At 39.2% G+C, this 72,089-nt stretch overlaps 3 protein-coding genes and 3 pseudogenes across 3 annotated transcripts; all 6 read right to left on the bottom strand.

Annotated features, from left to right (window-relative positions):
• Positions 1-2,589: 2,589 nt before the first annotated feature.
• Positions 2,590-3,497, bottom strand: LOC102282832 (olfactory receptor 52P1). The gene is given in 2 exon segments (XM_005896286.2): positions 2,590-3,377; positions 3,380-3,497. Coding segments are annotated over 2 exon segments (906 nt in total).
• Positions 3,498-17,586: 14,089 nt separating this feature from the next.
• LOC102282551 (olfactory receptor 52E4-like) lies at positions 17,587-18,564 on the bottom strand (annotated as a pseudogene).
• Positions 18,565-36,484: 17,920 nt separating this feature from the next.
• On the bottom strand, positions 36,485-45,007 carry LOC102282270 (olfactory receptor 52E4-like; annotated as a pseudogene).
• A 2,731-nt stretch (positions 45,008-47,738) lies between these two features.
• On the bottom strand, positions 47,739-48,688 carry LOC102275518 (olfactory receptor 52D1). Its single transcript, XM_005896267.2, is given in 4 exon segments — positions 47,739-47,824; positions 47,827-47,903; positions 47,905-48,151; positions 48,154-48,688. Coding segments are annotated over 4 exon segments (945 nt in total).
• An 8,661-nt stretch (positions 48,689-57,349) lies between these two features.
• LOC102281991 (heterogeneous nuclear ribonucleoprotein A1-like) lies at positions 57,350-58,400 on the bottom strand. Its single transcript, XM_070383183.1, has one exon. It carries the CDS (start codon positions 58,398-58,400, stop codon positions 57,438-57,440), a length of 963 nt encoding a protein of 320 aa, XP_070239284.1. The 3' UTR covers positions 57,350-57,437.
• An 868-nt stretch (positions 58,401-59,268) lies between these two features.
• Positions 59,269-60,217, bottom strand: LOC102275227 (olfactory receptor 52H1-like; annotated as a pseudogene).
• Between the last annotated feature and the right edge of the window lie 11,872 nt (positions 60,218-72,089).

The following is a 72,089-nucleotide window of genomic DNA, read 5'->3' as shown; positions in this document are numbered from 1 at the left end:
CAGCAGGCCAGGCCTCCCTGTCCATCACCAACTCCCGGAGTTCACTCAAACTCATGTGCATTGAGTCGGTGATGCCATCCAGCCATCTCATCCTCTGTCGTCCCCTTTTCCTCCTGCCCCCAATCCCTCCCAGCAACAGGGTCTTTTCCAATGAGTCATGTTACCACAACTTCCTTATCCATTCGTCTCGATGGACACAGAGGTTACTTCCATGTCCTAGCTACTGTAAACAGTGCTTCAATGAACTTTGGGTTACATGTGTCTCTTTCAATTCTGGTTTCCTCAGTGTGTGTGCCCAGCAGGAGATTGCTGGGTCATATGGCAGTTCTATTTCCAGTTTTTAAGGAATCTCCACACTGTACTCATTCAATAGTGGCTGTACTCGTTGCATTCCCACCAACTGTGTAAGAGCTCCCTTTCTCCACATCCTGTCCAGCACTTGTTATTTGTAGACTTTTTGATGGCAGTCATTCTGACTGGCATGAGATGGTACCTTATTGTGGTTTTGATTTGCGTTTCTCTGATGATGATGTCAAGTATCTTTTCATGTGTTTGGTAGCCATCTCTATGTTTTCTTTGGAGAAATGTCTGTTTAGTTCCTCAGCCCTTTTTTTTTTTTTTAATTTAATTGTTTATTTTTCTGGAATTGAGCTGTATAAGCTGCTTGTATATTTTGGAGATTAATTCTTTGTCAGTTGTTTCATTTGCTATTATTTTCTCCCATTCTGAAGGCTGCCTTGTTTATAGCTTCCTTCATTGTACAAAAGTTTTTAAGTTTAATTAGGTCCCATTAGTTTATTTGTGCTTTTATTTCCATTACTCTGAGAGGTGGGTCATTAAAGTTGAGAGAGTCAATTCGAGGCAGGTTGATAAGAAGTCCAGGGTACCTGAGGAGGAGAAAGAGGTCTAGGTCTCTAAAGGAGACAGGAGTCTGGAATTCTCAAGGAGAAGGAAAGGACAAACTTTTTTTTTCTACACACCTTAGTCTAGTAAGGATTATATAACAACAATGTATCCTACTTGAGGACACATTTGTCGGTCTTGAGAAACTTCTGACTAATCCTATTATCTTAAAATGTATACTATGGGATTGGGTCTGGTAAGATCTTTATATTATTAATTCTAATCCTGCCATCTTAAAATGTAAATTGTGGGAGGTCTAGTAAGATCTTTACAACCTTGAGACATTCTTTTGATTTAATAACCAGTTGAAAAAGTATGTAATTCCCTGTCCAAAGACTAGAGAGGGGGCATTCTCTGTCCCTCTTCTGATGTCTACCTCAGAAGCATTCTATCCTTTTCACTTTAATAAAACTGCTACACAAAAGCTCTTGAGTGATCAAGCCTGGTCTCTGGCCCCAAAGCTAAATCTTGAAATCTTTGTGAATCTGACATTGTTCATCGTAAACTATCAAAGTGTATCTCTTTCACTGCTATATCTTAAGTAACTTGTTTTATTGAAATATAGTTGATTTACAATATTATATTAGATTCTGATGTGCAACATAGTAATTCAATATCTTCATAGATAAAGTCAATTTAAAGTTATTATAAAACATTGGATATATTCCTGTGCTATACTATGTAATTTTATAATTATTATTTTATACAAAATGGTTTGTACATCTTAATCCCTTATCACTATTTTACCCCTCCTCCATTTTCTCTCCTCATTGGTAACCACTAGATTTTTCTCTATATTTGGGAGTTTCTTTCTGTTTTGCTAGTCATTCATGCCAGGCAATGGCACCCCACTCCAGTACTCTTGCCTGTAAAATCCCATGGAGAGAGGAGCCTGGTAGGCTGCAGTCCATGGGATCGCTAAGAGTCGGACACGACTGAGCAACTTCACTTTCACTTTTCACTTTCATGCATTGGAGAAGGAAATGGCAACCCACTCCAGTATTCTTGCCTGGAGAATCCCAGGGACGGGGGAGCCTGATGGGCTGCCGTCTATGGGGTCGCACAGAGTCGGACACGACTGAAGCGACTTAGCAGCAGCAGCAGCAGTCATTCATGATATTCATTCATGATAAGTGATAACATTGTATTTGCCTTTCTCTGATTTATTTCACTAAGCAAAGTACCCTCCAGGTCCATTGCACTAAAAAAATTCAGAAACTTTACACGTTAAGGTCATATTTAAGATAATGAGTATTGTCAGGTCCCTTGCAACAATACAATACTATTTAGAAACAGACATAGAATTAGAGAAATAGAAAACTGAAACAAACACAAACTTTCTACCAATATAGGAAAAGTTTATCTTGGATCATTCACAGAAAAATTTTTTCTGCAGTTAGCAAACATGAACACATATGTGAAAATTATAAAGAGACCCATGTCATAAGAGTGGTGCTGTTAAACAGACATAGAAAGAGCTATCTTGGCTTTCCCTTTCTAGTTTACAAATCAATGAAAGTGCAATCATATTTGCTCTTCATATAAGCTAACACATGCAACACATACTTCTTCATGGTTTCCAGAGATCATCTGGAGATACAACTGGATCTTGGATGGTTGGGCAAAGGTGTATACAATTGTCCTCATTGTTCACTTACTCACAGGTACGTGATCCGGACTTGTAACCTATGAATGTCTTCTGCACAGGCATTTGGCCACTTTGACCTGTATATCCTTTGTCTTCATGCCATAAATGATGGGATTGAACATTGAGGGTATGAGAAGGTAGAGATTGGCAAGAAGAATGTGGCCATGAGGTGGGATATTGTGACCAAGGCGGTGGGTGAGAGAAGAGAAAAGTGCAGGCACATAAGTGATAAGGATGACAAAGAGGTGGGCTGAGCAGGTGTTAAGGGCTTTGTAGATGGCATCTTGAGAATTGAGACGTATCACAGCCTGCAAGATGAGACCATAAGAGAAGCCAATCAGCACTAAATCAAGCCCCACCACAAGAAGAATCACAAAGAGCCCATAGATCCGGTTAGGCCTGGTGTCATCACAGGCCAGTTTCACCACAGCCATGTGGTCACAGTAGGTATGAGGAATGACCTTGTGGCAGAAGGTCAACCTTTGCAGTAGAAGAGGCATGGGCAGGATAAGAATCACCCCCTTGGCTAAAGCCATCAGTCCCAGGTGTCCAACTAAGGAATGGCTCAGAACTGTGTTGTAGCATAGTGGCTCACACACAGCCACAAATCGGTCAAAGGCCATTGCAACAAGTAGGGCTGATCGTACCACAGATGTTCCATGGATGAAAAACATCTGAGTGAAACAGGCATTGACAGCTATGTCCCGATCATTGAACCAGAAGAGGCAGAGGAGCTTAGGCAACAGAGCCAGAGTGGATATAAGGTCAGCCACCATCAGCAGAGCCAGGAGCAGGTACATTGGTGTGTGAAGTGTGGGCTCCTGGCCAGCATGAAAAGGATGGCACCATTACTGATGAGGATAGCCAAAAACATGGAGAAGAAAGGAAGAGATAACCATAAGTGCTGTGCCTCTAAGCCAGGTATGCCCATCAAAGTGAAGGTCATAAAGTTGGAGCGGTTGAAGATAGCATAGTAGAAACTGGTGGTGGTTGATAAAGGAAGTTTTGACACTTCCCAATGAGACATGGCAGTGTGCCGTTTTTTTATATCAGTTTGGCTTTCAGTGAGTCACTTGAGTTGGGGTTCAGAGAAAAATGGAAGAATACCCCTTTGGAAACATGGAGTTTTCAACATGGCTTCAGTTCTATCACAACATCATTTTCACACTCACTTTTTATGAGCCTCAAACTTCTTTTCTGTATAAGGAATGTTGTGATGGACTTTAACTCTCACCTCTTCCAGTTCAGCAATTCTCTACATCAAAAATTTTGTCTGAAATTCTGAGTAAGAATAGGAGAAAAGATTTTCAACCTTGATTAAAAGATGGGAGAACATGATAGAAGAACTGTAATATTCTCATTGGGAAGCGTCCTACGGAGAGGAAATATGCTTACCCTTTATTGCAAGAGTGATGTGCTGTTGGGAGTCTCCGTGTTCCTTATGTGTTATCCTTCTTTCAGAAATCTAGTCTCTGGTTATGATCCTGTTTCTCCCCACTGGATTCCTCTGTTTCTCTTGGACAAAATGTCATAGATTGTCTAAATGAAGACAACATCAGCTTGCTCCTTTTGTAGGATAAACCCTTACAATTGGATTTTCTCTTTTTTTGTAATGCAAGTGCTTGCCTTGAGCTTTGATTGCCTAGGCATACACTTCAGACATGGCTATCTCATAAACACTTTGGCAGCCAGAGGACTAGATGAATGGGGAGGCCAGTTTCCTTTATTTTAGAGTTCTTGGTTATTTTTGATATCTGGCCATTTGGGTCCTTTGTTTTCCCTTTCCCCATACTTTAGATTTCTGCTCTTATGTTTTAAATTCACCAACAAACAGTGAGCCTACAAAATCCTAAGCCCACACGCTTGACTCCAATAAAAGAAGAACCCAAGACCTAGGTGCTCCTCATGACCTCACTGTGTGGTCCCAAGTTTGCTATGTAATTTCTAGCATTTCTTAGTAATGAACATTCTTCTCCTTCCCCACTTGCTGCAAAGTTTCCTGATGGCTGTTGCTGAGGGCATCTTCCATTTATGCCAAGAACTACAAGGACAGGTCCAACTACCAGACTGGCTATCCATAGGTATTGTCAAGTACAAAACAATCTCCTACTCTCTCTAGCTAAGCTATGTATTTATGCACTTGATAGACAGTCTTCTGTGTTTTTTTCTTCTGATTTGTGCATCTTTCTTTCATTACAGTCAGCCCTCCTGTGTAGATTGAATTGCCTTTAATCCTGAGTAATTTACTTCAAATTAGTCCACTGGGCTACTAATTATTCTTCAAACATATCATGAAGTACTTGAAGCATGATAAGTTTGTTCCTGCTTCAGGGTATTTGCCCTTACTGTTCAATTTCTCTGTGTACTTTCACATGACCCACTCCCTACCCTTATGTAGGTCTGCAAAAAAAAAAAAAAATACTGGTTTATTAAACTTCTATTTTTATCACAATAACAGTATATCATCTTCTGAAGCAGCCATTTTTCTCTATTCCCTCTCTGGCTTATTTTCATACTTCATAGAGTCAAAAGAATGGTTCCCAGTCTTGGTTGCATATTAGAAGAATCTGAAAAGTTTGTAGACTTCTGACTCTAGAAACTTAGGTATATTAAGGAATAGTGAGAAAATCAGTGTGACCTTGCTGTCACGTAAGTGGAGTTCTGGAAACAAGGTTAGAAGTGGGATCTATGACTGACAGTTCCTATTACCTAAAATGCTTTCCTAAAATTTACCTAAAATTTCTTTCTTTTTTTTTTCTTGAAAACTCAAGAATTATCCTTGCCTCATTGTTACCTTCCCTTTCCTGCTGTTGCTCACATCATGGGGTGAGTTTAGTTGCTAAGTTGGGTCCTTGCAACCTCATGGATTCTAACCTGCCAGGCTTCTCTGTCCATAATATTTTCCAGGCAAGAATATTGGAGTGGGTTGCCATTTATTTCTTCAGGGGATCTTCCTGACCCAGGGATCAAGCTCTGGTCTCCTGCATTGCAGGCAGATTCTTTACCAACTGAGCTACCAGGGAAACCACATCATGCTTCTGCCCATATCTCTACCCTATTGCATAGTGCTTAAGCTAAGTTTCCTTTCCTTAAACAATTTCTCTACTTTAGTAATATTTATTAAGTACTCACTATGAGCCAAAACTATGGTTTTTCCAGTAGTTGTCTATGGGTGTGAGAGTTGAACAATAAAGAAGGCTGAACACTGAAGAAGTGATGCTTTCAAATTGTGGTACTGGAGAAGACTCTTGAAGGTCCCTTGGTCTTCAAGGAAATAAAAATAGTCAATCTTAAAGGAAATCAGTTCTGATTATTCATTGGTAGCATTGATGCTGAAGCTGAAGCTCCAAAACTTTGGCCACCTGATAAGAACAGCCGACTTATTGGAGAAGACCCTGATGCTGGGAAAGATTAATGGCAAAAGGAGAAGGGGCAACAGAGGATAAGATGGTTGGATGGCATCACCGACTCAATGGACATGACTTTGAGCAAACTCTGAGAGTTAATGAAGGCCAGGGAAGCCTGGTATGCTGCAGTTCATGGGGTCACAAAGAGTCAGACACAACTTACTGATTGTACGATAACAATGAGCTGGGACTTATAAATCAGCCCTACATGCTCATATCTAAATACATTTCTGCATTATTTGAAAACCATCTGATTCTTGAAACTTTTATTCTGTTACCTCCTATATACCCTGTAAACCTGTTTACTTTTCTGAAGTGAGGCACTGCTTTCAGATATCCGGGTAGAGGTTGCTAAGTGACTAGCAGATGAATGGCCAGTTCAAAGTAGTGGGTGCTACAGATGGAAGGCACTTACAGAAAACAATCTGATTAAAAGAAAGGGATTTAGGAGTAGTTCTAATGATTTACATCAGAACTTACCTAGAAATGTTTTCCCATATTCTTACCAGTCTCTTTTCTTTTGATAACCTGAGCTTGTCATTCCAAAGTCACAACTTGAATCTGCCTATTTCATGTTTCATAGAACACTACTTTTCTTTTCCACTGAGTTGATCTTAGCCCCTGGGAAAGGGATCTCTGCCACCCTGGATCTCCTCCTGTTTGTTTTTCTTGGGGCACAACATATAGCATCCTTTCTACATGGACTAAGGCTCTGACACTATATAAGGGAAATTTTGGACTCTATGATTTCATCATCCAAGAACTTAGGGCACAGCCTGATTCTATAGAGATCAAAGAAAGAGGGAGGGTTAAAAAAAAACAAAACTATTTCATTAGAGTATCCCATTGGGCTGGATTCATTCAAAGAACAATATAACCTGAAAAGTAACTCTCAGGAGAAAAGGGATAATTTTGACCATTGCCAGTTTTTACGTAATGTTGGTTTTGTATGACTTAACCTCTATTTGGTGGATGCCTACAGATAGAGCTTTAGCTTTTTAATATAGACTTTTTTTTGCTATTTCTTAAAAAAATTTATTTTTAATTGGAAGATAATTGCTTTACAGCGTTGTACTGGGTTCTGCAATACGTCAAAAGAATCAGTTATAGGTATCAACAAGACCAAGCTCACTCTGCTCACCACATAAGAGGCCAATGAATTGAATCAGAGATGAAATATTGAGGCAAGGAATACTACTTTTTCCTGAGCCAGCTGATTAATGTCTCCAAAAACCATCTTATTGAGGTCTAGAAGTGCTGTTTCTTTACAATCAGAGACGAGAGGGAGGTGAGGAAACAAAGTAAAAGGCCATGAATCTTGCAAAAATCTCCTAGAATGGCAAGCTTTAGGTAGGAGATGTGTTAATTTCTTCCTTCCTGACATCCACAGGTGGACAAAGTCCTGAACCAAGGCTCTTAAACTTACCAAGGCAGAGGGGCAGGATTCTCTGAGGCAAGTCATTATATATGATTACAATAACAAAAGCAAGTCAAAGAAACAGTTCCAACTTGGAGTCCGAATTGACTTTTCCTTGCAACAAGTATGCATACATATGTTCCCTCCTTTCTACCTTCCCCAACCTCCCCTTCCAACCCGCCTCTCTGGGTTGTCACTAGGATGAGCTCCCTCGTCATACAGCAAATCCCCATTGGCTTTCTATTTTACATACGGTATATGTATGTATGTATATGTTTCAGTGCTACTCTCCCAATAGATTTTTGAATAAGGGCATGCTCCAGATGATAATAGTCTAACTCACATGGCCCTCGTACACAATAATGCTGCGGTGGCTCAGCGGTAAAAGAATCCATCTGCAATGTAGGAGATGTGGCAGTGATCTCTGTGAGGCAGCAGTGAGTGGTGGCATGAAGCGAGATCTTAAATCCTTGTCCAGTTATTGAACCTGGGTCCACCTGGATGAGAACCAGGAATCCTGGCCACCAAACCAACAAGGGCTAGAAGCTAGAGGCTAATTTTCCCTGGATCTTTGCCCCCCCCAAGAAAAATGCATTTTTCATAAAGACAGAAACTGTAAATGCTGGTACAAAGTTTATTATAAGAGACACAGCACAACCGCAAGTAGGAGAGCACACGGAGAAGCAGTTTGTTTAGGTGAGATAGAAGCAAGGCAGAGATGCATACCTGGAGAGAAAGGGTGTGGGTGTCCCCTCTAGTGAGGAAGAACATAGTAAAGAGGCAGTTAAGTCATTTATATTAAGGGAGGAAACAGACAGAACAGGCTCCATCTTGAAAGCAGGCTTCCATCTTGGGCCAGACTGTGGAATTTGAGCTATATGCCCAGTATCTATGGAAACAACATACCAACTGGAAAACCAGACCCCCCACACTGCCCCCTGCCCCGCCAAATGGAAGAGCCCCAGAGCTTGTACCTAGACTCTCTGTAGCCTAAAAAATACCTAATTATCTGTGTAACCGAATACAATCATAAATTCTATTACGCTTACTGGGTATGACCACAGGCCTATTGATAACTCTCCATTGTTAACTACCTAGGCTTAAGGCATATGGATCACGGGTTAACTTTGATCACATCTTTTTTTTTCCATGGGGCTTCCCAGGTGGCGCTAGTGGTAAGAGAACCCACCTGCCAATGCAGGAGATGTAAGAGATGTGGGTTCAATCCCTGGGTTGGGAAGATCCCTGGAGGTGGGCATGGCAAACCACTCCAGTATTCTTGCCCGGAGATTCCCATGAACAGAGGAGCTTGGCAGACTACAGTCCATGGGATCACAAAAAGTTGGACATGACTTAGCACTGCACCATCCACTGTCATAGGCCTGGGTTGACTCCCACAGCATTCAGTGCTACTCCTATTTGTTTTTCCTTTGTTCAGACTAGTTTCAGGGAATTTGGGGAGGTGGGTTTGGGCACGTACACTTATAGTATATAATGTTTTCACAAAAACTGGTTGGGGTCCTTGGCTAAGAGGAGACTCTGCCTTGGGCCCACCAGGGAAATAAACTGCACTCCACTATCTGCATTGTCTTTCTGAGTGAGTTTGTTTTCTGGAATGAACGCTGGCTACAACAATATAAGGCGATTCTTCTGACTTTGCCTTCCTTTCTAGCCAGTTATCTGGTTTCTTTTCCCGCTCCTGCCCTGCCCTGCCCTGGGACTCTCCCTTGGGGTATACATGCACCCCTCAGCCAAGATGGATCTCAAAGTGAAGGCTTCTGGAAGGAACAAGACTCATTATGGCCTGGCATTATGCCTTGGCTTTTGACTCAAGGAGCCTTTCTGTGCATGTATAGTGTTCCCTTACCTTTTACTTACAAGAATCTGTGCCTCTCTTTGTCCTTGCCATGATTATTCCCTTGAGGTGTAAAACAAGAGACAAAGACTAGCTATTTACCCTGTTTCTGTTGTTACTTTCATTCCCAAATGTGGAGCTGGTTGTAAATTCCTCAGCTGGAGCACACATATCTTTTATCTCAGGAAATGCAAAGAAGAGGCTGGCTGATGGTGAATTTTCAAACTGGAGCTAGTCTATCTCCTACCCAGCAGGAGCTGAAGGTTCCATCCCTGGACTGGGAAGAGCCCTGGAGAAGGAAATGGCAACCACTTCAGTATTCCTGCCTAAGAAATCCCATGGACAGAGGAGCCTGGCAAGCTACAGTCCGTGGGGTCACAAAGAGTCAGACGTGACTGAGCCACCAAACAGCTAATGGCAACAAAATTTGCCACTTTAAAATTCTAAAAACACAATACATAACAAGATCCTGAAACAAATATATGTCTATCAATAGATGACTGCTGAAATAAATGTTGACAAATATCTACAGGAATGTTATAGAATCACGAAATGGAATAAAATAGGTCTACCTATATGCTAATACGGAATGAATGCTAAGACATATTATTAAATAAACAAATTTTAAAAACATAGTAACGTGTTATCATTTATGTTGTTTTCATCTGTAATGCTGTCAACAAGTTATCTCTTGTCTAATTTTTTCCAATGCATATGTTTTTTCCATAGAAGACATGTGAAGATACCTGTCTTATCTTTTTCTTTCTTTTTATTTTTTAAGTTATGAAAGTATGATAACACAGTTACAGAAGACTTGGAAAATACAGAACAAAGTTACATATAATGACACTTATCTTTTCTTAAAATGCATTTTCTTTAGTTCATTTAGTAATTAGTTAAAATTAGAATATTCTACCAACAGATTTATAGTGGTTGCTGAGCTATAACATCCATCCAGATTTTCATGCCCTGATCCTAGTTTTCGAGATTCCAATTTATCTAAACAGCACAGTCTGGTTACATTATAGTGGACAAGAGTGTTGTGATGCTTTGTAGTATTAAAAATAAAAATAATATCTTTGGACTATTTAAATACAAAATTAATTGGTTTTATCATTAATATATTTAAGCAAAAGAAGACTCTTCAAATATAATGGGGTAAGGAGACGATTCAATTTGGAATCATTTTTATTTTTCACCTATCAGCCATTACTGAAATTTTTTTTCTGATGCAATTCCAGGTACATAGCTCATAAATCCATAGTGAAACTTCCTGAAATAGGCCACTTCTAAAATGGCTCAGCAACAGTTCAACTGATGTTGACAGACCACAAAATCTATCAAACTCTGATGTGGTTTTCTTCCATTGTGGTCAGTAGTATTTTTTGCATGACCTATGTGAATATTCCTCTTATTCTTCTGATATTAACTATTTGAATTAATATTTACTTATTCAGTTATGGTCCTCTGCCCATTCTTGACAAAGAATCAAATTTGTAGCTTCTTCCATAGAGCTATAATATATAAACTCTGAAAACTTGCTAATAATTCCCAGAATTATAATAGGACATCTCTTTGGATAGATCTTTATCAGTTCAGTTCATCTCAGTCACTCAGTTGTGTCTGACTCTTTGCGACCCCATGGACTGCAGCACACACCGCTTCCCTGTCCATCACCAACTCCCAGAGCTTGCTCAAACTCATGTCCATTGAGTCAGTGATGCCATACAACCATCTTATCCTGTCGTCCCCTTCTCCTCCTGCCTTCAATCTTTCCCAGCATCAAGGTCTTTTCCAATGAGTCAGTTCTTCACATCAGGTGGCCAAAGTATTGAGTTTCAGTTTCAGCAGCAGTCCCTCCAATGAATATTCTGGACTGATTTCCTTTAGGATGGACTGGTTGGAACTCCTTGCAGTCCAAGGGACTCTCAAGAGTCTTCTCCACCACCATAGTACAAAAGTATCAATTCTTCAGTGCTCAGCTTTCTTTATATAGTCCAGCTCTCACTTTCATACATGGCTACTGGAAAAGCCATAGCTTTGACTAGACTGGCCTTTGTCGGCAAAGTAATGTCTCTGGTTTTCAACATGCTGTCTAGGTAGGTCATAGCTTTTCTACCAAGGAGCAAGCGTCTTTTAATTTCATGGCTGCAGTCACTATCTGCAGTGATTTGGGAGCCTAAAAACAGTCTATGACTGTTTCCATTGTTTCCCCATCTATTTGCCATGAAGTGATGGGATCAAATGCCACGATCTTCATTTTTTGAATGTTGAATTTTAAGCCAGCTTTTTCACTCTCCTCTTTCACTTTCATCAAGAGGCCCTTTAGTTCCTCTTCAGTTTCTGCCATAAGGGTGGTATCATCTGCATATCTGAGGCTATTGGTATTTCTCCTGGCAATCTTGATCCCAGCTTGTGTTTCATCCAGTCCAGCATTCTGCGTGATGCACTCTGCATAGAAATTAAATAAGCAGGGTGACAATATACAGCCTTGATGTACTCCTTTCCCTATTTTGAACCAGTCTTGTTCCATGTCCAGTTCTAACTGTTGCTTCTTGAAATCTGCATACAGGTTTCTCAGGAGGCAGGTAAGGAGGTCTGGTATTCCCATCTGTTGAAGAATTTTCCACAGTTTGTTGTGATCCAAACAGTCAAAGGCTTTAACATAATTAATAAAGCAGAAGCAGAAGTTTTTCTGGAATTCTCTTGCTTTTTAGTTGTCAGTTCACTTACTATTGAAGCCTTGTTTGGAGAATTTTGAGCATTATTTTGCTAGTGTGTGAGATGAGTGCAATTGTGAGGTAGTTTGAACATTCTTTGGCATTGCCTTTTTTTTGGGGATTGGAATGAAAACTGACCTTTTCCAGTCTTGTGGCCACTGCTGAATTTTCCAAATTTGCTGTCATATTGAGTGCAGTGCTTTCACAGCACCATCTTTTAGGATTTGAAAGAGCTCAACTGGAATTCCATCACCTTCTCTAGTTTCGTTCGTAGTGATGCTTCCTAAGGCCCACTTGACTTTGCATTCCAGGATGTCTGACTCTAGGTGAGTGATCACACCATCGTGGGTATATGGGTCATGAAGATCTTTTTGAATAGTTCTTCTGTGTATTCTTGCCACCTGTTCTTAATATCTTCTGCTTCTGTTAGGTCCATACCATTTCTATCCTTTATTGTGCCTGTATTTGCAAAAAATCTTCCCTTGATGTCTTTTATTTTCTTGAAGAGATCTCTAGTCTTTCACATTCTATTGTTTTCCTCTATTTCTTTGCATTGATCACTGAAAGCTTTATAAATGTGAACAAATGAAGAAACAAAGAAAAATAAAGCAATGTTTGTCTGAAGCTGAAGTATTTATCACCTGAATAATAGGCCCTCAGTAAGTTGCACATATACAAAGTATCAGACTCCAAAATTTAGATCTAAATATACAGACCTATCTGCAGACATCATTGCCACAGAACTGAATATTGAAATGTTTTGATAGAGTTGTTAACAAAGAATGCAATGAGATACATGGCTAGATAAATACATATTTTTCTCTAAAGTTAAATAAAGTAAAGCTGAGAAGTTATAAATATGCTAGTTTATTCTCAGATGTGTTGGTTTATTAAAACAGCCACAGGGACTAACATTTTAAGAAAAGAACTTCTGAGCAGTATTATTTTAAGTAAAGGCATAGAAAACCTATCTAAAAATCTATGTTAAACTGACGATAGGTTTGTTTGGAAAAAGCACATTCAGTCACATGATATGAAATTTGATACCTCACAAGCAGAAATAAACTATTATTTTAAACTACAGAGTAAAACCAGTAAACTTAAAGCTTCTCTTGACACTATTGGATAGGAAGAAGAGAATGCCACCAAGCCTCCAACAAAGAAATCAGCTCTCTTGCATATACATGGGAGATTCTCAGGAGAGGCATGTGGAGTGGTATTTTTATTTTAACAAAATGGAGCATGAGCTGCAATTGGGAAATATTTGTCAATGGAGGAAAAAATACAAGAAGCACTTCAGGTAAAAGAATCCTGCAGCAGTGGAGGAAACATTGTCCTTCTCAATACAGGAAGTCTATGACTGGCAACCTGATAATACAAAGGGAAGGGGAACTATAGACTTATTTGTCTTTAATTTTTATTTGAAGTAGGTCTGTTTTTGTCTCATGTATGGTAAAGAAGAATGAATTATACACAGGGAATTGTTGCTGACCAAAGAACCAAAGTAGAAAAGTCCAGGACTCGATGAAGCAAATGAAAACAAAGAAAAATGCTCCTTGGTCTTGTCAAGCGGCAGAAAAGGAAATTCACGATTGGCAACAAAGAGAGAAATTTAAAAATCCTGCTGCACATAAAAGTTCAAAGTTAAATAAATACGTAAGTCATACTTATGAAAAAAGGAATCATATCTAGACGCCTGTATCTATACTCTTACTTTAAATAGCAAAGTAATTACAGGTAGTAAATTATGCATAAAATCTATTTAAAAGACTTACTTCCAGGGACCAGTTTCATGTAAAAGGAGAAGGAAGACTTTTATACTTCATTGTGTATCTTATCACATTTGTTTGCTTTACAAAGTATATGTATTATTTTAACAACAAAAAATAGAAAGAACAACAATAGTAAGTAGCACTATTTATTTCATTCTGTGTAAAAAGAAGAGAGAAAGAAGTAAGAATTGAGAAGAACTATACACATCTATAGAAGCTCTTTTCTTTCTAGAAACACTTTTAAATATTTTAAGAATACTTTTTAGTTAGCTATAGTTATGGATGTTGAACCATGATAATGAGATAACTTTTTATTTGAAGTTGAAAAATTAAAATAATGAATCTATTGGATGAACTCAAGGTGTGAGCCCTTCTTAATCTCAAAGAAAGTTCACAGCTTATGGTGAGACTGCCTGAATGCTCACTTGCTCAGTTGTGTCCAACTCTTTGTGACCCCATAGACTGTAGCCCACCAGGTTGCTCTGTCATGGCGTTTTCAGGAAAGAATACTGGGGTGGGTTGCCATTTCCTATTCCAGGGGATCTTTCTGACCCAGGAATTGAAACTGCATCTCTGTGTCTCCTGCATTAGCAGGCAGATTCTTTACTGCTGTGCCACCTGGGAAGCCTGTGAGGCCTTGGTCACGTAGATTTTTACATTAGACAGTTCTTGCACACCATCCACAGTCCTCTTGTATTCATTCAAACAGTGCTGCTGTGACCAGTTCCTAGCAGGTATAATCAGACAGTCAAGCTCAGGTCATGCCTAGTAATGTCTTGCCATGGGGCTTCCCCAAGTCCATGGATACCCCTAGCAAACAGCTCTGCTGTCGTGCATAAGTACCTGGAGTTAACACCTGTTGAGCAGGCCAGGAACCCTGTTTGAGCCACTGGGAGAAGTCCTTTCATCCCCTGGAGATGAAATACTCTGAGATGTATTTCAGAAGTCTCTTTAGATGGTTCTGGCAGGGCTGGACAATAGTCTCCACTAACAGTGTGCAACTGGACCAAAAATCTTATATTGGCTTTTCCTCTTTCTTGTTTCACTCTGTTTTACAAGGCCATATTTTGTGACTACATATCTAAATGAGCTGCCAATATGCAAGCTTTTGTCTCAGGCCTGTTTTCTGGGGAATCTAGATTTATATTCCCAATGCTACAAAATCTTTTGCCCCAATACCTAAAACTCTAGTCAGGTGTTGCCTCCATGAAAATTTATTACAAGATACTTATTTATATATTTACTATTATATAATTATTTTCTAACTGTTTATATTTTGGGAGCCTGAGACTCTTACTAGGCATATTTGCTGTTTAGTTGCTCAACTGTGTCTGACTTTGTGACTCCATGGCCTGTAGCCCACCAGAACCCTCTGTCCATGGGATTCTCCAGGCAAGAATACTGGAGTGGGTTGCCATTTCCTCCTCCAGCGGATCTTCCCATACCAGGGACTGAAGCTGCGTCTCTTGCATTGCAGGCCGATTCTTTACCTTAACTTCTCCATAAAATGGAGATGATAGAAGGGTAGTCAACTCTGTATTAACTCAAATCCGAATACCTAGCAGACAGAAAGTGATTTAAACCTGACCATGATACGAAACATTTGAACATTTTTCTAGCTTTGCATGGCTAGAAACAATTCTATAGACATGAGAAAAATAATAGTTTATATCTATGTCATATACTATCTTGTTAGCAAGTCTACAGGAGATGAATCAAGCTGATCTTACAGTAGAAACAATAAAACACTTTTAAATAAGAAGAAAACAGGCCAAGAGAAAAACACAGATGGAGTCAGACTTGCTTCTTTTTCTGAGTTTCTCAGCTCTCTCTGTTTTCTCAGAATCATCTGCTGCTGACAGCTTTCCTGCCACAATTTTCCCAATATGCATTTTATTCCCAAGTTAATAAATATTTTGCTCGTAATTTCAGTACAAATAGACTTCTTATTTTTATAAAATAACCAGTCATAAAGCAAAAGGAAGAAAATAAATATGAGAGATAGGCAATATTTTATTATGCAGACTCATTAAATTTAACTCATTAAATCAGACAGAGATCTCAGCAAAATTAAGTTTTGTGCTACCACAGCCCCTCCAGCTAATGAGTGCTTCAAGTTCCTTCACAAACTGCTACTTATGTGTCAATCAAATGTTTAATCATAAAATATTATGCTGAGTAATTTGTGCATGTGTGTGTGTAATCTTCAAGTTTGTGGTGTCAGATAGGCAATACTCTGTACCTCAACCATTTTTTCCCTGTAAGCTTTCCTTCATCTCTAGTTCTCCATTTGTAGAAGAAATATTTCCTAGTAAGCCTCATTTTTTTTTTTTTCCTGAAGGTTGTGCCCATTATTTCAAGCTTTGAAATATTCCATCTTTCACAGCCCTTGTTAATGAATTGTTCAATATACTGGATTGAACAATATAATGAATTGTTCAAAGAACAATATATATAATTGTTTAATAAATAATTTATTAGTGTTTATTATAGCTGGTATCACTCTCGAGGAGTATCATTTATTTTCCTCTAGATTAGTGTTTTAAGAGTCTCCTTTAGGGAATTCCCTGGTGATCCATTGGTTAGGGCTCTGTGCATCCACTGCAGAGGGCATGGGCTCAATCTTTAGTCAGAAAACTAAGATCCCACATGCTGCGAGGCATGGCCAAAAAAAAAAAAGTCCTCTAAATGGTAGCTATGTGGCTTCAAGGGTGTCTTTTCACTGAGCTCTGTCTTTAAATATTACTTCTACAATATAATGACCAACCCTAGAATTTTGGGACTTTACCCTTCATACATCTTGAAAGATTTGCACTATATCCTAAATCATTGTCTGAAAGTGATAAATAATATCCTCTGAGCTTTATGAATTCCTAAGTTTGGGCACAAGATCTGAGCTCCACAAACTGTCCAAGAACTTGCCCATGACATTTCCATGTTCCCAGAAATTGCCTTTCAGAGGTCTATAGCCAATGACTTCCAGTGTAAAACTGACTTATAACTACAAGCAATAACAAAACAGTCTCAGAATTTTCTCAGTAAGAGATCCTTAAGAAACACTGGAATTAGTAGAGACAAGCAGGAGAATTGACAACAAGAATTTTTAAAAATGTGAAATTAGTTTAAAGGCATATCCACCTTTTAAGCTTAGGAGCTTCCCATTTCTCCTTTTCCACTGGAATTTCTCTAGGAATGGGGGATTATGGTTCTTGTCCATATTCCCCTAGTTCTACAAAGAAGCAAGTCCTGTAAACCAAACATAAGTCTCTTGAAGCAGGTATAATAAATTAGTGTACTTTCCTGACCTACTCACTCATCCTCAAATAATCTTAACCTTTTCCCCACAACTTGACCAGCCTTGGCAAAGTGGTTGTTTTTGTTTTAGTCACTAAGTCATGTCTGACTCTTTGTGACCGTATGGACTGCAGCATGCCAGGCTCCTCTGTCCATGGGATTTCCCAAGCAAGAAAACTGGAGTGGGTTGCCATTTCCTTCTCCTGGAAAAGTGGTAGACAAGTTCTACCACTATTCTCTTCTACCAATATTCTCTTCATTTGGAAACATTCCACCTCATTTTACTTGCATTCAGTGTGTGTTGTTCAAAGTTCTTTTATGTACATCATCACATTCAGTTTTCCCAATTACCACATCAGATGAAGAGAATATATTATTTTTTCATTTAATGTGGGATTGTAGCCTTGCTTTGGAAATAGTGAGAGTAAGTTCTCCTGTGTCTTAGACTCTCAATTTAAGAATTTTGGCAGATAATTTGTAATATGATGTATTTCTTCCATGAGCTAATTCCTCAAGGAACTTCATTTATGTTGAGATTTTTATTTTCTTTCAACCAGCAGTGCCAGATAATCAGACAGGTTTCTGACCATAGGTAATATTTATGGGCTCCTTTCTCCAGCATCCATATTTTGTCAATTTGTCCCGAAACTCTTTGGTTTTCACTGCATAAATAATAGGGTTGAGCATTGGAGGTACAAGGAAGTAGAGGCTGCCAAGAATGGTGTGCACATGAGGTGGAATGCCATGGCCAAAACGGTGAGCAAGAAAAGAGAAAAGTGGGGAGTGTAATAGAGAAGCATGACACAGATGTGTGTGGTGCAGGTATTTACTGCTTTTTGATGGGCTTCCTTAGAAGAGAGCCGCCGCATTACAGCCCGGATGATCAGCACATAAGATGAGGCAATAGCTGAGATGTCTACCCCAGCAACCAACAAGGCCACCACCAGACCATATACCCTGTTGACCGTGGTGTCCACACACACCATCTTCACCACAGCCATGTGCTCACAGTACGTGGTGGGGATGACATGCCTGGCATGAAAGGGCATCTTCTGGAGGAGGATGGGCATGGGGAGAATGAGCAGGACAGCTCGCACTAAACTCACGAGGCCGATGAGCCCAATGCGGCTGTTGGAAAGGATGGTGGCATAGCGCAGGGGCTCACAAATGGCCACATAGCGGTCAAAGGCCATGGACATGAGGATGGCAGACTGCAAGGCAGAGATGGAGTGGAGGAAGAACAGCTGGACCAGGCAGCCCTCAAAGCTGATGTCACTCTGGTCAAACCAGAAGATGCACAGCACCTTGGGGATGGTGGTTGTGGACATGCCCAGGTCCATGAGGGCCAGCATGCCAAGCAGCAGGAACATGGGCTTATGCAGGAGTGCTCTGTGGAGATGGTGAAGAGGATGGTGCAGTTCCCAGGATGGTGACAAAGTACATGGAAGAGAAAGGAATAGAGATCCACTTGTGTTTGTCCTCCATCCCAGGAATGCCTTGGAGAAGGAAGAAAGAGGGGTGGCCCTGGGAGGCATTGCAGTCAGTCATGCTGGCCCCCTGGTGGAGCACCTGAAAAGAGCAATTCAGAAACAACCTTGCCTGGATTTTAAAAAGAATCAAGATTTGCAAAGTAGAAATAAAAGTTGGAATGTTAAGATACACAAAAATAATTGGGGAGGCTGGATGGAGGCAATCAAAAGGTACAAAGTTTCTGTTATAATTAGTACCAGGGATGTAATGTGCAGTATGATAAATATGTATGACAGTTAAGAGTAAATCCTAAGAGTTCTTATCAAAAGGAAAAATATTTTTCTATGTCTTTAAAATTTTGTTTATACATGAGATGAGAGATGTTCACAAAACCTTGTGTGATAATCATTTCATGAGGTATATAAGTTAAATTATGCTATATTCTTTAAACTTATACAGGTGCTGTATATCAACTATATCTCAATAAAACTGAAAAAAAGAGAATATCTTCAAAACCACCACAGACTGTTTGACTTCCATTTGATCAGAATTGTAGGTTTCCACAGTGTTTTCCAAAGTTGAACACCAAGATTCAGCACAGTTTGGATTTTCCTGTAAGCCCGCATGTGTCCATCTGGCAAGAAATTTAGACTGTTATGGTTGAATATATCCTATGAAGCACTGACTCCCTGTTTTTTAGACTATATTTAGATAAGCTATAATTTGTAATAACACCTTGGTATGTTAATACTGCTATTGACTTCATGCTCCTGATTCCCCTCTATGTTGCAGTCTAAAAGAACAACCTGGGACTCAAATTAAAAATAATAATAAATGAGAAAAAGGTGGATTTAAAGTAGCATAAAAATAATTCTGATATCATGATATATATAATCAATATAATACAGTAGCACATTGTAGTATTAGAGTAGTAATAATGTGGCATAAAATTACTATCTAAGAATATGTTTTATCATAGCTATTTTATTAAGGACAGATTGATTCATTGTTTATTAAGAGCATGCTAAATTTTAAGAATATATTGCATCTATTTTTAATGTATTTTCACTTAAAGACTATAAGTTAAAATATGTGAAACAAAAATAAATTCAATGAGAAATTAATAAAATATTACATAGCCCTCTCAGCAATAAGATCAAATAGGTCAACAAAAGTTTTTAAAAATAATAAAACTTAGGTTTATAATATAATTTTCTATTCAAGAATTTAAATATATACATTTATGATGTTATATATACAGTGTAATATTATTCAACCATAAAAAACTTGCCATTTGGGACAATGTGGATAGATTTAGAGGGTTTTTGCTAAGTGAAATAAGTCGGACAGGGAAAGAAAACTATATTTTTTTTTCTTTTTTATTTGGAATATATTTGTATATTTTCACTCATATGAGGAATCTAAAAAATTAAAAAATAGCAAGAAATAGACTCAAAGATACAGAGAACAAACTGTTGCCAGAGGGGAGGTGGAAGAATGGGTGAAAAAGGTGAAGGGAACTAAAAGGTACAAATTACCTGTTATAAATAAATAAGTCACAAGGATGTAATGCCTAGAACAGGGAATATAATCAGTAATATTATAATAAATTTTATGTTTGTAATCTACAAAAAATTGGATAACTAGACTATAACCTGAAGCTAATACAATATTGTAAGTCAACTATACTTTAATTTAAAAAAAAAAAAAGTATTATAAAAAAGTAAAAAGGGATGAAAAAGAAAACTTATGGTGCAGATAAGGAATATATACATTTATCAATGAGGAAAATTTTTTGAGAACATGTATCACTTTCACACAGTAAAGCAATCCACAATTATTTAAAAATACAGATTTACTGTTCACATGGGACTCAAGGGGACCCTAGTGACTAAAAATGTATAATAATGAATAAGAATGAAACAAGGGATGAGATTTTGATCAACTGAAGCTCAGAGATGAGGCCACCAGAATGTGAATATAAAGCCCTTACTCACCTAGAGCCACTTACCTGAATGTAAGGCAACGAGAGAGTGGAAAACTAGTCCCACACACTGTCTTCAAATATGGACATGTGAATGTGTACACATGTATGTAGGCATATCAGTAAACATCCATTTGCCTCTTGGAGAGCACATTCATTGTCTTGCATTTCTCCACTCCTCACCTTCAGGCTTTCTTCATGATGTGGCTCTTTAAGTAACCTAAGTAAAGGCCCCCATAATGCCCAGAATTAGCTCTTTTTACTCCTGATTCCCAAACGTACTCACTATGCATCACTACTATTATGTGTAACATTGACTCTGGAGGTTGCCCTGTGCTCCCAGTAGATAAAGCTGGTTGACTTTAGGGATTCTGGGAAACTTCCAGGGTTTTGCAGTCCTGGAGGAGCCTGAGAGACAGGATGTGAAGCTAAAACTTAATCTAGAACTAGATTAGGGCTTTGCAGTTTCGTATCCCAGTGGCCCTCATTCCTATACATGTGTAGGTAGGAGAGCCAGGAAAGCTTTACTCCATGGCTGGAGTAGTCATGCTCATAAATGCAAAAGAGGTAAACCCCTGTTGTTGATATCCTGACTTTCGCTCTAACCTATTTGCAGGTCAAGGGCTTTTCCATGGACACTCCTCAGGTCACTTTCTGCAACTCCCATTTCCCCAGCCCTTATAGTCTCTTATGTTATTAGAGTCCCAACTTTCTGCAGTGGAAGCTGTATGGTTGTGTCTCTAAGCAGATACATCTTTGCTGGCCTGTTTATATGCTCTCAAGGACTGGATCCAGATTTGGCCAATGTTTCTTTTCTCAAGAGTCCAGAGGAAGCAAAGTATTAAAGTTCATCAAAAAGTATGCTGCCAAGTCCATCACAAAATGCACAATGCAGAACAAAACTATCAAAAATTTCGCAAAGACTAAACAGAAATAGGACTCAGAGAGCTGGATTCTAAATCCTGATGTAGTGCAAGTTCTTCCTGCAGACAGGCTCTGTAGGGCAACTTTGTTCAGAGTCAGTGTCAATAAGAGTGAAACAGTGGCAGAGGACTGTTAAGGTGCTGGGTCAATCAATATATTTTTTTTAAATTTTATTTTATTTTTAAACTTTACATAATTGTATTAGTTTTGCCAAATATCAAAATGAATCCATCACAGGTATTAACAGAAAGAGTACATCAATATAAACATAGATGCACCTGCTCATAGACGCATCCACACAGATTCCCCTGCAGAAGGTGTGGCTCTTCAGTACACTTCAGTTCAGTCACTCAGTCATGTCCAACTCTTTTGCAACCCTGTGGACTACAGCATGCCAAGCCTCCCTGTCCATCACCAACTCCCAGAATTTACTCAAACTCATGTCCATTGAATCGGCAATGCCATCCAACCACCTAATCACCTGTCATCACCTTCTCCTTGCATCTTCAATCTTTCCCAGCATTAGGATCTTTTCAATGAGTCAGTTCTTTGCATGAGGTGGCCAAAGTATTGGAGTTTCAGCTTTAGCATCAGTCCTTCAATGAATATTCAGGACTGATTTCCTTTAGGAGGGACTGGTTGGATCTCCTTGCAATCCAAGGAACTCTCAAGAGCCTTCTCCAACACCACAGTTCAAAAGCATCAATTCTTGGCACTCAGCTTTCTTTATAATCAACTCTCATAACCATACGTGACTACTGGAAAAACCATAGCTTTGACTAGAACGGACATTTGTTGGCAAAGCAATATCTCTGCATTTTAATATGCCATCTAGGTTGGTCATAATTTTTTCTGCTCATGAGCAAGCTTCTTATAATATAATGGCTGCAGTCACCACCATCTGCAGTGATTTTGAGCCCCCAAAATAAAATCTGTCACTGTTTCCAATCTTTCCCCATCTATTTCCCATGAAGTGATGGGACCAGATGCCATGATCTTTGTTTTCTGAATGTTGGGTTTTAACCCAACTTTTCCACTCTCCTCCTTCACTTTCATCAAAAGGCTTTTTAGTTCTTTGCTTTGTGCCATTAGGGTGGTGTCATCTGCGTATCTGAGGTTATTGCTACTTCTCCCAGCAATCTTGACTCCAGCTTGTGCTTCATCCAGTCCAGCATTTCTCATGATGTACTTTGCATCTAAGTTAAATAAGCAGGGTGACAAGATACAGCCTTGATGTACTCCTTTCCCTATTTGGAACCAGCCTGTTGTTCCATGTCCAGTTCTAACTGTTGCTTCCTGACCTGCATACAGATTTCTCAGGAGGCAGGTCGGGTGGTCTGCTATTCCATTTCTTGAAGAATTTTCCACAGTTTGTTGTGATCCACATAGTCAAAAATGTTAGCATAGTCAATAAAGCATCAGTAGATGTTTTTCTGGAACCTTCCTCCTTTTCGAGAGTTCATTGCCATGATCCAACAGATGTTGGCAATTTAATCTCTGGTTCCTCTGCCTTTTCTAAATCCTGCTTGAACATCTGGAAGTTCTTAGTTGACATAATGTTGAAGCATGGATTGGAGAATTTTGAGCACTATTTTACTAGTGTGTGAGATGAGTGTAATTGTGTGGTAGTTTGAGCATTCTTTGACATTGCCTTTCTTTGGAATTGGAATGAAAACTGACCTTTGACAGTCCTGTGGCTGCTGCTGAGTTTTCTAAATTTCCTGGCATATTGAATGCAACATTTTCACATCATCATCTTTTAGAATTTTAAATAGCTCAACTGAAATTCACAGTATCATCTTTTAGAATTTTAAATAGCTCAACTGGAATTCCATCACATCCGCTAGCTTTGTTCATAGTGATGCTTCCTAAGGCTCACTTGAGTTCGCATTCCAGGATGTCTGGCTCTAGGTGAGTGATCACACCATTGTGATTATCTGGGTCATAAAGATTATTTTTGGATAGTTCTTCTGAGTATTTTTGTTACCTCTCTTAATATCTTCTGCTTCTGTTAGGTCCATACCATTTTTGTCCTTTATTGAGCCCATCTTTGCATGAAATGTTCCCTTGGTATCTCTAATTTTCTTGAAGAGATCTCTAGTCTTTCCCATTCTATTGCTTTCCTCTGTGTCTTTGTACTGATCACTGAGGAAGGGATTTCTTATCTCTCCTTGCTATTCTTTGGAACTCTGCATTCAAATGGATGTGCATTCAAATGGATTTAACTTTTTTTCTCTTCTGGTTCTTTTCTCTTCACAACTATTTGTAAGGCCTCCTCAGACAGCCATTTTGCTTTTTTGCATTTCTTTTTCTTGGGCATGGTCTTGACCCTGTCTCCTGTACAATGTCACGATCCTCTGTCCATAGTTCATTAGGCACTCTGTCTATCAGATCTAGTCCCTTAAATCTATTTCTCACTTCCACTGTATAATCGTAAGGGATTTTATTTAGGTCATACCTGAATGGTCTAGTGTTTTCCCTACTTTATTCAATTTAGTTCTGAATTTGGTAAGAAGGAGTTCATGATCTGAGCCACAGTCAGCTCCCAGTCTTGTTTTTGCTGACTGTATAGAGCCTCTTCATTTTTGGCTGCAAAGAATATAATCAATCTGATTTCAGTATTAACCACCTGGTGATGTCCATGTGTAGAGTCTTCTCTTCTGTTATTGGAAGAGGTGTTTGCTATGACCAGTGCATTCTCTTGGCAAAACTCTATTAGCCTTTGCCCTGCTTCATTCTGTACTCCATGGCCAAATTTGCCTGTTACTCCAGGTGTTTCTTGACTTCCTACTTTTGCATTCCAGTCCTCTGTAATGAAAAGGACATCTTTTTGGTGTTAGTTCTAGAAGGTCTTGTAGGTCTTCATAGAATCATTCAGCTTCTTCAGCTTTACTGGTTGGGACATAGACTTAGATTACTGTGATATTGAATGGTTTGCCTTGGAAAGAAACAGAGATCACTCTTGTTTTTGAGATTGCGCCCAAGTCCTTCATTTCAGACTCATGTGTTGACTCTGATGGCTACTTCATTTCTTCTAAGGGATTCTTGCCCACAGTAGTAGATATAATGGTCATATGAGATAAATTCACCCATTCCAGTCCATTTTAGTTCGCTGATTCCTAAAATGTTCATGTTCACTCTTGCCATCTCCTGTTTGACCACTTCCAATTTGCTTTGAATCATGGACCTGACATTCCAGGTTCCTATGCAATATTGCTCTTAGAGAATTGGAACTTGCTTCCATCACCTGTCACATCCACAACTGGGTGTTGTTTGTGCTTTGCTCTGTCTCTTCATTCTTTCTTGGATTATTTCTCCACTGATCTCAGTAGCATACTGGGTGCCTACTGACCTGGCAAGTTCATCTTTTGGTGTCCTATCTTTTTGCCTTTTCACACTGTTCATGGGGTTCTCAAGGCAAGAATACTGAAGTGGCTTGTCATTCCCTGCTCCAGTGGACCACGTTTTATCAGAACTCTCCACCATGACCCATGCATCTTGGGTGACCCTACATGGCATGGCTCATAGTTTCATTGAGTTAGACAAGGCTGTGGTCCTTGTGATTAAATTGTTTTCTGTGATGGTGGTTTTCATTCTGTCTGCCCTGATGAAGAAGGATAAGAGGCTTATGTAAGCTTCCTGATGGGAGAGACTGAGGGGGAAACTGGGTCTTGTTCTGATGGTCAGGGCCATGCTCAGTAAACCTTTAATCCAATTTTTTGTTGAAGTGTGGGGCTGTGTTCCTCCCTGTTATTTGACCTGAGGGGGCAAAGAGTGGGGTAATGAAGACAATGGCGACCTCCTTTAAAATGTCCCATGCAAGCTCCACTACACTCAGTGCCCCCAACCCTGCATCAGGCCACTGCCAACCCAAGCCTCCACCAGAGACTCCTGGACACTCATGGGAAAGTCTGGGTCAGTCTCTTGTGGGGTCACTGATCCTTTCTCCTGGGTCCTGGTGCACATAAGGTTCTGTTTGTACCCTCCAAAAGTCTGTTTCCTCAGTCCTGTGTAAGTTCTAGCAGCTCTATGGTGGAGTTAATGGCAACCTTCTCCAAGAGGGCTTTTGCTATACCCAGGTCTACTGCACCCAGAGCCCCTGCCCCTGCAGCAGTCCACTGCTGACCCATACCTCTTCAAGAGACACTCACATACAGTTCTGTCTCAGTCTCTGTGAGGTCTCTGGGTCCTGACATGTACAAGGTATGTTTGAGTGCTCTGAGCATCTCTGGTGGGTATGGGGTTTGATTCTAACTGTGATTTTGCTCCTCCTACCATTTGCTGGGGCTTCTCCTTTGTCCTTGGATGTGGGGTATCACTTCACAATCACTCCAGTGCCTCACAGCTGCTGCTCAAGCACCAGGCAGCTGCTGTGGCTCTAATAACAGGCAAAAATTCTGGGCTCAGTCATTTGCTTTTCTCACTGTTCCAAGTTGGCCCTGAGGGGCTATAATGACAGGTAACAAGAAAAAAATAATCATTTCTTCCTAGTCCTCCTTCCCATTATTTTATCTTTGGTCCTGTCAAATACATGAAAGCTACTAAAGAAACTTTTCTTGCATAATATGTCCCCAATTCTATCAAGCACCTTCTGTTATTGACCAGAGGATCCTCATTTTAATCAAAACTTTTAACCTTAACTTTCTGGACAATCATTCCCATCTGATTTCTCTCCAGATCCTATATGCCTCTCACTAACATCATATATGGCAAATAGTAGGTAGTTTAGTTTTGCTAAGTCATGTCCTACTCTTGCAGTCCCAAGGACTGAAGACTGCCAGGCTCCTCTGTCCATGGGATTCCCAAACAAGAACATTAAAGTGGGCTGCCATTTTTTCGTCTCCAGGGATCTTCCTGACCCAAGGACTGAACCCAAGTTTCCTGCATTGCAGGCAACTTCTTTACCTACTGAGCCACCAGGTAAGCCCAAATAGTGGGCATATATAAATGTCAAATGAATGAACAAGCAGATGAATCAGCTCATTTTAATATGAACTTAAAATGTATCCTATTTCATAAGATTTCACATGTTTTTGTTTGTGTCTGGTGTCTATAAACACCAAAAGCATGCCTATGTTTGAAGACTATAACTTCTCCTTAAATGAATTTGTACATTCAAGGCAAAATTCACATAAGTTTTATCTACTTTGCTTGAAATTTTGGCAAAATGACTCTGAAATTAAATGGGAAAAACAAATATCTGAAGATAATAATTCAACAGAGGGGAGCTTATTCTACTAGAAATTAAAGTGCATTATAAAACCTCTTTACTTTGAACAATTAGGTTATGGTTTAGAAATAAATAACTGGGCAAAAGGCATCAACATAGATGTCCAAGTGTATAATGTATATTATGCAACTATGGTAATATCTCAAAACACTGAAGAAAAGCTAGATTCTAGATAACATAATTAATAATTAAATGTATGTTTTCAGATGACTTATGATGTTATCATGCCTACCAATGTCAAATCTAGGTTTCTTTTATTTTAGTCTACTTTGGACACACAAAGCTTATAAAGAACAATATAGAATACATTCTTATATTCATTATGTAGATTAAGAAACAAAGTGCTACAAAAATATTAAGAGCCTCCAGTGCAGTTTATTCATGTAATATTTGTTTTACTTTTATTCTTCAGGGTTGAATTATATCATACCATTTCCATAACATTTTATATATTTTATTTTCACTACTTAAGTATGAATCCTTAGTTAATTCATAATATTTTAAAGCATATTTTAAACTTTATATAGATAGTGTATGCCATGCCATTTTTCTGAATTTTAATTTTTTATCATTTGTGAGATTTTATTTGTGAGATACACATATGTTTATGCAGGTATAACATTTTATTTGTGGGATACAATTATGTTTCTGCATGTATGTCTAGAGAAATATTTATTATGCAAAAAAAAAAAATGGCTGTCTTGGGAGGCCTTACAAATAGCTATGAAAAAAAGCGAAAAGCAAAGGAAAGAAAAGGAAAGATATAACATCTGAATGCAGAGTTTCAAAGAATAGCGAGGAGAGATAAGAAAGCCTTCCTCAGTGACCAATGCAAAGAAATAGAGGAAAACAACAGAATGGGAATGACTAAAGATCTCTTAAGAAAATTAGAGATATCAAGGGAACATTTCATGCAAAGATGGGCTCGATAAAGGACAAAAATGGTATGGACCTAAGAGAAGCAGAAGATATTAAGAAGAGGTGGCAAGAATAAGCAGAAGAACTGTACAAAAAATCTTCACAACCAAGATAATCATGATTGTGTGATCACTCACCTAGAGCCAGACATCCTAGAATGTGAAGTCAAGTGGGCCTTAGAAAATATCACTATGAACAAGGCTAGTGGAGGTGATGGAATTCCAGTTGAGCTATTCCAAATCCTAAAAGATGATGCTGTGAAAGTGCTGCACTCAATATGCCAGCAAATTTGAAAAACTCAGGAGTGGCCACAGGACTGGAAAAGGTCAGTTTTCATTCCAATCCCAAAAGGCAATGCCAAAAAATGCTCAAACTACCACACAGTTGCACTCATCTCACAGGCTAGTAAAGTAATGCTCAAAATTATCCAAGCCACGCTTCAGCAATACATGAACCTTAAACTTCCAGATGTTCAAGCTGGTTTTAGAAAAGGCAGAGGAACCAGAGATCAAATTGCCAACATCCACTGGATCATGGAAAAAGCAAGAGAGTTCCAGATAAACATCTATTTCTGCTTTATTAACTATGCCAAAGCCTTTGACTGTGTGGATCACAATAAACTGTGGAAAATTCTGAAAGAGATGGGAATATCAGACCACCTGACCTGCCTCTTGAGAAATCTGTATGCAAGTCAGGAAGCAACAGTTAGAACTGGACATGTGCCAAGGTCCAGCCCTGGCTGATCCAGGGAGTTCAAGGGGAGACGGCTTTGGCAATCAGGAAATAATAGCTTTAATTAAATATTAATTAGAGATACAAAGAGTAATAGAATGAGGATATTTCAGTAGGAAAATTCAGTGGAGAAAAGAGGCTGAGTAGCTTGGTTTACGAGGAAACCAATAAAACTTCAAGACAAGAAGCTTGCACCACTTACATAGGCCACAGGTGTCCTTACATTCTCCCAAAGGAGAGGAGACACTGAGGCCTCCCCAGTCAGATCTTAGAAGCCCAGGCAAAATTAGTAAGCTTGGCGGGCTCCGTGCTCCAGATGGAAACTCAGCCAGAGTTTGAGAGAGAGAGACATGGGGAGACCAGTCTTTTGAGGAACTGATCCCATTTTTTATTTGTCCAGGATCTGTTTTTATACACTGAGATGTTATACAAAGTCACACAGGGTCAGCAGTCCTGACTTTTATTAAAGTCAGGTGCTTTATACAAATATATACAGAGGTCTTAGGGTGTTATATCATCTTCTGGCCAGGAGGGCCTGCTGACAATTTATGACTCTTTCCTTGTGACAGCGGTCAGTCAATACTTATTTCTCCAGAGGTGATTATTCTTAAAACAGACGCCACCCAAATAAAGTTACATTCCTATAGGGTTAGGGTGTAGTGGGTTTTAATTAAGGAAAGAATTTACTTAGCCTAAGGTCTAACGTGATTAATATCAAAGGTTAATACTTATTTCTTCTATATATTCTTTAATGTGTATAAGGGCATGGGATGTGGAGACTTAGCAGTGAACATTGGCTCAACAAATGAAAAACCCTTCATCAATACAATTTCTAATCAGCCCACTCTATTATACTAATAGTTTTCTAACTTCTCTAAAGAACCTGTTTTTAGAAGGTTTAAAGCATCTCGTGCCTCTCACGGTTGGGAGGCTGTGAGCAATCACATGTGGCGGACAAGCCTGTCAGGCAGGCTAGAGAACCTTCAGAGGAATTTGTAGGTTGAAACACTCCTATCATGCCCAGGAATTATTATTAACTGGAGCTCTAAGTTAACTCCTTCTCCAAAAGAGGTGGTGGGAACAACCCCCGTAAAGTCAGAGGTGTAGGTGAGAACACAAAGTAGTAAAGTAGGCAGGCTCTGGATTTGGGGGTAGATGGATGAGAATTTCAGGGGACTCCTGAGGCTCGATCCGCCTTTGCATATGCTGAGCCTCCTTCCTCATGACCTTTGCCACGGGTGGAGGTCCTCACGCCGCTCCCGCAGACATGGAACAGACTGGTTCCAAATAGGAAAAGGAGTATGTCAAGGCTGTATATTGTCACCTTGTGTCTTTAACTTATATGCAGAGTACATCATGAGAAACTCTGAGCTAGAAGAAGCACAGCTGGAATCAAGATTGCCAAGAGAAATATCAATAACCTCAGATATGCAGATGACACCATCCTTATGGCAGAAAGTGAAGAGGAACTCAAAAGCCTCTTGATGAAAGTGAAAGAGGAGAGTGAAAATGTTGGCTTCAAGCCCAACATTCAGAAAACTAAGTTCATGGCATCTGGTCCCATCACTTCATGGGAAATAGATGGGGAAACAGTGGAAACAGTGTCAGACTTTATTTTTTGGGGCTCCAAAATCACTGCAGATGGTGATTGCAGCCATGAAGTTAAAAGACGATACTCATTGGAAGAAAAGTTATGACCAACCTAGACAGCATATTCAAAAGCAGAGACATTACTTTACCAACAAAGGTCCATCTAATCAAGGCTACGGTTTTTCTGGTGGTCATGTATGGATGTGAAAGTTGGTTGTGAAGAAAGCTGAGTGCAGAAGAATTGATGCTTTTGAACTGTGGTGTTGGAGAAGACTCTTGAGAGTCCCTTGCACTGCAAGGAGATCCAGGCAGTCCATCCTAAAGGAGATCAGTCCTGGGTGTTCTTTGGAAGGACTGATGCTAAAGCTGAAACTCCAATACTTTGGCCACCTCATGTGAAGAGTTGACTCATTGGAAAAGACTCTGATGCACGGAGGGATTGGGGGCAGCAAGAGAAGGGGACGACAGAGGATGAGATGGCTGGATGGCATCACTGACTCAATGGACATGAGTTTGGGTGCACTCTGGGAGTTGGTGATGGACAGGGAGCCAGGCATGCTGCAATTCATGGGGTCGCAAAGAGTTGGACACGACTGAGTGACAACTGAACTGATAAGTCTTTTATTACTACTATATGCATCTATATGCTCCTCCTATGTTTTATTTTGGAGAAGGCAATGGCACCCCATTCCAGTACTCTTGCCTGGAAAATCCCATGGATGGAGGAGCCTGATAGACTGCAATCCATGGGGTCTCTAGGAGTTGGACATGACTGAGTGACTTGTCTTTCACTTTTCACTTTCCTGCATTGGAAGGAAATGGCAACCCACTCCAGTGTTCTTGCCTGGAGAATCCCAGGGACAGGGGACCTTGGTGGGCTGCCGTCTCTGGGGTCGCATAGGGTCGGACACAACTGAAGTGACTTAGCAGCAGCAGCAGCATGTTAAGATATTATATTTAGTTAAGACAGCACATTTAATTCATTCCTTTGTTTGAATGAAAAAATTGTATTTAATTAATTCATTTTTCTTTGATGAGCATAGGTGGTTTATAATTATTTATAAATATAATACTGTTATTAATATTCTAATATGAGGCTATCTTGCTTACTTGTGAAGTGTGCCTCAAGTGCTTATATTTGGAGTGAAATTCCTGGGTGTAGAATATCTCTAACTTTTCTAAAGATTAATAAATTGATTTTGAAAGTAGTTGATCCATATTTAGCATCCCATAAGCTGTGATTCCTATTTCTCTATATTAACAGTGAGGATATAGAGATGATAGTGTTTCTACTTCTCAACATTGACACTAATTGTCAGTATTATTTGATTCAGTTCAGTTCAGTTCAGTTCTGCTCAGCCGTGTCCAACTCTATGTGACCCCATGAATCGGAGCACACTAGGCCTCCCTGTCCATCACCAACTCCTGGAATCCACCCAAACTCATGTCCATTGAGTCGGTGATGCCATCCAGCCATCTCATCCTCTGTCGTCCCCTTCTCCTCCTGCCCTTAATCATTCCCAGCATCAGGGTCTTTTCCAATGAGTCAGCTCTTTTGCATCAAGTGGCCAAAATGTTGGAATTTCAGCTTCAACATCAGTCCTTCCAATGAACACCCAGGACTGATCTCCTTTAGGATGGACTAGTTGGATCTCCTTGCAGTCCAAGGGACTCTCAAGAGTCTTCTCCAACACCATAGTTCAAAAGCATAAATTCTTCTGTGCTCAGCTTTCTTTATAGTTCAACTCTCACGTGCATACATAACCATTGGAAAAACCATAGCCTTGACTGAAGTGAAGTGAAGTGAAATCGCTCAGTCATGTCTGACTATTTGCAAGCCCATAGACCGTAGCCTATCAGGCTCCTCCGTCCACGGGTTTTTCCAGGCAAGAGTGCTGGAGTGGATTGCCATTTCCTTCTCAGGGGATCTTCCCAACCCAGGAATCAAACCTGGGTGTCCCACATTGAGGCAGACATTTTACTGTATGAGCCACCAGGAAGATCTTAGCCTTGACTAGACAGACCTTGTTGGCAAAGTAATGTCTCTGCTTTTAATATGCTGTCTAGGTTGGTCATAACTTTCCTTCCAAGGAGTAAGCGTCTTTTAATTTCATGGCTGCAATCACCATCTGCAGAGATTTTGGAGCCCCAAAAAATAAAGTCAGCCACTATTTCCACTGTTTCCCCATCTATTTCCCATGAAGTGATTGGATCAGATGCCATGATCGTAGTTTTCTGAATTTTGAGCTTTAAGCCAACTTTTAACTTTCCTGTTTCACTTTCATCAAGAGTCTCTTTAGTTCTTCTTGACTTTCTGCCATAAGGGTGGTGTCATCTGCATGTCTGAGGTTATTGATATTTCTCTTGGCAATCTTGATTCCAGCTTGTGCTTCCTCCAGCCCAGCGTTTCTCATAATGTACTCTGCATATAAGTTAAATAAGCAGGGTGACAATATACAGCCTTGACGTACCCCTTTTCCTATCTGGAACCAGTCTATTGTTCCATGTCTATTTCTAACTGTTGCTTCCTGACCTGCATACAGATTTCTCAAGAGGCAGGTCAGGTCATCTGGTATTTCCATCTCTTTCAGAATTTTCCACAGTTTATTGTGATCCACACAGTCAAAGGCTTTGGCATAGTCAATAAATGAGAAATAGATGTTTTTCTGGAACTCTCTTGCTTTTCCATGATCCAGCGGATGTTGGCAATTTGATCTCTGTTTCCTCTGCCTTTTCTAAAACCAGCTTGAACATCTGGAAGTTTAAGGTTTACGTATTGCTGAAGCCTGTCTTGGAGAAATTTGAGCATTACTTTACTAGCCTGTGAGATGAGTGCAATTGTGCGGTAGTTTGACATTCTTTGGCATTGCCTTTCTTTGGGACTGGGATGAAAACAGACCTTTTCCTGTCCTGTGGCCACTCCTGAGTTTTCCACATTTGCTGGCATATTGAGTGCAGCACTTTCACAGCATCATCCTCAGGATTTGAAATAGTTCAACTGGTGTTCCATCATCTCCACTAGCTTTGTTCGTAGTGATGCTTTCTAAGGCCCACTTGACTTCACATTCTAGGATGTCTGGCTCTAGGTGAGTGATCACACCATCATGATTATTTGGATTGTGAAGATCTTTTTTTGTACAGTTCTTCTGTGTATTCTTGCCACCTCTTCTTAATATCTTCTGTTTCTATTAAGTCCCTAACATTTATGTCCTTTACTGAGCCCATCTTTGCATGAAATGTTCCCTTGGGATCTCTAATTTTTTGAAGAGATCTCTAGTCCTTCCCATTCTATTGTTTTCCTCATTTCTTTGCATTGATAGCTGAGGAAGGCTTTCTTATATCTCCTCGCTATTCTTTGGAACTCTGCATTCAGATGTTTATATCTTTCCTTTTCTCCTTTGCTTTTCACTTCTCTTCATTTCACAGCTATTTGTAAGGCCTCCTCAGGCATCCGTTTTGCTTTTTTGCATTTCTTTTTCTTGGGGATGGTCTTGCTGCCTGTCTCCTGTACAATGTCCATAGTTCATCAGGCACTCTATCAGATCTAGTCCCTTTGATTATGTGATTATTTTGTTTTAATTTTACTAATCTGAGAAGTGTGAAAGTGGTTCTAACTAAATTACTTTATTACTCAGATGGTTGAGGAAAGTTTAATATATTTGTATTTAATATATTTATAACTCTTTATGCTCAAAGGCTCATGTGGGTATCCCTGGTTGGCAGTACCTTGTGTATTGTCACAAATGGTGACCAAGAGGAAGTAGTACTTTTAAGAGTTCCTTGGACTGTGAGGAGATTAAACCAGTCAATCCTAAAGGAAATCAACCTTGAATATTCATTGGAAGGATTGATGCTGAAGCCGAAGTTCCAATACTGCGGCTCAAGGGACAAGCGTTTGAGCAAACTCCAGGACATAGTGGAGGACATGGAAGCCTGGTCTGCTGCAGTCTATGGGGTTGCAAAGAGTTGGACATGACTTAGCAACTGAACAACAATGATTTCACAGGGAAAAGATGACTAAAACTCCCCATATGGACTCTTCCTGGACTCTGTTCTGTATATCTTCTACTTCTATTGTTTTACTCTACATCTTCTTGTTATAATAAAATTTTAATCATAAGTATATTTTTCTAAGTTTTCATGATTTCTCTAGAAGAGTATTGAACATGAGGGTAATCATTGTGACCCCCAATTTTTAATCATCTGGGGAACCTGAACTAGCTGATGACATCTGAAGTGAGAGTGATCTTGTGGGAATTACTCTCTCAGGACTTACAGTTTGGCCAATTCTAGATAACTATAAACACTGGGTAGAGAAACATTTTCTTAGTCATATTAGGCTAAATTAACCATAAGGAAAAATTTTAATGTAAATCATGGTATCTGTTATTTTTGTTGATAACAAACCACTTCAAAACTAGTTGTTGAGGACTTCCACGATGGTACAGTGGATGGGAGTCCACCTGCCAGCACTGGGGACATGGTTTTGATCTCTGGTCCAGGAAGATTCCACATGCCATGGGAGCAACTATGCCCATGTGCCACAACAACTGAAGGCCATGTACATTAAAGCTTATTCTCTGCAAAAAGAGAAACCACTGCAATGAGAGACCCATGCACTGCAATGAAGAGTATCCCCTACTCACCTTAACTAGAGAAAGCCTGCATGTAGTAATGAAGTACCAGTGCAACCAGAAAAATAAATAAATTTTAGTGAAAACTAGTAGCAGAAACCAGCAATTTTATTTTGCTTACAAATCTGACTTTTTAGTCAGTGCTCAGAGGGACCCTTTGTTTCTGCTCCTGTAGGTACTGGCTGAGGCATTTGAAGGCTAGTTCAATTTGGTATCAGACAGAATGCTTAAATTATCTAAATACTGACTTACTCCAAAGTCTGGTGTCTGGGCTGAATGAATATAAATAGGTAAGGGCTTGAAGAGCTAGGAAGCCTCATTAATTTCTCTCCATCTGTACATGATATCATGGCAGCTTCAAGGAAGCTGGAATGCTTACACATAAGTGAGAGAGAGAAGAAGGAAAAAGAGATGGAGGAGGAAGAGATGAAAAGGATAAGGAAGGAAGGCAAAGCTCAGGCAGAGAGGCGAGAACAAGTCTGTATTTTCTTCTATAACCTAGATTCAAAAGTTCACATTAGTCATTTCCAACACATAATATAAATATTATGATCAATCATAAAACATCATGCTGAGTAATTTGTGGGTCTTTTTCATCTATATGTTTGCGGGTGGGGTAAATACCTACTCTTGGTATGCGTTAGAGATAGGCAGCACTCAACCATTATTGCTTCTGCAAGTTTTCTCCATTTATAGAAGACACACTTCCTATACAATCCATAATTTTATTTTTTCTCCTTATGGTTGCACCCATTATTTCAAGCTTTGAAATATGCCTCCTTTCTCAGACCTTGTTATTGAATTATTCAGTATATTGGAAGCCTTTATTATTATTTATTGTAGCTGGTACTACAGAGGAGAAGTTTTTCATTCCCCTGTAGTTTAAGTATCATGACTCTCCTTTAAACAGTGGCCATCTTGACCCTGTGCTGGGTATTCTTTTTCACCAAATTCTGCCTTCATAGATTGGTTCTACAATATGATGACAAATCCTAGAATCATTTTGGTTTCATCCTTCATGCATCTTTAATTATTTGCAGAATATCCATAATCATTGTCTAGAAGTCTTAAACAATAACTTCTAAACTGAATGAATTCCCATATCCGAGCAGAGGATCAGAGCTCCAGAAGCTGCTTCAAGTTCTTGTTCATGACTTCCTCCCATATTCCAAGAGAAATTGCCTTGTAGATGTCTTTAGCCAAAGATATTCAGTATAAAACCAACTTTTATAACTGTAACCATCAACAGAATTTCTCAGAATTCTTTCTTTTAAGAGATTCTGACAGACACTGGAATTAGTTGAAAAGGGTAGGAGAGTTGACTTGAGGAATTAAAATATAAAATTAATTAAAATACATATGAACCTTTTAAAATTAGAATTTTCCCATTTTTCACTATCTGTTCAATTTCTCTGTTAATTGGAGATGATATTCACTGCCCAAATTGCCTAGTTCTTCAAGGAAGCAACAATTCTTGATGCCCAAATGTAAGCCTTCTGCAGCAGGGATAATAAAATAATGACCCTAAATGCAATTTAGAACTTTCCCTGTTCCTTCTCACTCACCTCAAGCTTTCACCACTTTCTATTGCTCCTTAAACACACAGGTATATTACACCTTAGCCTTGATGTGACAAAGTGGTGAGCAAGTTATTGTTTGCTCTTATGTTCTTATGGAAACATACCACCCTATTTTATGTGTACAGTATGTTACTGTTCCAAGTGCTTGTTCTTACATGTATGACCACATATAATTTGCCCAACATGTATGTCTGTTATGGAAGAATATGTCATTATTTTTATTTAACAGAGGATAACTGCCTTGCTTTGAAATTACTGTGAACAGGGGTCTCATGTGTCTTAGCCCATCTGTCCAAGGATTTTGGATGCTAATCTAAAAATATGATATATTTTCCCATGAGCCAATTCCTCCAGGAACAGCATCTACTTATTATTTTTTTTTTCTCATCCCCACCAGCACTAATAATCAGAGAGGTTTCTGATCATGGATAATGTTTATAAGCTTCTTCCTCCAGAACCCATATTTTGTCAATTTGTCCCGAAACTCTTTGGTTTTCACTGCATAAATAATAGGGTTGAGCATTGGAGGTACAAGGAAGTAGAGGCTGCCAAGAATGGTGTGCACATGAGGTGGGATTCCTGGCCAAAGCGATGAGTGAGAAAAAAAACAGTGAGGGAGTATAAGAGATAAGCATGACACAGATGTGTGTGGTGCAGGTATTTACTGCTTTTGATGGGCTTCCTTAGAAGAGAGCCGCATTACAGCCCGGATGATCAGCACATAAGATGAGGCAATAGCTGAGATGTCTACCCCAGCAACCAACAAGGCCACCACCAGACCATATACCCTGTTGACCGTGGTGTCCACACACCATCTTCACCACAGCCATGTGCTCACAGTACGTGGTGGGGATGACATGCCTGGCATGAAAGGGCATCTTCTGGAGGAGGATGGGCATGGGGAGAATGAGCAGGACAGCTCGCACTAAACTCACGAGGCCGATGGGCCCAATGCGGCTGTTGGAAAGGATGGTGGCATAGCGCAGGGGCTCACAAATGGCCACATAGCGGTCAAAGGCCATGGACATGAGGATGGCAGACTGCAAGGCAGAGATGGAGTGGAGGAAGAACAGCTGGACCAGGCAGCCCTCAAAGCTGATGTCACTCTGGTCAAACCAGAAGATGCACAGCACCTTGGGGATGGTGGTTGTGGACATGCCCAGGTCCGTGAGGGCCAGCATGCCAAGCAGCAGGAACATGGGCTTATGCAGGGAGTGCTCTGTGGAGATGGTGAAGAGGATGGTGCAGTTCCCCAGGATGGTGACAAAGTACATGGAAGAGAAAGGAATAGAGATCCACTTGTGTTTGTCCTCCATCCCAGGAATGCCTTGGAGAAGGAAGAAAGAGGGTGGCCCTGGGAGGCATTGCAGTCAGTCATGCTGGCCCCCTGGTGGAGCACCTGAAAAGAGCAATTCAGAAACAACCTTGCCTGGATTTTAAAAAGAATCAAGATTTGCAAAGTAGAAATAAAAGTTGGAATATTAAGATACACAAAAATAATTCTGATTTTTATTAGAATAGAAAAGAATTATATGCTATGGTAGTAGAATAGTAATAATGTGGCATAAAATTAATATCTGAGAGAATATATTTTATAGTAACTATTTTATTAAGGACAGACGGATTCATAATTATCAAGACATGTCATTAAATTTACAAGAATACATTGCATATATTTTGAATGTATTTTCACCTAAAGACTATAACTTTAAAGTATATGAAACAGACATAGATAGAAATACAGAGAAAAATTGATGAAGTATCACATTCCTTTTCAACAAACCAAAGGCCAAATAAACAGGTCAACAAAAAACTGTTTATAAAATAAGAGAACTTTAAAAAAAAAAAAGAGAACTTTAAAACTTACAGCAGAATTCTTATCCAGCTAAATAATACACATATTGCAGGCTTAGGAATCATGGAAACTGTAATGCTGAATTAGAATAAAGCAAGCAGTAAGATTTTGATCATCAGAATCTCTGAAACAAGGCCACCAGAATGTGAATATAAAGTCCACATTCACCTAGAATCACTTATCTGAATGTGAGACAATAAGAGAGTGGAAAGCTAGTCCCACACACCATCTTCAAATGTCTGTGAGTACATACACATGTATGCAGGCATGTCTTAGCAAACATTCATTTGCCTCTTGAAGAGCACACTCATGGCCCAGCATCTCTCCACTCCTCTCTTTCAGGCACCCAGAATCCATGGTGTGTCTCATTAAATAACATAAGTAAAGGACCCCAGGGTGTCCAAAATTAGCTCTTTGTTACTCCTTCATCCCTAAACATGCACACTACTGGTGTTAATTGTAAGATTGATGCTGAAGGTTGCCCTGAGCTCCCAAAAGATAATGCTGGTAGACCTTAGGGATGTTGGGAATAATCCTGTTTTTAGCAGTCCTAGAGGAGCTTGAGAGAGGGGAAAGTGAAAGTGAAGTCACTCAGTTGTGTCTGACTCTTGCGACCCCATGGAGTATAGTCTGCCAGGCTCCTCCGTCCATGGGATCTTTCCCAGGCAAGAGTACTGGCTGCTGCTGCTGCTCGTCGCTTTAGTCGTGTCCAACTCTGTGCGACCCCATAGAGACGGCAGCCCACCAGGCTTCCCGTCCCTGGGATTCTCAGGCAAGAACACTGGAGTGGGTTGCCATTTCCTTCTCAATGCATGAAAGTGAAAAGTGAAAGTGAAGTTGCTCAGTCGTGTCCAACTCTAGTGACCCCATGGACTGCAGCCTACCAGGCTCCTCCGTCCACGGGATTTTCTAGGCACAAGTACTGGAGTGGGGTGCCATTGCCTTCTCCAGAGTGGGTCCTTATTTCCTTCTCCAGGGGATCTTGTAGATGGAGGGTGAAGTTAAATCTGAATCTGGAACTATATTAGGGCTTTGCAGTTTGGACATCCCAAACACCCCATTCCCACACGTGTGAGCATTTGAGAACCAGGGAGACTTTGCTTTCTGGCTAAAGTATTCAAGCTCATGAAATAGTCACAAACCCTGTTGTTGAGACCCTGGTAAAATGGTGTTAGTAGTCTCAAGTTCTGTCTGTCCCTCAGTGCTTTCTGACTTCACTCTAACTTTTTTTCGAGAGGTTAATAGTTTTGATCCAAACAGTCTCCAGGGAATTTTCTTGATACCACTTCCTTCACTCAGCACCACAGTCTCTTCTGTCTCAGTATCCTCTCAATCTCTGAGTCCAGATGTGACCATGTTTCCTTTCTCATGGTTCCAAAAAAAGCAAATTATTAAAGTCTTCAAAAGTATCTCTCCAAGTCAATTGCAAAATGCACAAAACAGAACAAAACCATCATAAAAATCTTTCAAAGATGTATCAGAAATGGGGCTCAGGAAGCCAGATTTTAAAACCTGATATAGTTCAAGTTCTGCCTGCAGACAGGCTCTGTAGGAAGACTTTGTTCACAGTCAGGTGTCAGTAAGAGTGAAACAATGACAGAGGAATGTGAGTGACAAAATTAATGTGTTGGGTCAGTCAGTACATCAATAGAAAGAGTACATCAATGTACTTACGTGCTTAGTTGCTCAGTCATGTCCAACTTTGTGTGACCCCATGGACTGTTGTTCACTAGGTTCCTCTGTCCATGGTATTTTCCAAGCAAGAATACTGGAGTGGGTTGCCATTTCCTACTTCAAGAAATCATCCCAGCCCAGGATCTAACCCACATCTCTTGTATCACCTGCATTGGCAGGCAGATTCTTTACCATTGCATCACCATAAGGGCCAACGTAGATGCACCTGTTCATAGACAGATCCACACAGCTTCCCGACAGAAAGCTGTAACTCTAATAACATGCAGAAATCTTGAGCTCAGTCATTTGTTTTTCTCTATGTCCCATGGTGGTCCTGAATGACAGGTAGCAATCAAATATAACCATTTCTTCCTAGTCCTGGGCCTGTCATTATTTTATCCTCGGGCCTGTCAAATAGCTGAACACAATTACTAAAGAAACCTTTCTTCATAGTATGCCCCCAATTCCATCAAGCACCTTCTATTATCAACCAGAGGATTCTCATTTTAGTCAAAACTTTTCACCTTAACTTTCTGGATAATCACACCACTCTGGGATAATAGCCCCATCTGATTTTTCTGCAAATAGTGTGTCCCTCTCATTAACATCATATATGTCACATAGTAGGTTTCCCTGGTAGCTCAGCTGGTAAAGAATCTGCCTGCAAGTAGGAGATCCTGGCTCAATTTCTGGGTTGGGAAGATCCCTGGAGAAGGGACAGGCTAACCACTCCAGTATTCTTGGGTTTCCCTGATGGCACAGATGGTAAAGAATCTGTCTGCAATGCTGGAGCCCTGGGTTTGATCCCTGGGTTGGGAAGATCCCCTTGAGGGGGCATGGCAATGCACTACAGTATTCTGGCCTGGAGAATCTCCATGGACAGAGGAGCCTGGTGAGCTACAGTCCGTAGAGTTGCAAAGAGTTAGACATGACTGAGATAAGCACAGCACAGCACATGGCACATCAGTGAGTTCAGCTGCTCAGTCATGTCCGACTCTCTGCGACCCCATGGAATGCAGCACGCCAAGTCTCCCTGTCCATCACCAACTCCCAGAGTTTACTCAAACTCATGCCCATTGAGTAGGTGATGTCATCCAATCATCTCATCCTCTGTTGACCCCTTCTCCTCCCACCTTCAATCTTTCAAAGCATCAGGGTCTTTTCCAATGAGTCAGTTCTTCACATCAGAAGGCCAAACGATTGGAGATTCACCTTTAACATCAGTCCTTCCAATGAATATTCAGGACTGATCTCCTTTAGGATGGACTGGTTGGATTCATTGCAGTCCAAGGGACTCTCAAGAGTCTTCTCAACACCACAGTACAAAAACATCAGTTCTTCAGTGCTCAGCTTTCTTTACAGTCCAACTCTCACATCCATACATGACTACTGGTAAAACCATAGCTTTGACTAGATGGACCTTTGTTGGCAAAGTAATGTCTTTGCTTTTAATATGCTGTCTCGGTTGGTCATAGCTTTTCTTCCAAGGAGCAAGTGTCTTTTAATTTCATGGCTGTAGTGATTTTGGAGCCCCCAAAATAAAATCTGTCACTGTTTCCATTTATTCTCCATCTATTTGTCATGAAGTGATGGGACCAGATGTCATTACCTTAGTTTTCTAAATGTTGAGCTTTAAGGCAAATTTTCACTCTCTTCTTTCACTTTCCTCAACAGGCCCTTTAGTTCTTCTTCACTTTCTGCCATAAGGGTGGTGTCATCTGCATATCTGAGGTTATCGATATTTCTCCCGGCAATTTTGATCCCAGCTTGTGCTTCATCCAGCCCAGCATTTCTCATGATGTTCAGTTCAGTTCAGTTCAGTTCAGTTGCTCAGTCATGTCCAACTCTTTGCAACCCCATGAATTGCAGCACACCAGGCCTCCCTGTCCATCACCAACTCCTGGAGTTCACTCAAACTCACATCCATTGAGTCAGTGATGCCATCCAGCCATCTCATCCTCTGTCATCCCCTTCTCCTCCTGCCCCAGTTCCTCCCAACATCAGGTCTTTTCCAATGAGTCAACTCTTCATATCGGTGGCCAAAGTATTGGAGTTTTAGATTCAGCATCAGTCCTTCCAATAAACACCCAGGACTGATCTCCTATAGAATGGACTGGTTGGATCACCTTGCAGTCCAAGGGACTCTCAGGAGTCTTCTCCAACACTACAGTTCAAAAGCATCAATTTTTCAGCACTCAGCTTTCTTCACAGTCCAACTCTCACACCCATACATGACCACAGGAAAAACCATAGCCTTGACTAGACAGACCTCTGTTGGCAAAATAATGTCTCTGCTTTTGAATATGCTGTCTAGGTTGGTCATAACTTTCCTTCCAAGGAATAAGCGTCTTTTAATTTCATGGCTGCATGCACCATCTACAGTGATTTTGGAGCCCAAAAATTAAGTTTGTCTCTGTTTCCACTGTTTCCCCTTCTATTTCCCATGGATCAGATGCCATGATCTTAATTTTCTGAATGTTGAGCTTTAAGCCAACTTTTTCACTCTCCACTTTCACTTTCATCAAGAGGCTTTTTAGTTCCTCTTCACTTTCTGCCATAACGGTGGTGTCATCTGCATACCTGAGGTTATTGATATTTCTCCTGGCAATCTTGATTCCAGCTTGTGCTTCTTCCAGCTCAGAGTTTCTCATGATGTACTCTGTGTATAAGTTAAATAAGCAGGGTGACAATATACAGCCTTGACGTACTCCTTTCCCTATTTGGAACCAGTCTGTTGTTCCATGTCCAGTTCCAACTGTTGCTTCCTGACCTGCATACAGGTTTCTCAAGAGGCAGATCAGGTCGTCTGGTATTCCCATCTCTTTCAGAATTTTCCACAGTTTATTGTGATCCACACAGTCAAAGGCTTTGGCATAGTCAATAAAGCAGAAATAGATGTTTTTCTAGAACTTTCTTGCTTCTTTGATGATCCAGCAGATGTTGGCAATTTGATCTCTGGTTCCTCTGCCTTTTCTAAAACCAGCTTGAACATCTGGAAATTTATGGTTCGTGTATTGCTGAAGCGTGGCTTGGAGAACTTTGAGCATTACTTTACTAGCGTGTGAGATGAGTGCAATTGTGTGGTAGTTTGAGCATTCTTTGGCATTGCCTTTCTTTGGAATTGGAATGAAAACTCACCTGTTCCAGTCCTGTGGCCTCTGCTGAGTTTTCCAAATTTGCTGGCATATTGAGTACAGCACTTTCACAGCATCATCTTTCAGGATTTGAAATAGTTCAACTGGAATTCCATCCCCTCCACTAGCTTTGTTCGTAGTGATGCTTTCTAAGGCCCACTTGACTTCACACTCCAGGATGTCTGGCTCTAGGTGAGTGATCACACCATCATGATTCTCTGGGTCATGAAGCTCTTTTTCTATAGTTCTGTGTATTCTTTCCACCTCTTCTTAATATCTTCTGCTTCTGTTAGGTCCATACCATTTCTGTCCTTTATCGAGCCCCATCTTTGCATGAGATATTCCCTTGGTATCTCTAATTTTCTTGAAGAGATCTCTAGTTTCATGGTACATAGTAGGCATACATAATTGCCAAATAAATGAATGAATGACTAAGCAAATAATGTCATTTAAATATTAACTAAATATGTATCCTAGTTTGTGAAATTTTACTTGCTTTTGTTTTCCCATATATATAGACACACAAAGCAAATCTTTTAAAAATAATTTATTTATTCATTTATTTATTGGTTGTACTGGGTCTTCATTGCTGCACACAGGCTTTATCTAGTTGCCATGATCAGGCGCTACTCTTTGTTGTGGTGCAAGTGTTCCGCACTGTGATGGCTTCTCCTGTGGTGCACAGGCTCTAGGGCATTTGGACTTCAGTAGTTTGTGGCACTTGGGCTCAATAGTTGCAGCTCAAGTGTTCTAGAGCAAGGACTCAGTAGTTGTGGCACACGGGCTCAGTTGTTCCAAGCCATGTTGAATCCTCTTGGACTAGAGATTGAACCCGTTTCCCCTGCATTGACAGGCAGATTCTTATCCACTGTACCATGAGGGAATCCAGCACAACTATTTAAAGGCTACAACTTCTTAAATGAATTTATAAATTAATGGCAAATCCAAACACATTTTAATGATTTATTGTATTTGAAATCTTGCCAAAATGATTCTGATTCAACTGTAAAAACAAACATTTGAAGATAATAATGCCAAAATAAATGGTGTTTAATATTCTTATTTAAAGATAGCTGTTCACTTGTGCAGTGTGCCTCAAAGGATAATATTGAGGAGTGAAATTTCTGGTTTGTAAGATATGCATATCTGTAACTTTGCTAAATATTTTAAATTGATCTTGAAACCAGGGGATGCACATTTAATATCCCATTAGCAATGCATAAGTATTGCTATTTCTCTATATCCTCACTAATTTTTAGTATTTTCTGATTTTTGTTCTAAGTATATGCTAATTTAAGGAGTGTAAAAGTGGTTTTCATTGCCTTTTTCTTAGTACTGAGATGGTTGAGGTTGATTTTATAAAAAATTTTGTCTATATTTCTTCTGATAAATGCATGCCTTTATCTTTCATTATTTCTATTTTTTCCTATTTTACCATTTTTCATATCCATGAATTTCATAATATATTTTTTATTTAATTTTTAAAATAATGAATTATAAATTTTATTTCAAAATGTAAACTTCACTAAACATGCATATGCATTAAAACAATAAAATTTACAGTTTTGTTAATTTTTTTTCTTTTTGCATAGGGCATCATTACAATATAGAATCTATGTCTTACAAAATACATACAAAGTTTTATCCAAGCAAGCCAAGGCAAGATTGGGAACTGTACAACTACTATTTCAGTGTAGTGATGGGGAAAGGCAAAATGTGGCCTTCAGAAGCATGGTGTGGTGCTAGTTGGAAAAAACAAAAACAAAAACACAAGTTCCTACAGAAAAGGAAAACATGTGTTCAGATGGAAATGGTCTTGGACCCTTGGAGTCTAATGTGGGGTTTGGCAAACAATCCCAGAGAAGCTCCATCAATAGCTTTGGGAAGAGGAGGGCTGTCTGAGAAGTCCAGGAAGCTGAGACCCCTAGTGCCCCCAGCATACAGAGATTCCTAAGCTGATTCCTGGCCATTGGGATCCATAGCAGCCCTGTCTCCTACAATGCACAGCTGTTCAGCTACCCTCCAGCCCTCAGGGGCCTCAGTGCTTGGGACAAGGACTCTCCAAGGTGAGCCTCCTGCCACACGCCTGGGCACCCTGACCCAGGAATGAACCCGGGAGGTAGCCCCCTGCTCCAGGGATGGCAGGCTGGCCTAGGACAGGCGCCCTGAACTGAGCAGGGGAGTCAGCCATCACCCAGACCTCTGGCTGCCTGGCAGGCATTCGGCTTGGTTTCCAAACAAACATGTGCAACAGCCCTGTTGCCATGTTGCCAGGAAGACGTCCCCAAGCCCTGGGAGATGGTGTTCATGCACCACCCCTACCCCCTATGCCTCCTGTGTCCCCACAGGAAATGCAAGGTGTTCAGGGCAGGGAAGCCACTTGCTCCAATCCGGTTCCTCTTTAAATAAAAGTAGTAAGGTTTTAAAGCTGTATGAGAAGGGGACAGGCTGGGTGGGGCCAGGGGTACACTCACGCAGTCCCATGTAGCAAGAAGGGTCAGTAGAAACCAAGCACGGCCCTGGATTCCTGCCTCCTCCCATATCCAACTCTTCTAATTGATGAGAGAAAGAGTAGCTGATGGGGAAGGGCCTCTTCGAAACAGTGTTCAGGCATTTATCAGTAGTCAGCTGGACTGTGCATCTGAGTTCTGGTACAAAATTCTCTGGAATGTGTCTGGGACAAACCTTTGAAGCTCAAGTCTTGGAGTCAGGAGAATCAGTTACAGGACCTGGCTTTCCATAGGGCGATCTATATATTCTTTTTATTTTTTCAAATATATTTCAAACACTTTCTTAATTGTTTAACATAGAGACCATGCACATTTCTGTTAAAGTACCACAGATTTTGTTGCTATTGCTATAAATTTAAAAAATATGCATTCCTAATTGTGGCTTTACATAAAAATGTGTCAGTTCATGATTTTATTTATTTACTTTGAACTCAGCAAATTTCTTTAAATATCATTAGTTTTAAAAATCTATCTCTAGGGGCTTATGGGTTTCTCTGTAGAAAAATCTTGTCATTCGTTAGTAATGATATTTGTCTTTCTTCTTTTATGATCGTAAGCCTCTATCTCTTTTCATTGTTCTATTGTGTCAATTTGGATACTGTTAGCAGAAAACTCTGTGTCCTGGGGTTTCTAAGATACACAATGTGTTGTTGACTATATGAGATAAAGAAAATATCAGGATATGTCCATAATGACCCACAAAATAATTTGCATGTAAAACATAATTGCTCTGACAATATCGGGAAGATGCAAAGGTCATTGGTCATAAAGTAAATATTAGTGACAAAGTGTCACTTTGAAGTAATTTTTTGAGAAACCTGTGCTGTGGCTTTCCCATTGATATATGTGTTTCCAGACTTCTCACATTTAAGCACCCAGCAGTCATCTTCATCTCTTTCAAATCTAATTTCAGATCCAAAAGATCCTGCCCTCTGACAGCCATCTCTGACCTAGGACTAACAAACACTCTTGCAAACACTCTTGATCAAAGAAAGTGTAAACAATCAATTAATCAGTGTGTGTGTTATTCTCAGTTCCTTGGGGCTGACTATAAGTCAATAGTTCTTTTTGACCACTTTTTATCTATTTCCAGCACATGGGATTTCTTATGTAGAAAGAATAACTTTCTATGGTTCTTACTACCAATTCAAAGTTACTATATTGTTTCCTGATCTTTTCCTAGGAAGACTCAAGACCTATAGGCTCATGAACAGGCCATATAATAGCATTCTAGGAAACTAATTTTCTATATATGTAGCAGGTATAAATGAGCTGTTCTTCCAAACCTCTCAGATAATACATGGTACTGACTTGCTGTGACTGTGTGGATCAGAACAAACTGTGGAAAATTATTTAAGGGATAGGAATAACAGACCACCTTACCTGGCTCCTGGGAAAACTGTAGGCAGGGGAGAAGCAACTGTTGGAACTGGCCATGGAACTATGGGCTGGTTCAAAATTGGGAAAGGAGTATGTCAAGGCTGTATATTGTCAGCCTGCTTATTTAACTTATATACAGAGTGCATCATGTGAATGCCTGGCTGGATGAATCACAAGCTAGAATCAAGATTGCTGGGAGAAATATCAATAACCTCAGATATGCAGATGACACTACCCTAATGGCAGAAAAAGCACAGAAACTAAAGAGCCTCCTGATGAAGGTGAAAGAGGAGAGTGGAAAAACTGGCTTAAAACTCAACAGTCAAAATACTAAGATCATAGTATCTGGTCCCATCACTTCATTGGCAAATAGGTTGGGAAAAAGTGGAAACAGTGGCAGATTTTATTTTCTTGGGCTCTAAAATCACTGCAGAAGGTGACTATAGCCACAAAATTAAAAGATGCTTGCTCCTTGGAAGAAAATCTATAACAAACTTAGACACTGTATTAAAAATCAGAGATATCACTTTGCTGACAAAGGTCCTTATAGTCAAAGCTATGGTTTTTCCAGTAGTCATGAACGGATATAAGAGTTGGACCATAAAGCAGGCTGACCACTGAAAAACTGATCCTTTCTCATTGTGGTGCTGGAGAAAACTCGAGTCCCTTGGACTGCAACAAGATCAAACCAGTCAGTCCTAAAGGAAATCAATCCTGAATGTTCATTGAAAGGACTGTTGCTGAAGCTGAAGCTCAATCCTTGGCACATGATGCAAACAGCTAATTCATTGGAAAAGGCTCTGATGCTGGAAAAGACTGAGGGCAGGAGGAGAAGGGAGCAAAAAGAATGAGATGGTTGTATGACATCATCGATTCAATGGACATGAGTTTGAGCAAACTCCAGGAGATAGTGAAAGATAGACAGGGAAGCCTGGTATGCTGCAGTTCATGCAATCACAGTCAGACACGACCTAGTGACTGAACAACAACTGGCTTGCTAAGATTGGCAGAAACAGCAACTTATAGTATAAGGATAAGAGATGTTTGAGAAAGTAGAAAATTAATTACAGCTTTACCAGTTCTTCCTTGGGTTATGGAGAGACTTAACTATCTTCTCCCCATAAAAAAGTGAAATATTCTCAGGCGGATCTGTTTGGTGTTAATGCCATAGACCAAGGGGTTGAGAACAGGGGCACAAGGAGATAGAGATTTGCAAGTATAATATGCACGTGAGGAGGTACTTGCTGGCCAAAGCGGTGGGTGAAAAGGAAAAAAAAAAGCAGGTGCATAGAATACAAGAATCACACATATATGAGCTCCACAAGTGCTAAATGCTCGGAACTGGGCATCCTTTGAGGGCAGGCGCAGCACAGCCCGCAGGATTAGGCCATAGGAAGTGGCGATGAGGACCACGTCCATGCCAGTGACTGAAAGGGCCACAGTGAGACCATAAATGGTGTTGGGCCTGATGCTGGCACAGGCCAGTTTGGCAATGCTCATATGTTCACAGTAGGTGTGAGGATGATGTGATGTCCACAGAAAGGTAGGCGTTCTATGAGGATGACAAAGGGGAAAAAAAAGAGAAGGCCACGGACCACACATGCCAGACCAATCTTCCCAATCACCATGGCGTTGAGGATGGATGCATAATGAAGTGGATGGCAGATAGCCACGTAGCGGTCAAAAGCCATGGCCAGCAGAACAGCTGATTCTGTGGCAAAGATTGTATGCACGAAAAACATCTGGGTGAGGCAGCCTTGGTAAGATATTATGTGGGACTTAAGCCAGAAGATTGTTAGCATTTTGGGCAATGTGGTTGAACAAAGTACCAGGTCAGTGATAGACAGCAGGCACAGGAAGAGGTACATTGGCTCGTGCAGAGTTCTCTCCTTCATAATGATGTAGAGGATAGTTCCATTGCCAACCAGAGCGAGGATATACATGGAGCAGAAGGGGATGGCAGCCCAAATGTGCTGATCTCTCATCCCAGGGATTCCAAGTAGAATAAATGTGGAAGGATGGAAGATAGTGTCATTGGGGACAGATGCAGAAACCATAATGATGCAGAGAATCAGGCTTTACCTTCCTGAAAGCTATTATAAGGTGAAATAAATTCATCCTAGAAACAATCTATTTCTCCTACAAATCTTTAATTTCATACCTTTCTTCCATTTCTACCAGTTCTACTCCAAATCATGCCTTCCTCATTTCTTTCCTGAGTAATTAAAATAGCTTTGTAACTAATAAGCCCCCTTCTAAGATTTTCATCTTACAGTGAAACCTCTCCATTTCTGCCTAATATTCCAATGTGTGAAAATCATCAACTATTAATATCATGCAAATATAACCTTTCTTAGTGCATGCTGTGAGGAATATCTTGTATTTTTCTCCTTTGGTCGATTCTCTGCCACTTTCTATCTTGTTCTGGTGCCTGGGACCCTGGGCTACAATGATAGAGTCCTTGTCCTCTCATTTCTGGTTTGATGTGACAATGGGAAAAACCATCTGGAGACTGGAGGGAGGTCAGGGATTTATTCCTTCAGCTCTCTCCCAGCAAGGTTGCTGCAAGCTGGACACATCTCTCTGCCAGCAGCCTTTTTGACTCTGGTTTTCTCTTTTAGCCATATTTCTCCTCTTGTTCCTTTGGTCCAAGGGTTGTGACAGTGCCTGCTATCACTAACCCAATAACTTCTGCTACTGCTAAGTCGCTTCAGTCGTGTCCGACTCTGTGCAATCCCATAGACGGTGGCCCACCAGGCTCCCCCGTCCTGGGATTCTCCAGGCAAGAATAATAATTTCATAAGCACTTATAGTTTTCTTATACTTATACCCACACCTTTGAAAGTGGTTTCCTTGTTATGTATGCTATGAAGAAAACATACATAAGCCAGTTCCTACTTAGAGAAAGTGCCTCTGAGGAAATTAAATTTAGTCTCCAAATCTGAGTTTTCCTCAAATGCTTCAAGCATCTCTTGCACAACTCAGTTTCCAGGATTGTCACCCTCTTTATGTGGTCCGCTCTGGAAAATAAGAGACTAGATTTAGACTGCCGGGTTCAGAATCTGATCTGATTGCTGTTACTTGCTAACTGGATTATCCTCAGCAAATATTTTATTCTCCTCAGTATTCAGTTTGCCAATATAAATTTCAGATAATGTTTTAGGTTTTTTAAATACTTAAATGAGAAAATCATATAAAACACATAATGCAGTCCTATATTTTAAGAAATATTTGTTACAATACTCACTGATACTGCTCATGCATTTGCAAATGTCTGAGTCAGTTAGTCTAACTATATATTTGCCTTTCAGAAAAGGAAACTTTATTTAGTTCCTCAAGTTGAAAGACATATTGGTCTTTCTTGAGCTTATAAGCCATGGTTGAAGGCACTGTGGTTTTACCCTCTTTTAAATCAAGAACTGTTTTCAGAGATAGCCAAAACTAGTCCTCAGTTAGTTAGGTTAGGTGGGCTCTCAAGATACAAGATGGATAGCTCCTCAATGAGCCCATCAATATGGCAATGTCATTGAGGTCCCCTCATTAATCTCCCTTGGGACCAAGAGACAATTCTGATATATGAGTCTTTTAAAATAAAGGGAATATGTTTTGTGCTGCTACCAAGAAAGAGTAAAGATGAAGGAGTGCATATCATTTCTGTTAAAGGAAGAATTTCTCTTAGACTATTCAATAAGACAGAGATCTGATTTTGCCATGGACAAATAGAACCTAGGGTAATGAGATAGGTATTCCTAGCTTTTTGGGCTTTGAAACTTTCTGTGTGAGAAATTGTAGGACAGAATTAGATTTGGAGGATGGAATACTCAGGCATGGAGGAGATTGGAAATCTAATAAGTTTGCTGATTTCCTAGGTTTTCTGAGGGCACTATAGGGTCCTAAGTACTCAAGTACAAGGTTGCTTTCTAACAAATGCATGTATCCTGACTCCCGCCTGGCTGGCCTAACTGATATGAGTGAGAACAAGATGCAGAATGAGACATTCTTCCCTCATTATTGCTTTAAGAAAAGCTACTCCTAGAGCTTTGATTGACTTACCTTGAACCCATAAGTAAAATAGTAAGGGACTAAAATCTCTAACTGCAACAAAACAATTGAGATACAAATAAAAGAAAGACTTACTGATGGTTCATTTTGGTATGCAATAAGGCTACCTTAATACTTGAAGGATTCAAGAAACTGTGCATCCTGTACTGGAGTCAGGTGCCAATCTGAGATGACTTCTGGAGTAGACAAGGACATCAGTATATTTGTAGGATTGTTATCCCTCTGTATCTCCTCCGTACCTCTGCTCTTGGCTTTACAGAACAGTCTTCAACCTTTTTCTATCCTTCTTGTTCATTAAACACTTACTCCCAGCACTGATGGTCAGCTGCACTAGAGAAACCTTGATTCAGCACAAATAGTATATTTCCAGGATCTGAGATTTGGTCTCATTTATCTCTCCCCTCTGAAGACTTTTTAGACCCACAGGGCCTGTGGTATGGCTCAGAGCACCAGTGCTCCCAGCTGCTAAAAGTAAAAGTGAATTTGCAAAGAAGATCTCTAGGGAAACACAAAGTCATGTCAGAGTCTTCTCTTAAATGCTGAAAATTTTTTTAAGTCAGGAGGGATCATTATTGTCTCACAGTAAGTTAATACCTGCTCAGCCCTTGGGGAAAAAAAAAGTATTTTGCCAAATTGTGTCAAACTGTTGAGAGGGAAATTCAAAGAGAAAGCAGGCAACATGGAATAAAAATACACTGGGAAGAGATCTATCTGGAGTTGGATTTGGCACAACTTCCTTTGGTTCTCCTGTTCTCAAGAAAATCATCACTGTGTTTGATCTGAATTCCTCTAGCTTGAGTTTGAGTCTTTATTCTCTTAACATTTTGTGACTCCATTTGGGTAACTTTTGTTCTTTTTTTCCTTCATCTAATTGTACCAGATGATAAGCTATATACTCAAAGGTACTGTTAGTTACAGTCCAGTGTAACATACATGTTTTTTCCAACAATGCTCTAAGGAAGTTACATATTTGTCTTCTGAAATATTTTTCAGTGTTCTCCATCAAACTTTCACTTGGTTCAGCTAGGTATCTTGGATTGGAAATGCAAAATTGAATGCTAGGTTGATTGGGTCAAGAAAAATTCCTATAAATTAAGGCAACATGGAAAGTGTGTACTTGGGAAATATGTGACAGGAAACAATGGTGTTTCCTCCCAGAATAGGACCATCATCTAAGATTATCTAGGACTGAGCTATGGGAATATAGTTTTCCAAGGAAGAAGAGACATGGTGGACTCAGATTTATTTCAAGTGTACTCACTGGGCAGATTTCACATCATTGTAAACATCTTAGTTATCCTGTCACCACTTTTCTCCCTCTCATGCCCCAGACCTAGTATCTGACTCATTGGTATTGAACTATAAGTACGTATTCAGTACAAAATGCTATTCCCAATTTGTCTGTGAATTTCATGCAAGTTGGTGTTTAAATTTGTGCAAGATTTTTGGAAAGTGATTTGAGAGTAAGTGTGAAGTAACTTGGGTTTTCCCAGGTAGCTTTAGTGGTAAAGAATCTATCTGCCTGCTAGTGAAGGAGATGTAAAGACAATGGTACAGTCTCTGGAAGATCCCTGGAGGAGGGCACGGCAACCCACTCCAGTATTCCTGCTTGGAGAATCCATGGACAGAGGAGCCTTGTGGGCTACAGTCCATAGGGTTGTAACACTATTAGAGTTGGACACTACTAAAGGGCCTTAGCACACATTTATAAAGAAACTTGAAAGATGATTTCCCTTATTTTAGTGCTCACATACAGAGGAATCTATTTTATACAGGAAATATAGCAGATGGGAATGAGATATACAAATTTGAGTCCCAGCTCTGATATTTACTAACTGGAAAATTTCAAATACATTTTCAATTTTTCAGATTCTCAGATTCCTCAACTGTAAAGTAAAGCTATTAATTTTACTTAAAGTTGGTGGTTCCAAAACTTTACTATAGACTGGAAATTCTTGGGGCTTTTTATTATAAAAACTGCTGATGCGTTAATCCTACCCATAACCATGCTGATTTAATTGATACAACATGAAACCTGGACATGTACAGCAAGTGAATTATCAAGGCCCTGAAGTAGACTGTATTTGATGTGTTTGAGAAGATTCAGGAAGGCAAGTATGGCAAGAGCAAGGAGGTCAGGTAAATAGCAGTAGATGAGATCAGAGACAAACAAGTCAAGGTTGTGTTGGATTCTGCAATAGAGGTTTTTCATTCTCATATGTCTGACTTGTCTTTCCTTTCTGTATATGTGCTTCTGATGTATTTAGATGGGGAATGTGGTAGGTTGGACTTCCTAGTGGGCTCAGTGGCAAAGAATTCGCTCACCAACGAAGGAGATTCAGGAGACCGGGTTCGATCCTGGGTCCGAAGATACCCTGGAGGAGGAAATGGCAACCTGCTCCAGTATTCTTGCCTGAAAAATTCCATGGACAGAGGAGCCTGGCAGGCTACAGTCCATGGGGTTGCAAAGAGTTGGAACATGACTGAGTGACTGAGCACACATGTTCACATGTGGCTGGTTTTAACCAATGAAGTTAGAATAGAAATGACAAGTGTCCTGTTACTGAAAAAAGCACAATATATTGTGTGTGTGCATGTGCACATGCATGCTAGGTAAAGGAGAGTGAAAAGAAGAAAGCATTTGTACTAAACAGTAATTATAGGAATGAACCTTAAATTCATGCTGGTAAGGAGGAGAAAAAATGAGGCAATATGAAAATGTAATGAGTTTTATTATTACTGCACTGAAATTGAAGGATTATTGCATTCAGATTCAAGAGAAAGTGAATTAGAAAACAGGAGGTAATGGGTCAGGAACTGAATGCCTATAATTTAGATTATGAAGAATATATATATATACACACACACACACATATATTTGTACATTCCATATATATATATATATATATATATATAAAAACACAAATTCTAATGTATTTCAAACAATGAAATAGATGAAGTAGAATGGTTAACAGTTTTGGAGAAAATTCAGAGTACTGAAAATCAAATTTTTTCAGTTATTTATAACTACATTACAAACTACTCCCCAAAGTAGTGACTTAAAACAACTTATTATTATCTGTAATGATTCTGTAGATTTATTGATTATATAGGCTATTGTCATTTGAGATTTCTCTTACACACACAAATGACTGCAATCGGATTTTTATGAAGTTGTAGTCATTTCTAAGTTTCATTAAAATTGATGCAATTGATTCTGGCTATTAACTAGGAGCTCAGACAGATTGTCAATCACATAAACCCTCCATGTGGGTTGGGATTCTCACAATATAATGTCTGTGTTCTAGAGAGAATGTCCAAAAATACAATAACACCAATGAGGAAGATGTAAGATTTCCTAAAATCTAGTCTTGGATATCATGAAACATCACATCTATTGCATTCTTTTTTCCAAAGTCTCTAAGGCAGTCCAGATAAGACGGGTAGAATTATATTGGACTTTTGAAGCAATTCTGCTGCTACTGCTGCTAAGTCACTTCAGTTGTGTCCAACTCTGTGCGACCCCTTAGATGGCAGCCCACCAGGCTCCCTCGTCCTGGGATTCTCCAGGCAAGAACACTGGAGTGGGTTTCCATTTTCTTCTCCAATGCATGCAAGTGAAAAGTGAAAGTGAGGTCGCTCAGTTGTGTCTGACTCTTAGCAACCCCATAGACTGCAGCCTACCAGGCTCCTCCATCCATGGGATTTTCCAGGCAAGAGTACTGGAGTGGGTTGCCATTGCCTTCTCTGATAGCCAGACCATATTGTGAAAGTACATGGGATGCAAAATATTGTTTTGGCCACTTTGGGAAAATAAAACCTGCAACAACGTACCCTTTGGCCACAATAATGATCTCCTCCTACATGCAAAATGCATTCACCTTTTCCCTAAGGTTTCCAGATCTCACTCATATTATGGGATTAGTTCAAAGTCTGGGATTTCAACCTTTAAATCAGGACAATGTGTGAATAGGACTCCTTGAGCTCAATTCCTTGCATATAGATCCTTGAGTGTAGTTCCTCTCAAGACCTGTGGAGTAAAGAAATGGGAAAGAAATCAACTGCTCACACAGGCAATGCACCATGGTGATATACAGATAGGATAACTGCAATATTCATTTGTAAAATATTGGGAGAATTGCCTTACAGTCACTAGTCCATTGTAGTTTTTAAAATCCATTCAAAGGTAAGTATCATCAGTTTCATAAGAACCCACTTCTACTCCCTGGGAATGATTTTCCATAGCTCTTGGTTAAGTTAAGTGTTAGTCACTCAGTGGTGTCTGACTTTGTGACCCCATGGACTGTAGCCCTCCAGACTCCTCTGTCCTTGGAATTCTCAAGCAAGAATACTGGAGTGGGTTGCCATTCCCTTCTCCAAGGATCTTCCTGACCCAGGAATCGAACCTGGGTCTCCCACATTATGGGCAGATTCTTCACTGTCTGAGCCACCAGGGAAGCCCTTTAGGCAATTAGCTCTATATTCCATATGACCTTTGCTTTTCAATGAGAAACAAGGTGTGTTTACATCTGAATACTTTTTCAGTCTATTTCCAGACGAATAAAGTTGAAAACCCAAAATCCCCTTCTAATTTTGTACTTTGTCCCTTTTAGTCCAAAATGACGGTGCTTCTGTCTATTTTGTCTTAAAATTGTGATTTTCTATGACTCTTTTAGTGTTTACCCCATTAGACAAAAGTCATACCCACAAATGTCTTCCAGATTGCCACCTGTCTGATTTTGCATGATTTATGCTTCTCTGGGAAGATTAAGATTCTTAGAAGCTTCTTTATCTAATTAAAAAGATTTATTAGGCATATCCTTAAATATTTCTGTATTCTTAACAAAGGATCTTACAGACTCATCCTAAAGATGACATTATACCCTGAGGGCATTTTTTCTTTTATGAGTCCTTTGTCATTTGGAAAGACTGTTGTGTGGGTAATTAAAAACAAACAAACAAACCTTGATCCCAAACAGTCATGACTTCTTTGCATTTACTCTAACAATGATTAAACACTGAAAGTTTTCATTTTAGCTTATAACTCTTTATCTGTACTTTATCATAAGTGACATAAAAATAATGTTGGTATTTTTGGTATTCTACTTCAAAATCTCCTCAGCCAAATGTATCAGTTAATTAGTTATATTTTCTGTTTTTCACAGTATTGCAAATATGATATTACCAAACTTTCTACAACTACATAGTACTCATTTGTCTCTAGCCTCTAGTAATAATTTTCTCTTTGTTTTCAAGACTTCATTAACAGCCTCATCAAGGCCCTTTCAGCTTCTGCCTGTTGCCTTATTCCACAGCGAATGCTGCATGTTTTAGGCTTTTTGTGTACCAACTCCATACTTCTTATTACCAATTTTTACAATATTTATCTATTGTTTCATGACTAACCATTCCCATATTTATTGGCCTAAAATAGCAAACTATTACTCTCATGGTTCTATGGCTTGGCTTTGACTAGATGAAGAATTCTGTCTTTTAGTCTTTCATACATTACAGAGAGATGTCAGTTGAGATCCTATAGATACCTGAAGTCTCAGCTGGACTGGAAGCTCTGGATGGCTTACCAACATAACTGGCAGTTGTTGCTGACTGTTAACTGGAGTCTCAATTGGGGCCACCCTCCAGAATATTTAGACATGACTTCTCCATGTTGCTGGGGATGCTCATTGCATAGTAGTTGGATTCTAAGAGGGAGCACACCAAGGTCAAGTATTTCAAGAGACTCAGCTAGAAACGGAAAAAAAAAAAAAAAAAAAAATTATAGTCTAATTTCAGAAGCTTCAAATATTACTAACACTGAGTTCTGTTTGTAAAAGAATCCCTAAGTCTAGTGCAGATTCAAAAGAAGTAGAATTATATTCCACTTGTTAACATGGGAATGGCAAATTTGCACTACAGAAAAGCATGCTGCTACTGCTGCTAAGTCGCTTCAGTCATGTCCGACTATGTGCGACCCCATAGACGGCAGCCCAACAGGCTCCCCGTCCCTGGGATTCTCCAGGCAAGAACACTGGAATGGGTTGCCATTTCCTCCTCCAATGCATGAAAGTGAAAAGTGAAAGTGAAGTCGCTCAGTCATGTCTGACTCTTAGCGACCCCATGGACTGCAGCCTACCAGGCTCCTCTGTCCATGGGATTTTCTAGGCAAGAGTACTGTAGTGGGGTGCCATTGCCTTCTCCCACAGAAAAGCATAGACAATGGAATATATTATTATTGGGGATATCTTTGGAAAATACAATCTATCACACCACGTTATTAAAGGGTCATCTCTATGGACATTAAAATAATCAACAATATTGATAAGTTTTTGTGCTCAAAGTCAAAATTCTTTAAAAACTGCAATAAGTATAGATAATTGATAGTATATATATATTTTTTTTAAAGAAAAAAAAAACATTTATTCAGCGTCATGATCAGACTATTACATTTAGCAATCAACAGCATGGGTGCAAAAAAAAAAAAATCTACATTAAAACCCTTTGTTGGAATGCTTTACATTTTCCACAGAACAGAAATTAAAATAACCTGTTATACAATTAGTCACAAGTACAGTCCTCGAGTTTTTTGCCCATACACACGAGTATTGTCTAAAACATGTCTTCTTTGTAGCAGCTAGGCCCTGCCACCACTGTGCTTGGCTGAGTTCACAAATCTGTTGTAACCTGTAGCTTCCCTGTCACTTTTCTGGCTCTCCTCTCCTGCTAAGCTTTGTTTCCTGGCAGTAATTAAAACCTTCTGCCACTGCCATAGCTACTGCTGCTGCTGGAGCCACCATAGCCACCTTGGTTTCGTGGTTTGGCAAAGTACTGACTTCCACCAGCATAGGGGCCAGAACTTCTGCCTCCAAAGTTTCCTCCTTTCATGGGTCCAAAATTTGAAGATTGATTGTTGTAATTGCCAAAATCAATGTAGCTTCCGCCACCTCCAAAATTGCTTCTGTCATTACCAAATCCATTATATCCATCCCCACTGCCACCATATCCGCCACCACCACGGCTGCCACCAAAGCCACCTCGACCACTGAAGTTTCCTCCACGACCAAAGTTGTCATTCCCACCAAAACCACCTCCACGACCGCCACCAAAGTTTCCAGAACCACTTCGACCTCTCTGGCTGGATGAAGCACTAGCCATCTCTTGCTTAGACAGGGCTTTTCTCACTTCACAGTTGTGGCCATTCACAGTGTGGTATTTCTGAATGACAATCTTGTCTACGGAGTCATGGTCATCAAAGGTTACAAAAGCAAAGCCTCTCTTTTTGCCACTGCCTCGGTCAGTCATGATTTCAATTACTTCAATTTTCCCGTACTGTTCAAAATAATCTCTCAGGTGATGTTCTTCAGTGTCTTCTTTAATGCCACCAACAAAAATCTTTTTCACAGTTAAGTGGGCACCAGGTCTTTGAGAATCTTCTCTTGAGACGGCCCTCTTTGGTTCTACAACTCTTCCGTCCACCTTGTGTGGCCTTGCATTCATGGCCGCATCTACCTCCTCCACCGTGGCGTATGTGAGAAACCCGAAGCCTCTGGAGCGCTTGGTGTTTGGATCCCTCATTACCACACAGTCTGTGAGCGTTCCCCATTGCTCAAAATGGCTCCTCAGACTCTCATCCGTAGTTTCAAAGCTCAATCCTCCGATGAAGAGCTTCCGCAGCTGTTCGGGCTCTTTGGGAGACTCTGATGTAGACATGATGGCAGTGGAGGCAGGGAAGACTTCAACGATGCTTTCTCGGCGGCCTCCACAGGCAGAAAGGATAGTATATTTTTAAGACGTGAAATTTCAAGTTGTGAATAATATGAGGAAATAATAAATAATATGAGGAAAGAAGTAAAGAAGTAGCTATACTGAACATAAAGAACTATGCTACTTCCAGGCCCAGGAAGTTACTACAAGAATCAAGTCTACAGATTTTCAAAGGACCAAGACTTTTGATCTGAAAGGGTCCAAGATTTCTTAGGTATCAGAATTGTACAAAGAAATGTTAAAGAACCCAAAAACCCAGTGAATTACAGTACACCCTGGGCCTCTACACTTTTGCCAAGTTCCCTAGGTGATTGTGGCACCAACCAATGTTTGAGAACCATGTTTAGATTAATAATTTTCCTGAATGATTCTTAAAAGAAGGTAATCACTTGTTAGCTTTTATAACTCTCAACTGGAAAGTGTCCTACAAAGATATTCCAAATTGGTAGACCTTTGCTTGTCTCTTGTAACCTATTTATAACACTAATAGTCTATCCAAATTATACATGATCCTCCTCTTATGCCATAAGACTCTGAAATCTACTTCATAATGGTATAGAAACATTTTGTTGATCTATCTTTTCAGATACACATTTTCTTCTAATTTTATCTCCCTTCTTGACATCTACTTCCTTATCTTGTCTCATTGCTTCTTACAATGATGTGAAGTTGGAGTTCCACTTCCAACTCACAGTGGAATTCTAGGATTTCATAAAAATTTAAGTTGTAATTGTATTCTAGCTTTGAAAAAAATGAAATGTGTTCCAAAATTGATATGGTTACCTGTTTTCTTTCCCAAACTCTCAGTTTCATGTCACTGGGTCCCTTTAAGGAAGAAAAGTAGGATTATCTTCTCCCGAATCTGCTTGGTTTTCACTCCATAGATGATTGGATTGAGTGCAGGAGGAATGGCTACATAGAGGTTGGCAATCAATATGTGGAAGGAGTGAGGAATATTGTGACCACAATGGTGAGTGAGGACAGAGAATATGGCTGGTATGTAGAATATAAGCTGACACAAACATGGGAGCCCCATGTGTTGAGGGCTTTCTGGCGGGCATCATGGGATGGGAGGTTAAAGACAGCACGAAGAATGAGAGTGTAGGAGATGCCAGTGAGGATCAGGTCTGATATAACAGTCATTACAGGCACAGCAAAACCATACCAGATGTTGATGGAGATGTCTGCACAGGCGAGTTGGGCAATGCCTATGTGCTCACAGTATGTGTGTGGAATGATGAGTGTTTGGCAGAAAGGCAGTCACTTTACTAGGAACATGCATGGGAAGATGATACAGAAGCTCCTGCTGACAATACCCATTACAATCTTAGTAATAACCTGACGGGTGAGAATAGTGTTATACTTAGGGGGAAGCAAATAGCAATATAGTGATCAAATGCCATGGCCAGCAGGGTGGCAGAATCCATGGCAAAGCTATAGTGGAGAAAAAACATCTGAGTAAGACATCCAGGAAAGGTGATTTCCTAAGGACCCAGTCAGAACATGCTGAATGTTTTGGGTACACATGTGTTAGACAGGATGAGAACTGTAGCCGCCAGCATGGAGATGAAAAAGAACATGGGCTCATGAAGGCTGTGCTCCATGGAAATAAGATAGAGAAGGACACTATTGCCTGCGAGAGCCACAAGGTAAATGATAAAGAAGGGAATCCTGATCCAGATGTGGAAGTGCTCCAGTCCTGGGATTCCCAGCAGGATGAATGAACCTGGATTGAGGAAGCTGGTCAAATTGAACATGGTCATCATGATCTTGGATAGGTTGTGTCTCACAGACTGAAAATGAAAAGGTCATGACTGATTGTTAACATTATCTTCAGACATGCATCTCTGAGCCTTCTCCTGTATCATCTGCTCACTTTCAGTTCTAGAAAGTGATAAACTATCCTTATCTTCTCTTTACTCATAAATATTTGCAAAGTTTTTAGTCACAATTTTAAGTCATAATAGAAGTGGTAGCTAAATAATTTTTCCCAGAGATACAAGTCATGTAACTCTAAAGCAAGTCCTGCCTGGCTACCAGCAACTCAGGAAATTTTATAAGAAAATATGTGCAAAAATAATATTAGGCAAAGAAACATCATTGGTGAGGGATTTGGAAAAAAGTTCAGTGTAAAGCCCAAGGGTCACAAGGGGCTGAAAAGATAGGCTTAATATATGAAACCAAAGCAGACCATGCAGTCTCTTCTTTATTCTTCTCTGCACCTTACAAACGTAAAGAGAAGACAAAGAAAATTCTTCTACAAAATCTAAGATTGAGGTCGTTTACTCTGCCACTTCAGATATGCCCAGGTTGGAAAAGTTTTGAAGATCAGACATTCTCCAGTAACTTACTATGTCAGATTTGTCTTGCTGAAAGAATAGAACCCGCTTTTTAATCCTGGAAAACTACCCCAGCAGAGGGAACCCAGTCTCCTGGCAGCACTATGCAATGATCTTCTTGACCCTATCTAATCTGTAAAATTACTCAGTCTTATGAAACTTCATCAAACAGTTGAGCCTTTCTTCCAAGCTGTCTTACTTTGTGACATGACACAGAAATTTTTTACTCCAACTTCAGTATTCACTTGTTTTTCTACTTGTTCTTTTTTAATACATTATTTTATTTATGTACTAATATTTATTGATGGCTGTGCTGGGTCTTCATTTCTGCATGGGCTTTTTGTGTGGTGAGTGATGTGCATCAGCTTCTCATTGCGATGGCTTCTCTTCCCGCGGAGCATGGGCTCTAAGGTGCACTGGCTCCAGTAGTTCTGGCATACGGGCTTAGCTGCTCTGCAGCATGTTAAATCTTCCCAAATCTCCTGCACTGGCAAGTGGATTCTTTACCATTGAGCCACCAGGGAATGAGCCACCCTTTTCTACCTGTTCTTGAGTGTTGGTATTTCTCAGTGCTCTGTCCATGTCTGTTGCTTCCTAGGTTGACAAACTCCACATGGGTAATATCTCCAAACACCATGACTTTAACTGTGACTCCTATGTTGAAGACTGTTGAGTTTATAATTTTGAAAATATTCTTCTCCTCAGTCTTGGAACTAGTTAGCTTATACTTTTTGCAACTAGTTACCCTATGCCTGCCATCTTCACTTAAAAACCTCACAAGTGCACCCAACTCAGTATGTTCCAAACTACCACATTTCTCTTCTCCTTGCCCCAGATCTGTTTCTCCTATAATGTTTTTCAACTCAGCAACTAATCGTGTAATACCATCAATTTCTATATCTAAAAGCCTTGAAATTATCTTAGTCATAGCTCCCTCATATCAGTCACCCTATTCATCTTTCAATTAACACATTGCCGGCATTGATTCCCTGAGTATCTGTATATTATATCCACTTTTTACTACCCATGTATTGACTGCTCTGTCTTATACCATCATTTCCCACCAAGACTTCTGCATAGGCTAACTCAAACATACTTAATATTCCTTGAAAAATTAAAGGCAGATGTGATGCAGGGTCTCTCCTAACCAGTGAGTAAAAGGAAGTGGAAAGATTGTAATTCCAGATAGAAATGCTTAGGCTGGCAGTCAGGAGCAGTGTCAATATCATCTGTGCTCAAATCTAGGTAGGATCCATTTCATTAAAAATAGATTCAGTTAAAAAAAAAAAATTCAGTTACAGGAGAGACCAATGCACAGAGAAGTAAAATTACACAGGAGGCAGTAAATCACACAACAAAAAATAGCATAATTAAAGATCAATTCAAATGAGAAATACAAAATTCTGTTAATATATATATTTATGTAGCACAGAGACCTCTACTTAATATTCTGTAATGGCCTATATGGGAAAAGAATCTTCTAAAAAAGTACTAGAGATATGTATAACAATAATGTATTATGAGAGATGAAAAGTAGACGCTGATATGAGAAGCCATCTGTCTTCTATAAAGCCAGATATCAAAGAGATTTACAAAATACAAATGTTGTCATAAAAAAAAGTTTATTTAAGGTATTTTTAGAAATGACTACAGTAAAGTCCTTTGACTCAGTGGGAAAATTGACAATAATTATAAACAAAATCATGTAAAAATAAATTCTAATCTTTAACACATATGTAGAATATTCTGTCTCATAAATAGTTAAACTCGATATAAAACAAGGATGTGGTATACTCTAGGGTTAGAAAAGTCATAAATACTGATTATATCATTGATGTCCAACTCTGTTAAGGGCTGAGGAAAGAAGAACTATTATAACTATTTTACAAGGGTTTACTGTGTAACATTCTTAGAAACTCACTTGGCAATATGTTTCAAAACATAAAATGTGCATATTCATTGCCCCAGAGTAGTTCCAACTAAGGAATATTTCCAAAGATTCAGTTAAACAAATTTTAAAAAATGGCATGAAGATATTCATAGTAGTAACATTTAATCTAAAATTTGAGTGAAATTATAATATAAAAATATGAAAATTGAAAGGGTGACACAAGTTTAACTTTTAATATGGAAATGACTTTAACATTTACAATCTCTTTGTACAATGGAAGAATACAGAGTTGAGGAAAAGAATAAGGTAAAGCTATGTTTATGGGAATTAAAAGATGCCAAAATATATTTATGTGGGAAAAGATTGCAATATAATGTTATTATGTTAATGTTGATTTGGTGTTCATGGTATTTGCATTCAAAAGGCTGGAGGAATATACATCAACTATTTTAAGCAATATTTCTCAAATTAAAGGTAAGGTGAGGAAAGAAATTTGAACTTTTAACTTCATATGTATGTAATTTGTTTTATAAAATGAGCTTTTATAAAAATAAAATATTAAGAAATAATTACTTCCAGTTATTTTATTATAACAAAATCCACTTAAGATTTATATTTAAAGGGTAATATAATTTCAGAATATATTTAAAATTAATATAATACATGTTAGGAACATATTAAATGATAATAAATGAGTCCTATATTATTTATGAGTTAAGGATAAAATGGCATGATTAACTTCAATGTACTTATTAAGTATATAAATATAAAAATGAATTAAATAAACATAAATAAATTACATAGCATAATGATGGCTCAAGAATAAATATGCCCAAAGAGCAAAATATATAGATGCTAAATGAGTCATAACTTGAATACTATATGCAATTGGAGGAGTCAAAAATCAGTGAGAAAATACAGAATTATTCCACAGATAGTTTGACAATTATTTATTGTCTATTGTAGAAAAAATGTAGCTAGATTCACAACTCACACTAACTATAACAAAATTCCTCCTGAATCAAAAAAGTACATGTAAATCAAGTCACAATTAAACCTCTAAATTTTATTTAAAAGGTATGTATCTAAAATCCATATAAGAATGCTTTTAAGAAATACATTTAGGTAAATAAGTAAGCAACAAACATTAAATAAAGAAGGAAGACAAAATGTAGATATAGCACAATCTCACTAAATGGCAAAACTTCCAAAAGTATTAGATGCTGCTTTAATATTCAAAATTTTAGTCTTAAACTCACTTTCAAGTGAATGAGAAATACTATAATATGAATAGTATAAATATTATCTTTTGCTCCATAACTTGATATTATGTCAAAAATTGGAAACTAATTATTTTAAAAAGAGAAACATACAGTAAATGTAATCAATTGAATTAAGTCTCTAAAAGCATGAGAAAGACGTAAGCATGATTAGAATCAAGATAAAAATACTCTCTAATGATAAAAATATATATTTTCTAACAATAGTGATACTTTAAAAATTAATTCTAATGTTTTGACAAGTAAAGTAAATCGATGATACACAGGAAAATACAAATTAACAAATATGATTCATGGATAATAATAAAACCTGAATAAACAATTTACATGAAATAAAAAGAAAGGTTGGCAGAGCTCTATCTCTCTCCAAATAGTGCCCAGACTAAATTTAATCAACAGTATCATTTGATATTACTTTTAAAGACTAGATATTTTATGTAGGATACAATTGATTTCTGAGCATATAGGAAGCCAGAAAATCTAGGTTTTTTTGAAGACCATTATAACTATTTTATAAACTTTGAAACAGTAAAATTCTTTTAAGTCCTAATGTGTGCCCAGATGGAAAGAGAACATATTGTGTAAAAAGCACTAGAGTGTGATAATTGCGGCAGTGAGGTGGACAATGGAGACCTGAACGAATGTCACAGAGGAGATTAATACATTTCTTTCAGAAACAGAAGACGGGATTGGTAAAATGTGTCAATTGATAGAGGAGTGAAGGAAAGAGTAGTAAAGAAACATCACCGTTCTTTCATCTCTTTCATCTTGAAGCAAAGTTTTTCTTGTGTTCTCTTGTCTTCTGCTTTGTCTCCTGGCATTACAGAGTGATTGGAAAGATTATTCAAAATATTCCCATTTGTTTTCTATCTAATAAGGTAAGCAAATGGATATCAATTTGAAGACACACATTAACTGGTTGTGTGACTAGTATCCACATCTATACATCTCTTACTGGCATACCTCATAACTGAAGAATCTATATACAGTTCTTGATTTTCTACCTAATCAGGCCCCATGGCTTTACTGACACCACTGTCATCATGTAGTTCCTCGATGCCACTTTAAAGACCCTCAGTGATTTCTTTTGTTCAGTCTGAAACAAGTAATATACTAACTAACACCAGATTCCAAGTGGCAAAGGCCATAAAGTGTCTCCCATGTCAAAAGGAAGATAACTTTGGTCTACCAAATACGTCACCCTCAATATGACTTTCAGTTTCTGAGAATATTTTTGTCTGAATTATTTTGCGCCTAAGTCTGATCTTGGACATTTCTCAGCTTAATAGACTCTCCTTCTCTAGGTAACTTCTACTCATCTACGGTACACAGCAAGCTTTCCTGAACAATACTCAAATTAGATCATATTCCCAGGTATATTCCTGGCACTTCATATTACCCAAACAGAACATTTATCACATTTTATTTAGCTTTCTCCTTTAATAAATGCTAAACTTTAAGAGGACAGATATCATGTCTGCTAATTTAATTGTTTTACCTCTATATCAGTGTCTGCTGTAGAGCATTCAATAAATATTTGTTGAATAAATGAGTGACCGAGGGGTCCTGTTGGTCTTCACTTGCCTTGATTTCATCATGAACACAGTTTACTCAAGTACCCACCCTACCAATCACCTTCTTCTCCCTCAATCTGGTACCCTCACAACCTACCAAAACACAACAAGTTCCTACACTTCAACTCTGAAAATGGAAGATCTAGAAAAGCATGAAAATTTGCTTCTCATATTAAATACTTCTAAACCAGGTAAAGACTCCCACCAACAGACCTAGGAAAACCAGACACTACAAACCACTGAGCTGGTCTGGAAGGTAGGACAGAGCTAGATGAGAAAAATTAGTAGAATGTTGCTCACCTACCTCCAAAGTAGATAACAATGGAAAGATCCCTGCCTTTACATTTTCATACTTTGTTGAAACTGTCCTGTAGCCACTATGATGCATTCTTTTTAATAATCAGTACTGTCTCTGTCTTTGATTACAGTCCTTCTCATGACAGAATCCTAAATAGAATCTTGTCTTCAGCACGCATTCTAGTCCCACCTTATTTCACTGGTTTGCGACTGATTGCTGAGCATCTTCTTCCTCTCCTAAGGTTAGGTATATTGCAATGACATGTCCTATATCTCCACATGCTGTTTCCTCCAGCACTAAGTTAAATATGGGATAGGTCCTTCCATACCACCTTGATCATGAAATATTATAATCTATGCCTTATGATTATTTTTTTTTATGCTGTGTGCTTTTGTGAAGATCTCCCTTCTGTCCCTTTTGAGAAAGGAGATATTCATGGTTGGTCCATGGGTTACAGAAAGACTGTTTTAAGACTCATTTCAGAAAGTAACCATTCACCTCTATTATGTATTTATTTGTGCCCCTCCATGGTGTGTAGGACAGGTGGATATCTTAGTGCTTGCTCCATCATCCTACAAAACAGGACATATTCAAAAGCGCATTCACAAATATAAACCCACGTTTACACAAAATATCCTAAGTCTCTCAGGTGGTGTGCTATGCTGTGCTAGTCTCTCAATCATGTCCAACTCTTTGTGACCCCATGGACTATTGCCTGTCAGGCTCCTCTGTCCATGGGGATTCTCCAAGCAAGAATACTGGAGTGGGTTGCCATGCCCTCCTCCAGGGGATCTTTCCAACCCAGAGATCGAACCCAGGTCTTCTGCATTGCAGGCAGATTCTTTACCATCTGAGCTACCACGGAAGCCCAAAAATACTGGAGTGGGTAGCCTATCCCTTCTCCAAGGGATCTTCCTGACTTAGGAATTGAACTGGGGTCTCCTGCATTGCAAGCAGATTCTTTACCAGCTGAGCTACCAGGGAAGCCCCTGAGGCAGCATATCAAACTTTAATTTCCAAATGGTGGGCCCCAGTTGGTTATAACCATTCCTAAGTCTATCATGACCATTTACTCTCTTTAAATTTCTTTTAAATATCCTTAGCACTTAACAGGAGAAGGCAATGGCAACCCACTCCAATACTTTTGCCTGGAAAATCCCATGGACAGAGGAGCCTGGTGGGCTGCAGTCCATAGGGTCGCTAAAAGTCAGACACGACTGAGCGACTTCACTTTCACTTTTCACTTTCATGCATTGGAGAAGGAAATGGCAACCCATTCCAGTGTTCTTGCCTGGAGAATCCCAGGGACGAGGGAGCCTGGTGGGCTGCCGTCTATGGGGTCGCACAGAGTTGGACATGACTGAAGTGACTTAGCAGCAGCACTTAACATTTTTACTTTTCAGAAAAATCTAGAAACATTTTGGGGAAAGCAATAGGAGAGGGACTCAGAATTAAGCTTCTAATAGATAATTCTTTTTCATGTCATACTCTTACCATAAATATCATGTCTATTAATAGAATCTTATTCAAAGTTCTAATCTTGGCCTTTCCTTTTTCCTAGAGCCCACTCTTTCCCCACTTCCCTCTCAACACCTCCGTTTCTCACCAGCTTTATTCCCTGCTGAGTGAAACTCAATAAAGTTTACCACTGGTTGATACCTTGAAAGTCCTGGTTCTGGAACTGTTTTGCAAAGTCAGGGTAAGAACCGAAGACTGTAGAAACACAGCAATCAAAAAATGGATCAGAGGGGGAAAAAAAGCAGTCCCAGGGTTAGTGAGAATAGGCAAAACAACAAGGGAGAAAGACATAGGACCATGCTTACAATAGAGAAGGACAAACAAAATCTGGAGGACTGGAGTGCAAAAGTACTTCCCTTGTCCTCTCCAGGGATTAGAGACAAGTTAGAAGAGGACCTCTAAACCAGAGGGAAGTATGGGTCTCAGGTCCCAAGGCCCCAGGCCAATCTAGGGCAGGAGCCAGGATCCAGCCAAATTAACACTTTCCCAGCTTAGGAACTGACACCTCTGCTTTTACGAGTTGTGGCTTGGTAATTCTGGAATCTAGGATGGTAGCATACCTGCGTTTCAGTGGGGTTTTGACTTAGCTTGATCAGTAATTTGATAAAGAAACTCTGCCATGCCTCCTAAAACTTCTGGTGCAGAGAATGTTTCATTTTATTTTGAATCCCTTGTTTCATAGCAGATAATCAAAAAATGTCTGTTAAATTGGAATGCATCTACTTCTAGCCTTAGACTATAAAATGCTGAAAACAATTCTCACTGTGGCTGCCATTTTCCCAGGTGGGAAGATATTTCTAAAAAGAAATGTCTTTTTAGACATTTACTTCAGTGTTCAGTCTTGCTTGGCAATTCTGTCCATCTTCCATCAGTTGAGAATCATCACTTTGGGTTCAACTCATTATTTAGATTGCAAGCTAGTAATTCCTTGTTAATGTGGTGCAGATCTCTAACACAAAGTGTAGGTTTGAAGATCATAGATAGCCAGTGTAGGTATAGTCTATTGGTATAGACTTCCAATAGGAAGACCTTCAATACGACTGCCCGTCAGCTCAATGAGGTAGTCTACTTTCACTGTCTAGTGGTCAAAATCTGTAATTTATCCCTTGTTCCATTCATCTCTTCCTTTGTGCTCTAATACAATATGTAAACTGTTCTGGAAATGTTCAGTTTCCACAACTATGGAAAGGTAATAACTTGGAAAAGATTAAAGAACAGCTTTGATGAATAAGTGGAAAAACAGCTAGTACCTTACTGTGGACAAAATGTCTTTTTCTGTGACTCCATAAATCCATCATGCAAAATAGGGATTTCATTCATTAAGCAAAAATCATTTTCTTCAGCAAATACTTATTGCATACCTGTAATGAACTAGGAGCTTTGCAAGTGATAGGAATGTGACAGAAAAAAGGCAGAAACTAACCTGGTCCTCAATGACATAGTTATGTATACTAGCAATCATCTTATTAAACTCATGATAAGTCCTGAAATAAAAAGGACTTTGTGCAATGAGAATGTATACAATAGATACTAATCTAATACACAGAGTTAAAGGAGGAATAGCTGAGGAAGGATTTTCAACTGAAGCCTGAAAAGGAATTTCTAAGCAAAGAATAAAGAGAAAACACAGGTAGAAAAGACAAGAAGAAATCTGATACATCTGAGAAGCTGAAAGTCAGCAAGTATGGAGGTATATTGTCTTACTTTATTAATGGTAATATCAATGTGCCCTGTGGGATCATTTTTTCCAACTTCTTCAAAATGTAAGGCTAACTTTGTTTTTCTGGAATATCTTTTGTCAACTGAGCATGTAAGAGAGACAGTTGGTTTTAGGACAAATTGCATTTAGGATAAACAAACAATAACTAAAATGATACGCTATGGGATCTAAACTGGATAGAGGAGAAAGGAAAAGCAAGAGACAATGGCATGAAGGAAGGGGTTCCTGATGAATTTTGTGTATGCATGAAACCTTTATGGAGAACACATGGTGCGTCAGGTATTTTTATAAGACAGGGTGTAAGAAGAGGCCTAGGTCTAAGTTTCTGCCTTCAAGGAATTCATAATATAGGAGTAGATTGATAAATAATAAGCAAATAAGTATGATGGTTTGTGAGACTGCTCTGAATAAAACAGTCCTTGCATGGTGTCTCTTCTAAACTCTCTAAAGTGTGTAGCAGACAAAAAGAAAAAAAAAAAAGTCAATACACACATATACAAAGGATCTTATTTTAGAATGTCAGTTTTACTCTGTACTTCTTATTTACTGTGAAGGAATTTAATTTGTTCATATTGATTAAAAGCATGGCTTCTTTTTTTTTTAAATTTTATTTTATTTTTAAACTTTACATAATTGTATTAGTTTTGCCAAATATCAAAATGAATCCGCCACAGGTATACATGGCTTCTTTATAAGTTGAGATTTCAGAACAGTCGGTTTTATCCTGGGACACTTTCTTAAGAGAAGGGATGACTCCTACCCAAATCCACCCAACATGCATTCTACCTGCAATGAGTTTGTAATGTTTTGCAAAATAACAGAATATTGAGTATGACAATCCAAAAGAAAAAAAACAAAACATTTTTGAAATTACTTGCTCAAAGAGTCCGGGAAGTGTAAATGAAATGAAAATAAACATAAAGTGTGAATAAATGTAAATTAAGTGCAAGGTTCTGATTTTCATGGAAGATTGCTCTTTTTATTAGTCTTCCACTCCCTGGAGTGATCCTAAGGACAATACTTATTCATGATCTAAAGAAGGAAACTATTGAAGAGTTTCAATGCACAAAGTGACACGATCATATTTGACTTGTAAAATGAACACTTTGGCTTTTATAGAGAAAGTGGTTTGGATGGAACAGGGTTGGAACTCATTTAAAAGGATGATTTTGAAAGGCTCTCAAGAGAGATAAGTAATAGATAAGAGTCCAGAGCAGCTGGCCATGATAAAGGTGAGAATGTGATGTATATACCCACTCTAATGGCTTTTAACCTCTTCAAACTCAAATATTCAACTCAAATACTGAGTTCATTTTGTTGGACAGTGACATAGAAAAAATAAAAGACAAATCACAGGTACCTAGCTTTGGAATTCAGGTTTGAAGTGGTGCTATTTTCAGTACAGAAAGACAGGAAAGGAAGAACACTTTTTATAGAGAAACTTACTGAATTTACAGGTCAGTTTTGGAAAATTAAATTTCTGAAGACTGTGAACCAGTCCAGTGAGTAGCTATCCAAAAAGCAATGGGATAAAAAACACAAAATCAGACAGACTTGGGTTTGGATCTTAAATCTCTATTTGTCTTTTGGTAATCATGTTTCTGTTTCCTCATCTGTGAAATAAATTAATATTCTCTCAAGTTATTTTTAAATTAAATATATTTTCAAAATAATTTTAAAGTTAAATATTCAAATATAAATTTTTAAGTTAAATATAATTAGTATAAATTAAATTACAGTTGTAAAATATGAGCCAAGGGCAGTGAAAACTTTATTGGAGCACTCAATTGAAGAAAATAGATATAAAAGATAATCCACTTTTTGTAATCTGATATTTGTAAGGAAAATAGCAAAGTAAAAGCAATAAAGGGACTAGGACATTGAAGATGGCGGAGGAATAGGATGGGGAGAACACTTTCTCCCCCACAAATTCATCAAAAGAATATTTAAACGCCGAGTAAATTCCACAAAACAACTTCTGAATGCTGGCAGAGGACATCAGGCACCCAGAAAAGCAACCCATTGTCTTCAAAAGGAGAGAGAAGGAATCCAGATCCACCCACCAGAACACTGACACAAGCTTCCCTAACCAAGAAACCTTGACAAGCCACCTGTACAAACCCACACACAGTGAGGAAATGCCACAATAAAGAGAACTCCACATACTGCCAGAATACAGAAAGGACACCCCAAACACAGCAATTTAAACGAGATGAAGAGACCCAGCAGGTAAAGGAATACCCAGCAGGTAAAGAAACAGGATAAGTGCCCACCAAACCAAACAAAAGAGGAAGAGATAGGGAATCTACCTGATAAAGAATTCTGAATAATGATAGTGAAATTGATCCAAAATCTTGAAATCAAAATGGAATCACAGATACATAGCCTGGAGATAAGGATTGAGAAGATGCAAGAAAGGTTTAACAAGGACCTAGAAGAAATAAAAAAGAGTCAATATATAATGAATAATGCAATAAATGAGATCAAAAACACTCTGGAGGCAAAAAATAGTAGAATAACAGAGGCAAAAGATAGGATTAGTGAATTAGAAGATACAATGGTAGAAATAAATGAATCAGAGAGGAAAAAAGAAAAACGAATTAAAAGAAATGAGGATAATCTCAGAGACCTCCAGGACAATATTAAACGCTACAACATTCGAATCATAGAGGTCCCAGAAGAAGAAGACAAAAGGAAAGACCACGAGAAAATACTTGAGGAGATAATAGTTGAAAACGTCCCTAAAATGGGGAAGGAAATAATCACCCAAGTCCAAGAAACCCAGAGAGTCCCAAACAGGATAAACCCAAGGCGAAACACCCCAAGACACATATTAATCAAATTAACAAAGATCAAACACAAAGAACAAATATTAAAAGCAGCAAGGGAGAAACAACAAATAACACACAAGGGAATTCCCATAAGGATAACAGCTGATCTTTCAATAGAAACTCTCCAAGCCAGGAGGGAATGGCAAGACATACTTAAAGTGATGAAAGAAAATAACCTACAGCC

Source organism: Bos mutus, chromosome 15 (genome assembly GCF_027580195.1).
Source record: "Bos mutus isolate GX-2022 chromosome 15, NWIPB_WYAK_1.1, whole genome shotgun sequence".
Lineage (NCBI taxonomy): Eukaryota > Metazoa > Chordata > Mammalia > Artiodactyla > Bovidae > Bos > Bos mutus.
This window is presented reverse-complemented; position numbering and strand designations above follow the sequence as displayed.

Excerpts from the sequence above, each read along its gene's own strand:
- LOC102281991 (XM_070383183.1), bottom strand. The coding sequence starts at position 58,400 with ATGTCTACATCAGAGTCTCCCAAAGAGCCCGAACAGCTGCGGAAGCTC.